This window comes from Vicia villosa, unplaced genomic scaffold (assembly GCF_029867415.1).
Source record: "Vicia villosa cultivar HV-30 ecotype Madison, WI unplaced genomic scaffold, Vvil1.0 ctg.000089F_1_1, whole genome shotgun sequence".
Classification (NCBI taxonomy): domain Eukaryota; kingdom Viridiplantae; phylum Streptophyta; class Magnoliopsida; order Fabales; family Fabaceae; genus Vicia; species Vicia villosa.
In genome coordinates this window covers 1,083,731-1,155,819 of record NW_026705008.1, presented here as the reverse complement: position 1 = coordinate 1,155,819, position 72,089 = coordinate 1,083,731, and the positions used below count along the sequence as shown (strand labels likewise).

General features: G+C 32.9%; 5 protein-coding genes and 2 long non-coding RNA genes across 16 annotated transcripts in view; 4 read left to right on the top strand and 3 right to left on the bottom strand.

Annotated features, from left to right (window-relative positions):
• The first annotated feature begins 17,357 nt into the window (after nt 1-17,357).
• On the top strand, nt 17,358-19,769 carry LOC131623956 (SCARECROW-LIKE protein 7). Its single transcript, XM_058894962.1, has 2 exons — nt 17,358-17,524; nt 17,602-19,769. Exon 2 carries the CDS (start codon nt 17,611-17,613, stop codon nt 19,312-19,314), a length of 1,704 nt encoding a protein of 567 aa, XP_058750945.1. The 5' UTR covers nt 17,358-17,524; nt 17,602-17,610; the 3' UTR covers nt 19,315-19,769.
• Nucleotides 19,770-27,710: 7,941 nt separating this feature from the next.
• On the bottom strand, nt 27,711-29,839 carry LOC131623885 (uncharacterized). 9 transcript variants are annotated; one of them, XR_009290362.1, is made up of 7 exons: nt 29,509-29,839; nt 29,201-29,376; nt 29,053-29,134; nt 28,795-28,908; nt 28,596-28,686; nt 28,179-28,519; nt 27,711-28,065 (listed from the first exon to the last, which is right to left on the bottom strand). It is a non-coding gene; the product is annotated as an uncharacterized LOC131623885 (long non-coding RNA). The 9 variants fall into 9 exon arrangements; XR_009290363.1 differs by having other exon boundaries at nt 28,596-28,676; XR_009290364.1 differs by having other exon boundaries at nt 28,179-28,298; nt 28,395-28,908.
• Nucleotides 29,840-34,938: 5,099 nt separating this feature from the next.
• Nucleotides 34,939-39,986, bottom strand: LOC131623954 (D-xylose-proton symporter-like 2). The gene is made up of 14 exons (XM_058894961.1): nt 39,720-39,986; nt 38,983-39,080; nt 38,304-38,382; nt 37,933-37,992; nt 37,718-37,784; nt 37,511-37,635; nt 37,180-37,281; nt 36,615-36,983; nt 36,474-36,521; nt 36,302-36,364; nt 36,045-36,125; nt 35,753-35,851; nt 35,508-35,645; nt 34,939-35,389 (listed from the first exon to the last, which is right to left on the bottom strand). The coding sequence occupies exons 1-14, from the start codon at nt 39,762-39,764 to the stop codon at nt 35,258-35,260; spliced, it is 1,506 nt and encodes a 501-aa protein (XP_058750944.1). The 5' UTR covers nt 39,765-39,986; the 3' UTR covers nt 34,939-35,257.
• Nucleotides 39,987-47,750: 7,764 nt separating this feature from the next.
• Nucleotides 47,751-52,662, bottom strand: LOC131623953 (ERAD-associated E3 ubiquitin-protein ligase HRD1A-like). Its single transcript, XM_058894960.1, has 8 exons — nt 52,506-52,662; nt 51,700-52,238; nt 51,290-51,466; nt 50,318-50,467; nt 50,022-50,230; nt 49,276-49,426; nt 48,626-48,731; nt 47,751-48,125 (listed from the first exon to the last, which is right to left on the bottom strand). The coding sequence occupies exons 2-8, from the start codon at nt 52,230-52,232 to the stop codon at nt 48,039-48,041; spliced, it is 1,413 nt and encodes a 470-aa protein (XP_058750943.1). The 5' UTR covers nt 52,233-52,238; nt 52,506-52,662; the 3' UTR covers nt 47,751-48,038.
• A 2,181-nt stretch (nt 52,663-54,843) lies between these two features.
• Nucleotides 54,844-55,506, top strand: LOC131623914 (SWR1 complex subunit 6-like). The gene is made up of 3 exons (XM_058894909.1): nt 54,844-54,851; nt 55,118-55,211; nt 55,303-55,506. The coding sequence occupies exons 1-3, from the start codon at nt 54,844-54,846 to the stop codon at nt 55,504-55,506; spliced, it is 306 nt and encodes a 101-aa protein (XP_058750892.1).
• Nucleotides 55,507-55,735: 229 nt separating this feature from the next.
• On the top strand, nt 55,736-57,885 carry LOC131623884 (uncharacterized). 2 transcript variants are annotated; one of them, XR_009290356.1, is made up of 5 exons: nt 55,736-55,803; nt 56,138-56,206; nt 56,615-56,703; nt 56,799-57,426; nt 57,511-57,885. It is a non-coding gene; the product is annotated as an uncharacterized LOC131623884 (long non-coding RNA). The 2 variants fall into 2 exon arrangements; XR_009290355.1 differs by lacking the exon at nt 55,736-55,803 and having other exon boundaries at nt 55,993-56,206.
• A 13,313-nt stretch (nt 57,886-71,198) lies between these two features.
• LOC131623952 (probable methionine--tRNA ligase) overlaps nt 71,199-72,089 on the top strand; it is a 10,111-nt gene continuing 9,220 nt past the window's right edge. The window contains exons 1-2 of the mRNA XM_058894959.1: nt 71,199-71,548; nt 71,714-71,858. Of these exons, the coding sequence (XP_058750942.1) occupies nt 71,401-71,548; nt 71,714-71,858 (293 nt within the window). The 5' untranslated portion in view covers nt 71,199-71,400. The remainder of the gene's footprint in view (nt 71,549-71,713; nt 71,859-72,089) is intronic.

Here is a 72,089-nt window from a genome sequence, read left to right as displayed (position 1 = left end):
CCAAATTGAAGCTTGAGAAGAACATGAGGAGGAAAGGAAGTTGGAAGAGCAAAAAGGCAAGAGAAAGAGTTGAGTTTTGCAAAGGGCGCGCCGCGGAAGTTCAGTGAGGCGCCGCGCCAAAGTCTCTGTTTTTGATCGCGCCGCGCCAGCCCGATGCCGCGCCGCGGCCTCGGCGTAAAAAGCCCAAAGTTTCTATTTAAAAAGCCCTAGTCCAAGTGAAAAAAAGAGAGAGTTGTGTTGTGCGAAATTAGGAGAGCATTCTGAAGGTGCAGCCACAATCATCAATTGAAGACCAATTCTCTATCAAGCGAAGACATTCCTTTGATGAAGATGAATTCTTCCATTAATCCTTGTGTGTTCTTCATGTCTATGGAGAGCTAAATCCCTCTTGTTGAATCTAAGGTAGTAGTTAATCTATGAATATACAATACCATTAGTTAATTCCTGTGAACAATTATTTGAATTCATTATCAATAAGTAATCTTGCCTTTATTATTAAATTATCGTTTAATCTTTGATCGAAAGAAAGGATTTAACTTTTGCCCTAGGTTACTATATTGATTCAATACCAATCCGCAGAGATGGGATTGCGATTGGGTTTTCATAATTATCGTTCTTAATTACTGTTATCGTTATTGATATTTGGAGAGATCGAATCTCGTACCGGTAAAAGCTATCTAGTTTGATTTGCAGAGATGGAATCTTATTTGAGGATAAGTGAAGATAATGATTCATAAAGTTGTTCAATTGGGAATTAAGTGATAATTGTATAGGAATAGATTGATGAACCCTAAAGATTCAACATACTTCTCTAATTGTTAAACCACAATTCATTATTTGCATTTAGTTTATTTGTTTACTTTTGATAATATTAGATTATAAATCAAACAAACCTAATTTTCCTAACTCAAAATAAACAACTATAGAAAGGCAGTGATATTAACCAATCCCTGTGGATACGATATATTACCGAAAATATTTACCCACAAATACTGTCAACAAATTGGCGCCGTTGCCGGGGATTGGTGTCAATATTGCATGCATTGCAATAGTTCTTATTTTGAGTTTTAATTTTTATTTTCTCTATTTGGTTGTTTCACGTGTTTGCTAGTTTTGCAGAAGATTGTGTATGCGCAGCAAAGTTTCTAGCGATCAACTTCTTTTTGATCCCGAGATCGAAAGGACCGCTAGGAGGTTAAATAGCAAAGCACGAAGAAGAGCGAACATAGCAAAAGCAAGAGACAACGCAACCGCGACATCGTCACAACAACTTGAAACCATTGACGAGTCGCAAGAAGGATTCTTCTTTCACGAACTATTCACGGAGGAAGAACCGGAAGTTTTTATACAACCTACTGTTGGCAACATGGCTGCTAATGGTCCATGTGCTAATAGTCCAAGACTCAATCCTCAGTTCGCGAGAACTGCCGCCAACGGGCGACCGACAGAACTGAAGACCGGTATCATACAATTGATTTGTGCGAGTCCTTTCGCCGGATTGGACCATGAAGACCCGTACACGCATCTTACTCGATTCTATGAGTTAGCGGGTACTACGGGTGTCGCTCAAGCTGATGAGGAAGCATTATTTAAGAGGTTGTTCCCACACTCTTTGCTATCTAAGGCAAAGGATTGGTATCTGGATCAACCCGAGGTAGTGATGACAAATTGGAACACATTGGAAGAAAAATTTCTGGAAAGGTTTTACTCTCAAAACCGATTCTTCGAAGCAAAAACAGCAATAGCAGTATTTTCTCAAGGTAGTAATGAATCTTTGAATGAAGCATGGGAAAGGTATAAAGCTATGTTGAGAAAGTGCAAAGGACACGGTTTTTCAGACGTTGACCAAATCCATATGTTCCGTAATGGTCTCACAGCTACAAACAAGACTCTCCTGGACGCCACAGCTGGTGGGTCACTCATGTCCAAAACACCTGAAGAAGCTACTCAGATAATAGAGCGAATGGCTCTAAATGATCGTCAAGGCAATCATGACCGAACGGTGAGAGAGAAGAAACCCGGCGTATTGGAATTAAACAATAGTGATGCTCTACTTGCTCAAAATAAGTTGCTAACCTCACAAGTGGAGCTGTTGACACAACAAATGTCCAAACTTCCACAACAACTCAAAGAGCTGAATGGAGTTTCAAATCATTATCAGGTTGCCAAGTGTGAATTATGCAAGGGAGATCATCAAACAGGGTTTTGTCCACCAGTCGTGGAAGAAGAAATAAATTACATGAACAATAATCAAGGGCAAAGACAGAATCAATATCAGAATCAGCCATACCAACAAGGTTATCCACCAAGATATAACAATCAAGGGTACCAACAAAGGCCACCGAATCAAGGGTATCAACAACAAGCATTCCAACCATACACTCAACCACCACAACAACAGCAAGGAGGGCAATCCAAGTTAGAGGAGACAGTGAATCAATTCATTCAAACATCAGTGATAAATCAGAAGAACCAGGAAGCTGCAATTAAAAATCTGCAAACTCAAGTGGGGCAAATAACACATCAGCTTACTCTACAGACACAAGGAGCCTTGCCAAACTCAACCGTGAAAAAACCGCAAGACCAAGAGAAAATTAATGCTGTTACAACAAGGAGTCAAAAGGGTTTAGAATCGGAAAAAGAGAAAGAGGAGATAGGTGACCCTATAGCGATGGAGGTCGATCTGGAAATAAGAGAGAATCTAAAAGAGCCAGAGGTTGTAACACTACCAATGAAACCAGTTGAAGAAAAAAATAAGAAAGATGTTGAACAAGTGATTAAACCACCCCTCCCGTTACGACTGACAAAGAAGGATTCAAAAGAGAAAGACATTCGGAAGTTTACGTCCTTGTTCAAAAAGTTAGAAGTGAATTTATCTTTCTTTGAAGCACTGGAGCACGTGCCTGTGTATAAGAAATTTATGAAAGAGGTGTCGGTGAAAAAAAGACCACTAGAAGGAGAACCAAAAATTGCAATCGAGAAGTGTAGTATAGTCGCTGCAGCAAGAAAGATCCCAATTAAGAGAAAAGACCCTGGGGCGGTGGCAATACCATGCACTATCAAGAATATATCATTTAAAAAGGTACTTCTCGACTCTGGCTCTAGTGTGAGTTTAATGCCTTTATCCATTTTCAAAAGGCTTGAATTAGACAAGATTAGTGAAAGCAAGTCGCAATTACGGTTCGCCGATCACACTACTAAGAAATCTTATGGAATAGCGGAAGATGTACTAGTAGAAGTTGATAAGTTTGTCTTTCCTGTTGACTTCCACATCATGGACATTCCGGAAGATGAAGAAACTCCGATCCTTCTTGGGAGACCCTTTTTGTCGACAGGACGCTGTAATTTTGACATTGAAAAGGGGACGCTAACGCTAAAATCATTTGATGAAGAAGTAACCTTGAAGATGTTAGGAGTCAAGAAACATAGGTCAGGGGTAAATGAGAAAAATTCAACTGGTACACCGGAAGGTGCACAAGAAGGCAAAAAGCTCAAAAACCTCCAAGAAAAAGTCTCTAACATATCTTCTCCAATGAGACCAAATTATGATGATGTCAAAAGTCCTAAGAGGGCTAAGGAGAGTGATAAGAATGGGGAAGATAAAGTGAAGAGAAAAGCTATCCAGGCTTTTTATCTTCATGAGTTTGTGGGTATGGAAGTACAAAGTAGCGAGTGTTGGAAAAGGAAATACCCTCCATAAAACAAGGGGTAATGGACCGTCGAGCCATGCGACGTTAAACGAAGCACTTTGTGGGAGGTAACCCACACTTCTAATGTTTTATTTTTGTCCATTTTATTTCAGGAAATAATAAGGGAACCTTTCTGGTGAGAGCTAGGAAGAGGCAATTGATATTGCAATACCCTCTGTGAGTCAACCCTCTCGGGCTTGTTCTGAAACATTGAGGTCAATGTTTAGTTCAAGTTTGGGGGTGGATTTACTCTTTGCATTTTTTTTCAATTTTATGCTTTTATGTCTGTTATGTACTCCCACTTAGAGTAAGTAGTCCCACAACAAGATGAGAATCTCAGAAAAATGCCAACAATGGAGCAACAGGCATAAAAGTGGTAGTGAGTGGAAATTTTTGAAAATTTAATTTTTCACTTTCTTTTTCAATAAAAGTGACAAAGCAGGTATGAAATTTCGAACTCAAACTCTTAATGTATGCAATGAAACTTAAGGTGTTAGTAAATACAGTCAGAAGTTCTTTTTGGTACACTATTGTTTATTGGATCAGCTTAGCCTTAACCATTGTGAGGAAAGCTTTCCATTGTTTACTATATGCAGGAGACCATCAATTATTTTGACTTGTTCGTATCATGCTAAACCGGCTGTTGCATCGTCTGTGGAATCTGAGGAAGTGATTTAGGCATTGTTTGAATTGAGAGTGCTTTGAGCCGAATCCACCGTAAAAATTATTTTCTTCTGTGAGAGTGTGATCCTTTGCTAACCATTCTTTGAGCCTGAGGTCAAGGTAAGTATCATAATATGCACCAAGGAAGTACCTGGTGAGTTTGATCTCAATAAAAAGTTTTGTTTTGGACCATCAACCATAAAATTTGGTGATGTGTTTTCTCTTTGACCTTTTTAGAAAGTAGGGGAGCATTCATATAATCTGAATACAGGTTGATCTCCAAGTTGGGGAGAGTCACATTCAAAAGAAGAGTAAGTACTTATGGTAATCAGTGAAAGATAAAAGAAGTCGTAGCTTGAAAAAAAAAGAGAAGTAACAACGTTAGAATATAACGGTTGCTGAAAAAAAGTGAAAAAGAAAAACCAAGCTACGAATGAAAAAAGATGGACAAAGGAAGTAGAGTTTTAGAGAAAAAGAAATAAGTTATGAATTGGATGCTTCCCTATATTAGGAACAACCCTTGATTATCTTCTTTTCTTTGAATCTAAACCACATTACAACCATAGAAAGACCTTCTGATTCTAAGATTCCACAAGACTTGATGCGAGCAATTTGGTGAACGTATGATATGGATCTTTGTTGATTTAATTGTTTGGATGAGTGTTTAACCCCTCTTTTATTCATCATACTTTTTGATGAGAGTGATTAGTGCTGATTCAATTACAATTGTGTAGTGTTTTGAACTTCTGGAGGTAATTTGCTTTCAACGTTTGTTTCATGTGTATATTCTGAGTTTGCAGGTAGAAGAGGAGTATTTGACTTAGTTACTGGATTGAACCACTTGAGAAAAACTTTTTTGAAAAACTTGTTGCATGATTGTGGATATGTTTTGTTGGAGGTAAGTAATTTTGTTTAGGGACAAACAAAGCTCTAAGTTGGGGAGAGTTTGTTAGGAGTGAATTAATGGTAATTTCATGTGTTAATATAAGTGATTTATTCTCTAAATAAATGCAAAATTTTGATAGATCCATAGGTTTTTAGTAAGAATTGAACTGAAAAGGTTTAGTTCGTGTTTAAAGCAAATCGAATCACTTGTGGGTACTATTGTTACAGGTTTGAAGCCAAATTGAAGCTTGAGAAGAACATGAGGAGGAAAGGAAGTTGGAAGAGCAAAAAGGCAAGAGAAAGAGTTGAGTTTTGCAAAGGGCGCGCCGCGGAAGTTCAGTGAGGCGCCGCGCCAAAGTCTCTGTTTTTGATCGCGCCGCGCCAGCCCGATGCCGCGCCGCGGCCTCGGCGTAAAAAGCCCAAAGTTTCTATTTAAAAAGCCCTAGTCCAAGTGAAAAAAAGAGAGAGTTGTGTTGTGCGAAATTAGGAGAGCATTCTGAAGGTGCAGCCACAATCATCAATTGAAGACCAATTCTCTATCAAGCGAAGACATTCCTTTGATGAAGATGAATTCTTCCATTAATCCTTGTGTGTTCTTCATGTCTATGGAGAGCTAAATCCCTCTTGTTGAATCTAAGGTAGTAGTTAATCTATGAATATACAATACCATTAGTTAATTCCTGTGAACAATTATTTGAATTCATTATCAATAAGTAATCTTGCCTTTATTATTAAATTATCGTTTAATCTTTGATCGAAAGAAAGGATTTAACTTTTGCCCTAGGTTACTATATTGATTCAATACCAATCCGCAGAGATGGGATTGCGATTGGGTTTTCATAATTATCGTTCTTAATTACTGTTATCGTTATTGATATTTGGAGAGATCGAATCTCGTACCGGTAAAAGCTATCTAGTTTGATTTGCAGAGATGGAATCTTATTTGAGGATAAGTGAAGATAATGATTCATAAAGTTGTTCAATTGGGAATTAAGTGATAATTGTATAGGAATAGATTGATGAACCCTAAAGATTCAACATACTTCTCTAATTGTTAAACCACAATTCATTATTTGCATTTAGTTTATTTGTTTACTTTTGATAATATTAGATTATAAATCAAACAAACCTAATTTTCCTAACTCAAAATAAACAACTATAGAAAGGCAGTGATATTAACCAATCCCTGTGGATACGATATATTACCGAAAATATTTACCCACAAATACTGTCAACACTCCAGGGCAATTCTATCAGGCGGAGATTGTCAGAGAATTCTATGCGAACGCCTTGCCTCCTGGCAATTGGGTGGGCACTGAGGCTTACCCGTTTAAAACATGGATGAGAGGTAAGGCTATTGACTTTAGCAAAGATGCAATTTTTGATTTTCTTGACAATCCTCTTGCTTTGGTGGAAGAATGTGAGTACCATCCCAAATTGAATAGAGGAAATTGGGATGTGGAGAGTATTAGGGAGAGGATATGTCGTCCTGGTTTTACTTATACTCTAACTAGGACTGGGCTGCCGAAGACTTTTATTCGTAGTCAGTTGACGGGGGACGCTCAGTTGGTGACCTCGGTGGTCCTTTACAGCATAAGGCCACGAAGTCACCCTTCCTCCATCACCATTGATATTGCAGGCCTGGTTCAGTCTATCTTGAATAGCGATAATGTTGATGTGTCGAGGATTGTGGCGAATGAGCTGAAGAGAGTCGCCCTGAATGGGACTCGTCATGACGATGGGGTAAAGTGTAGATTGATTTTTCCTGGTTTGATAATGGGTTTGTGCAGGAAAGCTGGAGTCTGATTTCCATCTGGGGGAATGATTCCCATGGAAGGCATTATAGATGATATTTTTGCTAACAGATACTGTCTGCCTGGTGGCCGTCCTCATGGTGTTGCTGCTAATGCACCTGACCTTCCTGATGCTGCTCGAGCTGTTCCGGTTGCTGCTGCACCACCTGCTGGTCCTCAGTATGGTGATATAGGTGATTGGAACTATCAGATGCACATGGCGCATCAGAGAGCATTTATGTTTTTGCAGGATTCTATCCAGCAGTTGTCTCTGCAGCAGCCTGTTGGTTTTAGGGATGATTTGTCTGCTTATGCTTCATGGCCTGAGGGCAGGCCAGATCCTGAGGAGGGGATGGAGCAGGATGATCCGGAGAGTTCCGATGAGGAGTAGATTTTATTGTTTTATGTTTTATTGTTTTTAGTTTTATGTTAGAACAAATTTTAGTTGCTTTTAGTTGCTTTGTTTTTAATTTTGTTCCATCCTTTTGGATGAGGTACTTTGAAAGGCTAAGTTTACGCCTTTGATAGTTAACACCGTTTGGTGTGTTTTTTATATATATATAAGTTCAGTTTATTTTATTATCGCATTTAAAGTTAAGTAGTTTTATTTTAGCGTTTATGTTGAAGAAATAATGGTTTTTGATAGTTGTCCTCATGATTAATTAGCTGGAACATGAATTTTTGATGTCACGATGAATGTGGGTGATGCAATACAATTTGAGTGGTGATGATATAAGTTGAAAACTGTACGTGCAAGGTACATTCTTTATCATTTTATTTATCAAGTACCTTTGATTCTGATGCTTTTAATTGTACAAATTAGTTGTCATTAATTTCTGTTGGTAAAATTTGTTCAATTGTGAATCACTTTAGCCCAGATATAGTTGTGAGGAGACTTTCCACTGTATATATATATATAATTGTGCTGGATACCAGAAATGTGCGTTTTAACTCGTTTTTCTTATGATTAATCTTACATTTTTATTAAATTGTGTAAAGCATGAAAGTGATCAAAGCATTTTGTTTCGCATTACGAGTATAACTTCTCTACCAAATATAACCTACCCGGTGAGTGTGTGAGTATTTGCTAACCACTTTGAGCCGCTTTGCCAAGATTCAATTGGTATCATTTCCTTGTTTATAATTGCCGAGTTTTGATCTGAATCTTGATGACTTTCTTTTAAACCTTAAAGAGTACCATGAAACGTGGTTAGGATTGATTCCTTTTCACCTTAGAATAGGGAGCATTCGTGATTATGTGGTGGTAATATTTAAGGTGGGGAGAATAATTTTTTTTGGTTGTATTAGTATGGAGAAAAGAATAAGTGATTGCTCAAGAGAGAAAAGAAAAGAGAAAAAAAAAGAAAAAGAAAATAAAAAGAAAAAGAAAAAGAAAATAGCTTTGTATATAGCTAGTTTCCCTTAAATTAAAAGGGTGAACTCTTGAGCAATAAAAGTGTGTGATCGGTTGATAGGGATGTGTGGATGCAAATGTCATATTGAATGCTCTCTTAGGTATTGACCCTTTCGTTTCAATGGCCTTGAGAAATGACACTTCCTTGTTAACCAAGCCAAGCTACAACCCTAAAGTCTTTGTGATTCTTGCTTTTACGCTTTTTATATATCTTTTGTTTAGATAAGTCATAATCAATTCTGGATGTTTGCGTCATTGTCTGGTGAGTGTTAGGATCCTCCATTTTTTTTTCTCAGTAGAGAAGTGCGTAGGTGTAATTCATTCTTGAACTTCTTTTAAATGTGGAATTTCTGACATAGAATTTGTATATAGGATTAGCATTGTTATCATGGTACTTTGATTGAAATTGGTAAGGATTGATCTTTGTGTACTTTTGGAATTTGAACCATTCAATTGTTCTTGTTTCTGCTTGGTTGTTTCATTTGTGATATTTTGTGTTCCCGGTAATTTATCATTGTTTTGTTTGAGGACAAACAAGAGTTTAAGTTGGGGAGAGTTGTTAGGTGCCAAATTGCGTTAATATTTAGTTTAATTAGTGGCACCTTTCGACCGTTTTTATCGAGTATTCGTACAATACCCTGAAGTTTTAGATAATTATTTATAGTTTATAATTTTTAGTTTTCATTTTATGTTAATATGTGTTTTAGTTATGATTTTGTAGGTTTTAGCTCATTTTGGGAAGTTATTGAGCAAGTTTTGGCCTTGACTGAAGCCTGTTGGGCAGAGGTTTGCGCGCGTCGCGCGGTAATATGGGCGCGTCGTGCCCTGGGCAAGATATTTTGTGAAGCTTCCAGCAGAGAGTTGCACGCGTCACGCGTTTGGGCGATTTAACTTTTGAGTGTATTGGCGCGATGCGCCCTGGACAGAAATCAGAATTACTATATATAGTGCAAATCAGATATTTTATTTCTTCTTGATCATTCTTAGAGCTCAAGGAACCCTAACTACTGTAGCAAGCTGAAGAATTGGAGAATCGAAGCTTTAATCGTCGATTAATCGCCGTAGATGCTTGTTGTTCTTCATCCTTACATTCTTGAGCAAGCTACCATTTTCATGGATAGCTAAATCTCTTTTGTATCAAGAATAGATGTAATCCTCCTATACTTTTGTATGTTTTTCTTGTGAATATAGTATGTATGAACAAGTGATGATCAATATAGATGGTTTAATTTGTTTATTAAAGCTTTTCTATGGTATAAGTGTTTGAGACATCAATGTTTGTACCTTGATCTAATTTCATCATCTATCAAACTATAAGTTGCAGACATGGATTTAGCGTTTGATGTTTACTTAGTATCGGTTTTAAAACGTTATTTGTATTGTTTAAACGATGGAGAAATCGTCGGTTAAACAATACGGTAAATCTAACTATATCGTTGCGGACACGGACGATATAGACGTCGATACGTAATTATATTGATCGTTAACGAGTTCATATACATATATTTATAAGGAGACATACAAAGTTAGGTCGATGCAATCGAATCTTGATACATTTTCTTTAACTTAGAACTTTCATTAATTTACTCCTTACTACTACAAGTATTGAATGAACTTTTGCAAACTAAAAACCAAAGTAACTTTAACTTAAGACAAAATAGGCTATAGAACAGCGGTGATATCGCAATAATCCCTGTGGATACGATATAAACGAAAAGTACTCCAGTATACTCTTTCAACAACCATATATCTAAGATTTTGAAGATAACAAAGTAGTTAAAGAACAATTGGGTATTAATATTTGCTCAAGTATGCAAAATCACATACTAAAATTTGTGATATAAACTTTTACTGGTACTGAAAAAGAACATTTAAAAAGAAGCCAAAATATCCAGAATCTGAAGGATCATAACCGGAGAGTTGGACTCTGAAGAAGGTCATCTTCTGAAGACCATAGTCAAAAGATCTAGACTCTGAAGCATGTCAACACAAGAATCAAGAAGACTCTGAAATGTCACTATTAGACTCAGAGGTCATTTTATATTCTTCTGGTCACGTGCAAAACCAAACAAAAATCTCCACAGACAAGAGGGATGCAACAGATAATTCCTTTTGAAGCTAAGGAAATTCAAATTTATTTTCAAAGAAATTATCCATATCAAGTAACATTCTAATGTCTACGACTAGGCTTCTCCAAGACTCTCTTGTGCAAGCTCTTTTCTTCAGCGACTCGTTTCCTTCTCTCTATATAAGGAGCTGAAGACTCGAAGAAAAATAACTAATTTGACAATCAAAATAGTTATTACTCTGCCAAATCAAAAACACAAATTTAACTTAGAATTTCTTAATATTTGTAAATTTTATAAATTCTTAAATCTTAAGAGTCTTGCTGAGTTGTATTTTGTTTACACCTTTCATTGTATATCCAGTGTAATATCGAAAAAAATCTTTTATCTGATTAGGATAGATTGTTAGAAGCCTCTTGAGTTTGTGCTTGAGCATCTGACGCCTCTTGATTATGTGCTTGAGCATCAGAAGTTTCTTACTTGTGTGTTTGAGCATTGAAAGTCTCTTGCTTGTGTGTTTGAGCAATTGTAAATATAAGTGATTATAATGAAATCCCTTCGAAGTGCAAGGGGACTAAAATACTCTCGTTTTGTGGGAGGAATATGGATAAATTGATTGCGTCCCTTTTTTGTTTACTCTCTACCTGTGAAATTTTTTATCCGTTACAAACAATCAGATTGTAGTATTTGTGTTTAGAATGTGATAAGTGTGGCATTCTGGTAGATGATTTACCCCCATTATGAGTACATTAAGATAAGTGACAAATCTACTGCTAAAACCATTTTTGAATCTTTGTGTGCTACATATGAATGCAATCAATATGTAAAAGAAGCAAAGGCTAATCTTTTGGTCCAACAGTATGAACTGTTTAGAATCAAGGAAGATGAAACTGTTGAAACCATGTTCTCAAGGTTTCATGTTTTGGTATTTGGTCTTCAGGTTCTAAACAAAAGCTATACAACTTATGATCATAACAAGAAGATTCTTAGGAGTCTTCCTGTCAAATATAGACCAAAAGTGACAACTATTCCAGAAGCTAAAGACTTAAACAAAATAAGTCTTGAAAGCTTGATAAGCAATCTCCAGAGTCATGAGATAAAGCTCGTAGGAGATGAACCTACAAAGAAACCCAAGTCTCTTGCCTTGAAATCTGCTGGTCAATCTACCAAGTCTCCTCAAATACGGGAATCTGAAGAAGTTGCTTCTATAAGATGTTCTAAAGAAGGATCACATGATGAAGAGATGGCATTTTTAATCAAGATATTTTAATATCTGGATAAGAAGAATAAAAGGCCCTCGGAAAGAAGCATTTTCTTTAAAGTATCAAGTTCTAGAGACAAGATAGATGACCGGAAGGGATGCTTCAACTGTAAGAAACATGGTCACTTTACTGTTGACTGTCTAGAGTTGCAGAAGGACAAGTCAAAGAAAGGAATCTATCATAAGTAAAACTTCAAAAACAAAGTCAAGAAAAGTCTCATGGCAACATAGGATGAACTTGATAAAGAAATGAATCTAATAAAGATGAAGAAGAATACAAATTAGCTATGATGACTCTAACATCTTCTGACAGAGAAACTGGTTCAGATTATGAAGAAGACGAGGTATTTTCTAAACTATCTCTTTTTGGTTTAATTACTCTTATTCAAGACCTAATGTGGTGGTGTCAATAAAAAGCCAGACACATCAAATTTTTGAAAAAGCAATATGAGCTCAGGACAACTGAATTAAAATTTTTTCAAGAAAGAAATGAAGTTTCAGAAAAAGTCATATTGTTGAAGTAAAAATTATGTCTAGTAAATCTCCAGATGGGCATGAACTTGCTCTTTAGGAATTTGTTATAAATGGCTTTGACAGGACAAAACTTGCATCCATGATTTATGGTGTAAGCAGAAGCGAAGGATAAGGCATTGGTTATTCACAAAAAATATTTCAATCCAAGGTTTGGAACTGTGGTTAAACCAATGGAACCTTTATGCTCAGGCTCTTCTTAGAAAGGGATATATTCTCATTTTGTACCAGCTGCTGACAAAGCAAAGGTTCTAGAAAATTTAGAACCTAATATTTTTGTGTCAAAGGTTTTGAAGAAACCATAACCAAAGACTCTAAAGTCAAAAGTTTTGAACATACTAGAACTTAAGACGTCAGAGTCTAAGGTTTTGAAAGGTTTACAACCAAAGGCTAAAATTTATCGAAGACCCAAAATTTTTAAACCAAAAGTCTTGAATGATCCCAAGCCTATTACGTAAAAGCTAAGGTACAAAATATGAAAAAGCCTTTCAGAACTAACCCTAAAGGACCCATAAGATTATGGGTACCTAAATATAAAATTATCTTTGATTCAGATATGATTTAAGGGACAAGTAAACCAGAAGTCCTGGTACCTGGACAGTGGCTACTCACGACATATGATAAGATAAAGGCATGTGTTCCAAACCTAATTCGGAAAGAGGGGGAACTGTATGGTTTTGAGGAAACCAAAAAGGAAGGATCATTGGTACGTGTACTATTGGTAATTCTTATATTTCAATTATATGTTTGTTTAGTAGATGGACTAAAACATAACCTACTTAGCATTAATCAAGTTTGTGATAGTTGTTATGAAGTAGTGTTTAATAAGAACAAATGTATAGTCATGAATGAGTCTGATAAGTCCATAGTGTTCAAAGGTAGGAGAAAAGGCAATTTTTATAAAATTAATTTTTCTGAATAGGCTGGTGAGAAGGTACTTTGTCTTCTATTAGTGAGTGATGAAAAGGGGATCTAGCATAGAAGGTTATGTCATGCCAACTAGAGATTAATCTCTAAACTTAGCAAGTTAAAACTTATAAAAAGGTTTTCAAATCTTAATTATCACTCAGATGCTCTTTGTGTAGCATGCCAAGTAGGGAAAATTAATAAAAACCTATTTTAAAACTAAGAACATTGTCTCTACCTCTTACATTGATTTATTTGGTTCAATTGGTGCTGCATCAATCAATTGGAATAAATATGAATTAGTCATACTTGATGACTATAGCAGATGGACTTGGGTCAAATTCCTTAAAACTAAAGATGAGTCATATAATGTGTTTAGCATCTTTTGAATACAAGTAGAAAATGAAAAGGAATAAAAAAATTTAAAATTCATAGTGATCATAGAGGAGATTTTGAAAATGAGCCACTTTAAAACTTTTGTGAAAAAACATGAAATTCTCCATGAGTTCTCTTCTCCTAGAACTCGACAACAAGATGGAGTTGTAGAGAAAAAGAACAGATCTATACAAGAAATAGCTAGAACCATGATTAATGAAAATAATTTACCTAAGCACTTGTGGGTAGAAGTTTTAAACACCATATGTTATGTTAAGAACATAATCTATATTAGACCTATTCTGAAATAAACTTCATATGAGCTTTTCAATGAAAGAAAACCAAGTATTTCTTATTTTCATCAATTTAGATGTACATGTTACATCTTAAACTACAAAGTCTATCTAAAGAAATTTGATGTTAAAGCTCAAAACGGTGTCCTCTTAGAATACTCTGAATGCTCAAAGGCATGCAGAGTGTATAACTATGAAACCAAAATGGTTGAAGAGTCAATACGCATCAAATTTGATGACAAGGATCCTGATAATAAAATGTCATAGCTAATTAAAATTTGTGCAGAAATTATGTATTTAAAGACACTTCAAAAGTTGGTGGTTCAGAAGCTACCAAATCTTTAGAAGCTGGTGGTCCAAAAGTTTATCAAACTCCAGAAATTGGCTTAACTTCTAAAGCTCATCCAGATGAAGAAGCTTTGGAAGGAGCTCATGATGGCTCAGCAAAAGCAACATAATCCAAGAAGACTTTCGAGTACAAGTTTTCACATACAATAGAGACATTATTGGAAATAAAGATAGTCCTATAAAGACAATATCCATATTCAGCAATGAACACTCAATGCTAAGATAGATATATATGATTGAACCCACTTAAATTGATGAGCACTATCAAATGATGGCTAGATTATGGCTATGCAAGAAGAGTCTAATCAGTTTCAAAGGAATGATGTTTGGGATCTGGTACCCAACCCTTATCATAAGAACATAATTAGAACAAAATGGGTCTTTAGAAATAAGCTCAATGAGGAAGGTGGTGTAAGAACAAGAATAATTATGTATTTGGCTTTAGGTTTTAATGATAACTTTACATGTTATCTTAAGGAACAATTATATACACTAACAATTTTCTTTCTAGTGTGTGGCCTTTGCCTTGCAGGTTCTAACTATAGTAAGAAGGCGTGTGACGTCATCAGGTTCTAAACTTAACACTCTGGAAGAATACTTGTGATGTGTTACAATGGAAGTCAAGATTCTGGAATGCTACTTATGCAACAGTTCAAAGGAACGTTAGTATAAGAGCTTATAATCGTGACTTTGTAAGGAAGATTTGGAGGCCTTATAAAGCTTTACTTTTGTGCCCCATGTTTTGAAGATGATGAAGACGAGGTTCTGCTGAATAAGTTCTAAAGATTTAAAGACATCACTTATAAAAACCAAGTGCTGAAGACTCTGAGGACAAGGTTCTGCTGAACAAGCTCTGAAGACTCAATGACTCAAGTTCTGAAGATACAAGTTCTGATCATCTACAATATGATTCATTCAACATACAATCAGAAGCCTCTACAGACTTAGAAGATCAATGATGGCTTACGTGTGATGGTGAGCATAAAAAATGGATTTAAAAAATAATAGTTGACACTACACTATTCAGAAAGACTCTGAAAAAAATGATATCTTAATTGTTCAAGTATATGTTAATGATATTATTTTTTATTCTACTAATGTTATTCTTCGCAAAGATTTTTCTGAGTTAATGCATGCTGAATTTGAAATGAGTATGATGAGAGAGTTGAAGTTCTTCCTTGGAATTCAAATCAACCAATGCAAGGATGGAGTCTATGTTTACCAAACAAAGTACACAAAGAAGCTTGTGTAGAAATTCAAGCTAGATAATTGCATGATCATGACTACCCCTATGCATCCTACCTACAATCTGAACAAAGAGTAAAATAACACCAAGGTCTGTCAGAAGCAATACAGAGGTATGATATACTTTTTACTTTACTTAACAACTTCTATACCTGATATTTTATTCAATGTCTGTCTATGTACAAGATTCCAGTCAGATACTAGAGAGAATAACTTAATTGTTGTTAATAGGATCCTTAGGTATATGAAAGGAATAACTAATCTAGGTCTTCTTTATAAAAAATTCCTAGATTATAAGCTAGTTGGATTATGTGATACTGACTATGCTGGGGATAGAATTGAAAGGAAATCCACTAGTGGAAACTATCAATTCATAGGTGAAAACCTTATATCCTGGGCTAGTAAGAGACAAGCAACAATTGCTTTATCTACAGCACTAGCAGAATACATCTCAGGTGCAAGTTGTTGCACACAAATACTTTGGATGAAATATTAGTTAGAAGTGTAGTAGATATAGAATTCAATTCAACATTCAATAACCAAACACATCAAAATAAAACATCATTTTATTAGAGACTATATTCATAAAGGTGTAGTAGATATACAATTCATTGATACTGATCATCAATGGGCTGATATATTTACCAAGCTTCTAGCTATAGAAAAATTTGATTTTATTAAAAAGAATTTGAACATATATTTTATAAAAGAATAATGTTTGCTTCTAAATGGATGGTCAGAATCTGATGGTGTTCAGAAGCCATTATGATCATAGTCTCTAAACTAGCCTCTGATGAATAGTAACTTCATTGTTTTTGGTGGTCATATGTAACAGTTCAGATGGTTAATAGTTTCGGGAAAGATTTACAATTAAAATGGTTAAAAGTATTGAAAAGGATGATATGGTTCATTTGGTTGGTAGTTATAGGAAGGATGATATGCTTCAAATGGTTGAATGTATTGAGAAAAATTATATAGCTCACGTAGATGGATATTTTGGAAAGAATTGTGTGATTCACTTTATAGGGAGCGTTGGTAAAAGTAAGGATAACAAAATTGGTTAATCTATTATTTGGGCTTTACGTTAAATGACTGACATCTTTAGTTTGGTTTAGGTCAAATCTACTTTGATGTTATGTTGGGTTATGTGATATGCGGATGTTAAAGCATGATAATAGTTTGATACTAAAGTAAAACTAAAACGATTACATGTGTTTCAGTTTAAGAGTGAAAAATAGATGAGATCAATAACTTAAATGTTGAAGTGGTGTTGTAAGGATGAATATGTTCATATTTTACAAAGTTGTATAGTGTAGGAAAAAAATGAAGTCAAATGAAATGATAATATCCATATATTGTTGGACAAAATTTTAAATCCTTAACTTTAATAAAATCTGTCTCTTCCCACATACTCCCTCTGTCTCATAATAAGTGTCCTATTTATTAACTTTCACGTTATTCAACTACTATTAATAGGGGTATTCTAGTAAATGACATTAACTTTTTTACTAAAACCAGCTCATCCAATCATTTTCTTAAAAACCGCGCATTGTTCAAATAAGACATTTATTATGAGATAAAGGGAGTAATTTTTTGACGGTTTTTAGAGATGAGTCTAACTGGAACTCGGTTTTTTAGTGTATCAATTCTTCAAAATTTTGAGTTATTTGTTGTCAAAAAATTTAAGTTATTTAAGTTATTAAAATATGAGATCGAAAATATATTTAAGCTTTAGTTCATTTGTTAAAATGTTATACATAATAAAAATATATAGAGAAATAGTGATAAAATAATAAAAATATAGAGATAGTGGGACCAGAAGCACGAGGATGGTCCCATTTTAAAAGACATATTTATTTTATAGTCGTTCTAGGTTCTCCCTCCCGTCTCTTGCCTCTCTTCACTCCTCACCACTTCAACGGTTCATTCAATCACTCTCTCTCACACACTCTTTTCCACTTCACTTTCACACTTCCAACTCTCTATTATTTTCCTTCCTCACTTCACCACCATACATACATCTTATAATAATACACACTTCTCAACCTCCTCCAGGTACTTTCCTCTCTCTATCTCTTTCTCTCTCAAACACTTCAAATTTAAATTCATTTTCAATGTTTTGAATTTTGCAGAAGGTGGGAATGGCTTACATGTGCGCAGACAGTGGTAACCTAATGGCTATTGCTCAACAAGTCATCAACCAAAAACAACAACAAGAACAACAGGAACAGCAACAACATCATCAACATCATCAAAATCTCCTAGGTAGTACTATCACTAACCCCCTCTCCCTCCACCCATGGAATCCCAACAACCACAACAACAACAACAACTCTGTTTCATCACTCCCCTCTCTCTCCTTCCCACCAACCGACTTCACCGACCCATTCCAAGTTGGGTCGGGCCCCGACAACCCCGATCCAACCTTCCACTTCCCTCCCCTCCACCCTCACTCCACCACCTTCCGTTTCTCCGATTTCGATTCCGATGACTGGATGGACACTCTAATGGCCGCCGCCGCCGATGACACCAACATCACCCTCAACACCCACTCAGACTTCCCTCTCAACCCGTTTTCATGCCCGACCCGTCTCTCACCACCCTCGGATCTCCTCTTACCCGCCACCGTTCCACTCCAAAACCAAAACCAAAACCAAATCCCAACCCAACCTACCACCACTCCTCATCACAAAAACGACACCACCGAAACGACATCCTCATTACCGTCGTCCACCAACCCGCTTCTCAAATCACTAACCCATTGCGCACGTCTCATCGAAACCGAACCAAATCAAGCCGTTGAAACCCTAAATCATCTCAAGAAATCAATTTCACAAAACGGAAACCCAATTCAGAGAGTTTCATTCTATTTCTCACAAGCTTTATCCAAAAAAATCACTTCACAATCACAACTATCTCCTTCAGCTTCTTCTATTTCCTCAACTACATGGGAAGAATTAACACTCTCTTACAAAGCCCTAAACGATGCATGCCCTTATTCAAAGTTCGCTCATTTAACCGCAAATCAAGCGATTCTCGAAGCGACAGAAGGTTTCAACTATATTCACATAGTTGATTTTGGAATTGTGCAAGGGATTCAATGGGCTGCGTTATTACAAGCATTCGCAACTCGTTCTTCTGGGAAACCTAATAGTGTGAGAATTTCTGGTATACCTGCTATGGCTCTTGGAACATCGCATGTTTCTTCAATTTCTGCTACTGGTAACCGTTTATCTGAGTTTGCGAAGCTTCTTGAGTTGAATTTTGAGTTTACGCCGATTACTACGCCGATTCAGATGCTTGATGAGTCTAGCTTTTGTATTCAGCCAAATGAGGCTTTGGCTGTTAATTTCATGCTTCAGTTGTATAATCTTTTGGATGAGACTACGAATTCGGTTGAAACCGCGCTTCGTTTGGCGAAGTCTTTGAATCCTAAGATTGTTACTCTTGGTGAATATGAAGCTAGCTTGACGACACGGGTTGGTTTTGTTAAACGGGTTGAGACTGCTTTTAATTATTTTGCTGCTTTTTTCGAGTCTTTGGAGCCGAACATGGAGGTGGATTCTCCGGAGAGGTTTCAGGTGGAGAGTCTTTTGCTTGGCAGGAGGATTGATGGTGTGATTGGTGTGAGGGAGAGGATGGAGGATAAAGAACAGTGGAAAGTTTTGATGGAAAGTTGTGGTTTTGAATCTGTTAGTTTGAGTCATTATGCAATTAGTCAAGCTAAGATACTTTTGTGGAATTATAGTTATAGTTCTTTGTATTCTCTTGTTGAATCTCAACCTGGGTTTTTGTCTTTGGCTTGGAAAGATGTTCCTCTCTTGACTGTTTCTTCTTGGCGTTGATTTGATGAAATGGATTTTGGACTCAAATTTGGAAATTGTTTTTTCCACCTAGTCTTTTTTTCTCTGGTGTGGAAGGAACAATTATAATTGTCTATATGCCGTTGATGATCAATGCTAAGAAGGAAGTTCTTCAGCTTATGATGTTTTGCTTGGTGAAGAAGGTATGCAGATTGGATGTGTTTGTTATCTCAGCACTTAGCACTGCAATACAAGATTTTGGGATGCATTTTTATCAGTTTAATCTCTTTAGTTTCAATTAATTTTCCTTTTTTTGGGTGGCATATTATATTGGTGTTGATGTAGTTTTAGATGAAGTTTTTATTCAGGTTATGAACTTGAGGAAATGGGAAGGGAAATGCTTTCTTTCATGTTGGCTAGTCTTGTAACTCTGTAAATTTGATTGTGTTGTAAGGGGTTTAAATTTGTCTAAATATCAAAAAGGTTATTTTACTTTACTTTCTGACCGATTTTGTTGTATGGCATTGATTAGTACAAATATCAAAGAGGTTTTTTTTGTTTACTTTCTGACTCAGTCAGGGGTTATAATTTTTTTCTCAGTATCTGCAAGTTGCAAATCTGCACTCTTAGGATTTGTCTATGCAAAATATTCATTTTCAATTTCATCCAATGTAAATGCAGTTTCTCCCCAACTTGGCTGATAATTTATTAATTTCTAGCTGTACAAAGTGATTATGATTGAGGAAAGTGTCAGTGTATGGGTCTCACAGTCTTCTATGTGGCACTTGATTGTAAATTGAAGATCCATTTTCACTATGTGCTTCTGTGATCGGTAAATGACGTACACACAGTGAACTGTTGCATGGAAAACTAGTGGGGTGATGACTGGTGACACACTCTTTGTTCTGCCAACCTATTACATTGTGCATGCACAGTCAATTGAGTGAAAAAAAATTAACTCAACTTTTGATTTTGGTTTTTTTCTTGTTTTCACACCATCTGAATAAAGTTTGTTTCTTTTTGTTTAGCAAAGTAGTTTAGTGTTGGTCTTTGCTGAAGTAAATGGGCCATATGATATGATATCATTCATATCAGTGGCTTTGTTTTGTGTCTCTTTCATATGCTGCTTCAATCAAGTTGCTTGTCTTCATCACACAGAGATGAAGATGATGAAACAGTAGAGTCTCTGTTGAGTGTGTTTGCAAAACGATTGGCCACGAGGGTGGTGACAAGGAAAGACTGGCAGTGATGGTTTTCTGGTGTTGAGTGATTGATGATGACAATTCAAGTGAATAGGACATTTTCTCTTTGAACTTGATCTGGCAGAAGGGTCCCATAAATGTAGACTACACTTTGTGAGGCTTAGATTTGTGTCCTATTCCCCACTTTATATGGCAGAGTTCGTATCTCAAAACTCATAGATACAACACCACCATCCCTCATCTAGAATCACATTACCCCACTTTGAATAAGTGCTAGTATTCAAGTGAGTTCTACAATTGTACTATATTTCAACTCTTGGTGAATTTGGTAGAATCACTCACCATGATTTCGAGCATGCAACTCATAATTTGTTGTTAATGAACAACTTAAGTTGTTGCTAAATTGAAACAATGAATGTGAATTGGGACCACAGTACTAGGATGAATTGTATTTCATGGTTTACTAGTCACATCACGAGCAATCAAATCAAATCAAAACATGGGGGTGTATGAATTGAGAAGATGGAAAGACAAATAAATAGTATGTTGGAAAATGGTGCATGGTTGTTTGTTGATACAAATGAAGAAGTGCTTGTACACGGAAACGATTCATATGTTCTGAACAGTAGGGTCTGGTGTCTGTATTCGTAGGATGGCACAGACAGAGTGGCCCAATAACAAATATTGGCTTCTTGTTTGCAGTTCTACCTATGCTGTCTTCGTCTCATAGCCTAGGGGCTTTATTTTTCCTTTTTAATAATGACTCATGCTTAGGGTACTTGTCAAGACATTTATTAGAATTAAGAAAAAAAACTGTTTTGAAAATAATATTTTCAATTTTTTTTTCTACAAGGATCCATTGTAAGCCTAGTATTAATGCAATTGGCAGATCTTAATTTTTGTCTTTTTTAAAATAATTTACACTAGGCTTAATATCCTTTTTGGTCTCGTACCTATGTCTCTGGGTCTATTTTGATCATGTCCCTTTTAAAAGTTTTAAATTGGTTCTTTACGCTGTCTAACAGAAATAAAGTGGTCATTTATGTCAAATAATGGCTAACGGCGTTAAAATAGATGACGTGGATGTAGCTGCTGCCTAATGGAATGTCTAGTCATCACAGTCTTCTCCTTCCATTGGTGCTGAAGCACGTTTTATAAATTCCCCCAAAATCAACCCTAAACGAAATTGGTTCCCAAAATCCCCAATTGAAACCTAAATCGTTATCTAATCATGAGCTCTATGTGTGGGTCGTCATCGTCAAATAAAAAACGACTTAGAGGTATTTAACAACTCTAATCTTTCATGGAAGCCTCTATGTTATTGTGGAGACAGTGCTATACTTCGTAAGGCAAGAACTGTCAACAATTATGGAAAGCTATTTTGGGCTTGTCAACATTTTAAGGTAAGCTTTAGTTTCAGTACTGATAAGTTAAATGTTGAAATGTTTATGTAATGCATACTAATTTTCGTTCTCAATATGTATAGGGACACAGTAATGTTGGTTGTGAGTTTTTTCAATGGTTCTATGAAGAAGATAAAGGTGAAATTGAGTAAACCCTAATGAAGGATCAATGGAAGATTGATGTGCTAAGTCAAGAAATGGAAGAAGCAAAAAAAAAAAAAAAAACACGTTGAAATTTTGAGGCGCAATAATATGGAATTAGAGGATGCTTTGAAGAACACCATCAGGTGGAAGAAGATCTGAAAGTTTGTGTTCTATTTTGTTTTATTTGTCTTAGTAATCAAAATGTTGTAAGACATCTCAAGTTGTTGTGAGAGTGGGAAAATTTTGAGTTGTATTACTCTGCATTATTCAAGTTGTAGTAAAACCTGCATTGTTCAAAATATATCTGTTTTATACTCGAGATATTTAGAAAGACGCGACATATAACGTGGAATACGCATACGGCCGAGTATTATGCCCTACCCGGTAAACATCTAAGTCGACCGAGAACTGCATGCAAGTAGAAATCGGGTACTTAACCGGAAGCCGGGATGTTACAAGCCATTATGGGCGGTTACAAGCGTTACAAGCCATTAGGGGCAGTTACAAGCGTTACAAGCCATTATGAGCGGTTACAAACCATTATGGACGGTTACAAGCCATTATGGGCAGTTACAAAGCGTTGTAGGTGTAATGGACGGTTACATAGTCATTAAATCATGACTATTCAATATGGATTAAGGCCTATACTATAAATAGGCTTCAAAACATCATATGATCGATAACCTGATCCATCACAGATAAGACTCAACAAAGGGGCTACCGCAAGAGGGATAAGCCAGACACTCTCTTGAACAAAGTGCCTAACTCACTGCTTCCAAATCCCTAAAGTTAGTCACAAAATCATCTTTTCCCTAAGCTTCCCTCATCTCTGAGGGCAAGCTCCACAGAATCTGGTTTTTCACACCAGAACAATATCCAAGTTGTATTATTTGTTTTAGTGTTTAAGTTGTTCAAAATATGGACAACAAACCATACATAAACTGGTATAACAGATTTTCAATAAACATAAACCTTGTTTAAATTTGATTAACACAAACATTCTCCTTTATATCCTTTAGCTTCAACTTAGGATTATTTTTCAATGAGTTTTGCTACCTTTTGCTAAGTCATTTTGTAATCATCATCTTCACATTGTATTTCCTAGAACAATTGTGAATATTAATTAATTTCCTAAATTGCCAAGTCTCCTCATTAGGAAGCTTTCCACAATACGCCTCCCACTGACAGCCTTCCTTACACACAACCTTCACTCTCTGCTTGTCATTTTTTAAAAACTTAAGAGCTCTACCACATTGGACAACATAGGTTTGAATTGCTTCCTTAAAGTCATCTTTTGAGTTAAAATAAGTTCCCAACTCCCATTTATAATGAGACATATCTTTCATTAACTTAAAAAAGGGACTTCTTTTTTCTTGGTGCATCACACTCCTCACTATCACATCCAATATCTAACTCCTCACTATCATATAAACTTCCATTCTCATCTTCTTCATATTTATTTTTCTTACTTTTACTTGTTCCTTAATGGTTTCCATCATATTCAACAAGATTGTCTAAGTTTTCATCAAAATAATCCTCACTCATATCAGAATCACTAAATGTAACTTCCAAAGCATTGTCATACTTGTAACTCTCATCCTCACTGTCATCAGAGCTTGTAGTCTCTACACTAGCATTGTTCACACCATTCAGACCCTCAACACCAGCATTGTTCCCATCACATACATTCAAACCCTCAACACCAGCATTGTTCCCTTCATCACATACATTCATACCTTCTATATCAGCATTGTTCACATCATCAGTACCTACATTTAAGTCCTTTATGGAATCTACATCTAACTAAATACAATCACCCCTACATAATCAAATTTTTTAGAATCAACAAAGTCACCCCTATGATGATTTGTCAAAGTGATAATATCATCCATTTCTACCTAAAACAAGAAAACAAACATTACAAACAATAAAACGCAACATTACACGCAAGTATTCGTAACATAATAGCAGATTTCAAAAGGGGCAAAAAAACCCTAGAAACCTAATCATTTCAGAAAAGCGTAACATAAACACACATTCATACTAGACAGCGACATGCAAACTAACTGTTTTAAGAAGTTGGGTCTTTGTCTTCCTCAAAGCATCCTTCGTTCTCTCTTTGTCTTCTTCACTTAAGACTTCTCACTTTTTCTGTTAGGGCTTCCTATTTCATCATATGTCAAGTAATAACGTTAACCAACTAATAAAGTGCTAATTCAAATGACACCTCAGCAATGATTTTCATTACAGCACACCAACAACTTAACACGTCAGTCATGTATTTTGTAATAAACTAACGTTTCTAACAGTCAGGACAATCGTGGCACCATTTTAATAACGTAAGAGACCAATTTGGAACTTTTAAAAAAAAAGATGACCAAAATAGACCCAGAGGCATAGGTACGGGACCAAAAAGGGTATTAAGCCTAATTTATACTTAGATTAGTTTTATTAATATTTAAATATTAATAAAATAATTTAATAATTACTAAGTAACTATTAACATTAATTATTTTAAATAATTATATTATAAATAAAATATTTAACAACTAGTATCAATTTTAAAAAATAAAATACTTTATAAGTTGAATGAAAAATAAAAATAATTATATATTAAACAAAAAAATATTATAAATAAAAAAATAAAATTTGATGAGTTAAAAGGTAGTGCACTGACGGTGTAAAACTATTTTACACTGTCATCCAATAGGGAGTCATGAATGTGCCATGTCATTAAAGTTTTTTTTAAATAAACTAGTAGGAAACCCGTGCTATCGCACGGGTCTGGTCGAAGTTTCACATTACATGTATTTAAATATCCCTTATAAAGTTCTTTTATATAAATCAATCATATATATTTAACCAAAATGCAAATAAATTTTAGTCAATGTTAATCCCTAATAATACATCAAATTGTTTAGCTCTTTAAGTAAAAACAATAAACATATGGATTCATATTACACGTATCAATGACTAAATTATTAAATATGAGATCATATTTTCAGTTAGATAACATTAATATATTTATAACTTATAATCATTTATCAAAATTTAATTCATGTGTTTGAAATATCAAACATAATATAACTTATTTTGCAATTCATAAATATTCACGTAACTTCAATTGTATGCTAATGATATGTATCAACTTTTAAGCATTGATTCATATTTATAATAAATCGTACAATTATTTTTATAACTTCAATTTTATAAAACAGTAAGAAAAGAAATAGTTAAAAGATAGACATTAAAATGATCAGTAAATAACAGATATCTCATAGATACATTCACATCTACCCGTCAATTATTTTTATAACTTTAAATTTATAAAACAATAACAAAGGAAATAATTAAAAGATAGACATTAAAATGATCCGTCAATAACTGGTATCTTATAGATACGTTCACATCTACCCGTCAATTCAGATGAGATAAGAAACCCTAGTTATCCAAATGAGCTAATTATAAAAATTTATTAAACCTATTTGAGATATTAGCCCATTTTCCCAAACTCCTCTCAAATGCTTAAGAGTTTCTAATGTATATTATTATAATATAAAAAAATAATTTTATAAGTTTAAAAAATATAATTTTAATTAAGAAATTAAACATCGTTAGAGAATAAAATTTATTAAACCTATTTAAGATATTAGTTCATTTTTTCAAACCTAAAATATATGGCATCTCCCGTAAAATATTAAAAGTTTTTACGTTTAATGTATACTCAAAATATTAAAAAATTATACAAATAATAAAAATATGAATATGTTAATAGAGTAATTAAATCTTGAATATGTACAATTATAAATAATTAGAAATTTAAAACCTATGTATGATAAATAATATATATTTATTTTCATGTATTTAAAATAATCACATTAAGTAGTCTCCATTGGATAGTGTAATAAATATAAAATTTCAAATTTAAAATGTTTTGTAGCTTATTCCGGTTTATAAAAACAATCTTAGATTATTCAACTTATAAAATTGACTATATTAATAAATTTTTATCTTTTATCATTATTTCTTATGATTACCATTTATCATTAAATTTTCATGACTACCCATTAACATATTTTTAACATGATTATAATTATAAAGTTAATTTGAAAAAATTCTGAGAAGTTTTAGATATTTCATAAGTTTACAAAAATTACAAAATCTCAATTGATTTTGTTTTGTTTTATTAATCATTCTATAAAAGTTTAAATAATTTCAAAATATATTTTATCTCAAATAAAGATCTAAATAATTAGAAAATAATTTTTATTCTTATATTTTTATAATAAAAAACTAAATATTTAACTTTGGAATTAAAAAAAGTTATAAGTTGTAGTAAAAAGTTATAAATAGTTAGATATGAGTTACTACTTTCTTAAAAAAAAACACTTTTGCAAAAACTAAATTATTAGATCTGATTTGATAGGATTATAAAGTCTTATTTATTGGGAAAAATGTTATTTATTGGGAAGAGATTTTATGGAGTGCCTATCTCTTCGGTTCCAAATACAAATATTAAATGTGATTTTAATAGGATTTAAATGTTATATATATATATATATATATATATATATATATATATATATATATATATATATATATATATATATATATATATATATATATATATGACAAAAAACCTCTGCAAAAATTCAATTTTATAATACAAAATATATAAATTTATTAACTATAATGCATTTAGAAATTTAGAAGGATTAAAAAGATAGGTACATATTTCCAAAATAAAATTAAAAAGAACCATTTTATGGCCTAATATTATGTATGATATGATTTTTCCCGTCCATAATAATTATTAAATAAATCCATAAAAATCATTTTTTAAAATTATTATTTCTATATCAATAAATTTTTCTCATTATCATTTTGTTTGAATACCATTTATCATTTTTTATCATAATTACCATTATAAATGAAAGAATTGGTAACAAAAAATACCATAAAAATAAAATAATTCTGTGTTTATTGTTTTTTTAGTGTTTCACAGAAAAATCAAGTTTTTTCAAAAATCAAATTGAATCTTTTCAATTATAACAATTTGATATATCATATCAAACCGGAATTAAAACTTTCTCTCATTTAATTAAACAAACAAATTTAAGAATCAAATTCCTCTGCTAGTTGTTTCCCTCCTTAGTTTTTCTTCCTCGGGCCTTTGGCCCTCCTTGTAATCAAAAAAAAAAAAAGAAATATCTTCAACTCACCTGATTTATATGGTTCAATAAAATTGAACTAAATTCAATAAATTTATTGTATAACTTTTAAATTATAGACCTATATATATTATATAAACAAAAAAAGAAATAGTCTAACCCGTAAACAATATTCTTAATATAATTCTATAACATATAAATATTTTATATTTGGTAGAAAATAGAAAATCAATATATACTTCACATTACTCATTTTTTTTCTTAATTTTAGTAAATTATTGTTTTTTTTAAATGTAAATATGTATGATTTGTTTATTCTATAACTATTATCATGGATAAAAAAACTTTTAAAATAACATTTATGTCTTGATAAAAGTTTAAATTAATTTTGAAGTTTTTTATTGACACTTAAGCTAATCTACTATTTTTTATCTTGATATATTACCGTAAATATAGAATATATTATTACTATAAAAGAAAAACTAAATTTATTGCAAATAAATGAAAACATTCCAACTAAAAAATTGTAAACATTCCAAATTATTTTGTTTAATTCATTTTTATTTTCAATACATTTCAATATACTTTAAAACATTCCCATTGATATAACAATTTTCTTGCAGTTCCAATATAGAATCCAAGTTCTTGCAGTTCCAATATAGAATCCAAGTTTTAACACAACACACATCTTGCAGTTCCAATATGCATATGAAACTCTAATTGTCACATCCGATTCATAGAATGAAGCTGCTAATAATTCCTATAGACAATTTAATGTTGCTTGCTCTAAAATATCTTTCACTGCAAAAACTAATGAAGCTGCTAATAATTCTTGTAGACAATTTAATGTTGCTTGTTCTGAAAGATCTTTCACTGCAAAAACCATGTCATGCAATCTTCAAGATTTTTATTTGCTACCAAGACAAAATTCAAAACTAAATTATAAAAATAATTTGCAGTAATATTATTAAAATAGATTAACTTACTTGAAGTGGTCGTATGAGTTTCCCAACTTCTATGCCATCACCAGGACAAAATCGAGAAAATTTACCACACAATTATTTTATTATGAATCCGCTTCACGTAAATTTATGTTTAATTCTTCTCTGCAGTGAGAGATGATAATCAGTGTTGAAGCTCAAAACAATTTGAACTGAAATCAACACACAAGAGAAAAAACACAAAACAAAAAGAGGTACAACACTAAGTTTGAATAACTTGTATGTATCATCAATGTATTCAGTTGCAACCAATTCATTATCCTTGACAATAACTTCATATTCAACATGTTTCCCAGCTTTTCATTGACAACCTCAAGTAATAATATCTACAACCAACATCGTTCAAATTTCAACAAAACTCCAACAAAACAGATTAACATATACACCTTTTCAAAAAAATACCTTCAAAATTTTCAAAAACTAACAAAATAAAATAAACAGCTAATTGATTCTTGTTCTTCTCTGCTGCATGAGCAATAACAACTAATTGATCCTTGCAACAAAACAAACAAATAAATTAGCACAAATTGTTAAATAAAATAAACTTTAATAAATTAAAATAATCATTAATTAACTTCGATTAACAACACAAATTACTCACAGCATCATCAAACAGTACTTTTCACTATTCCTCAACCTAGCCAACCTATTCGAAATTCAGAGTACCATTGAAGCTCCTCACATCAGCTCCTCACATCAATCGTACCTACATACCCTAACAAAATTTAAAAGAAACCATGAAAAGAAGAAAAAAATTATGTTAGAGTTTGATTGTGAAAAATAGATGGTGGATGGTAGATATTAGATCTCACAACATTTTCAATTTTATACGAAAGGAAGAATGAAATCGTAATAGTACCTGGCCGAATAGTGCATATGCTTATTCCGACTTCTTCTGCTTCTATTTAATGCAAATTGTGCAAGCTGAATCTTCTGCATTCCTATTTAATTTTCTCAGATTAATATATTGAAAAATCAATCCATGAAAAATCAAATAATAAACTTACTTGATTGATTGAAGGTTGGGTGTTTAGTCAAATCTTGAATCATTTTAAGCGATGCTTCTTTTTCCTTTCAACAAAAATTAAATAAATAAATAACCTAAAAATCCTAAACCAAACCCGGAAAGAGCAAAATAACAGAAAAACAAATTTTTTGCTGATTCCCTTCACACTCCAGTTATCTAAAATCGAACGAAACAAAAACAATATTAATTCATAATAAACAAATCAATGGATTTTGAAACAATAAAAAAATTGGATTTACAAAATCAAAAACCCTAACTGCGAAAAACTGAAACTCTCGGTGGCATTACCTTCAACAAACAACGAATTTAGAGGAACGTTGCAACAGATAGAGGTAACACGAAGAAGAAAGGGAAGGAGACTACAGAGGATTGTTGAGGTAGATGTGAAGGTGGAGGGTTGTGTTGATTGAAGACAGAGAGAAAATTTATAGCGTTAGATTCAAAGAATGAGGAGAAGTGGTTTTTGAATAGCAACATGGGGAGCTGTGTGGTTGGACTTAAACGATATATTGGAAGTTGTTATTTATCATGATTCTGGATTTTCACGTTTAAGGAGAAGATTGATGAGTGTATGTTTTCAAAAAAGACCATTGATGTATCAATTAAACAGTAGTGTATTCAAACCAATAAATGTGCAATTGATTTAATTAGTTAATTATGGAATTAAAAAAATAAAAAATGTAACAAATATTTTTGTGATGCCACCTCACCCCGTAATAAATGTCAAATCAATGATATTGAGTTATTTTGTTAAAAGTCAGTTTTATCCATGGAATAAGAAAAGTTTTAATTGTTTTATCAGAGGGCTTATAGTGTAATTTCCAGGTACTTTTGCTTTTATATATTAATAATAGAAGAATGTTTTAATTGGATGCATGGCGGTGATTGGTTGACAGTTTAAAAATATTTTACACTGTCAGTGCATGATCCCTTTTCTCAAATTTAATTACGATGTAAGAATTTCTATTTAAAATTATTGTAGGTCGGATCCTAGTAGATGAGTGTCAATTCTACATTAATGAAGTGCTCCTTGTCATTCACTCCGACGAGATAATTGTTGGTTGCCTGCATTTTGGAAAGTGCTCCTTGTTATTCACTCCGACGAGATAATTGTTGGCTGCCTGCATTTTGGGATGGTTAAGAAGAATGTTCACTCCGACGAAATAATTATTCGTTATATTTTGGGATGGCTACATCCTTCATGCGTAACATTTAGTATGTTATGAATTTTTTGTGACATGTCATTAAAGAAATTGTTATATGCCTTGCTATCAAAATTATTTCATTGTCATATGTAAATTGATAGTGTGATTGTGTTGTTTGTTGGGTGATGTTTTAATGGAGGGGTTATATTTTTGGGGTAAATGGTTATGTGGAAAAATGAAGTTGTTGTCTTGGTGTTTGAAAGTGGGAGTTTGATTGAGGTGTTGGTTGTATGTATGTGTGTGGATTAGAGAAGTTGGTGGAAAATAGGAGTTAAATTGAAGTTGTTGTTATTATTGTTGTTGGGTGTTATGCAAGTGCTTAAATTAGGCGCTAAAGAACAACTAAGACATGTTAGTGTAAGTGAATTGTGTTGGGATATGGGTGTAGGTGTATGGTTGGGTGTGTTGAAACTTGGAAGTATGAGAAAAATGTTCGTTCATGTGGGTCAATTAGTTGTCTATTTTGCGAGAGGTATGACGTTACAATAAATCTATACCAAATTATGTATTTTTTATTCAGTTAAGTTTTTATCGACATGATATATTCGATTAAGACAAAATTGTGACAGTTTATTTATTCTCTAATCTTTTTCTTATTAATGTTTTTTTCAAATGTCGCCTTTCTATACTGAGATCATAGTCAATTCATGTTGTTCTGCTACACCTATTGGTGGAGCAGAATTGTCTTGATGCATATTTTCTCATACCTTATGGAAGAGTTCTTTTGAACTTTTCCATAAGTTAGGGATAGTTATGAGTAATGTTGAAGTTGAGTTGACTGAAGTTTGAATTTGTTTAGTAGTTTTCTTTGTTGTATTGTTTTTTTTATTATTATCAATGAAATATTTCTTTTTTCTATTATAGCCTATTCTTGTTTATTGATAACAAAGCTTTAAATGCGGAAACAGGGATTCAAAGCGAGGTTCTTATAGCTATATTACTTCGATTCTCAAGAAAACCAAGATAACAAGTTTATTAATTTTTTTATGGATAAAAAAGGCGCTAACTTATAGATGTGTTTCCTCGGTGTTTTATAACACCGATGTAACATGTTGTTTATCTTATTACAAAATAAAACATTGCGCTTCCAGAACATGTAGGAGATAAAAATTTCTTCATAAAAAGTGTTATTAGTTGTAGTGCTGAATTCAAATTCCAATGATTGCTTGATCAATATGTTACTTGGCCATTCGAAAACTATCTTGGCGTTATTCCTTTTGATGTTTGGGGCCTTATCAACCGACAACGTCCATTCAGGTGCGCCTCTTCTTCAACTGTCGAGATAAATTCCGCCAAAAAATCTACCAGAACTTGTGACTTGAGGCTTCCTCTTGGGACATATTTTATATCATGCACTGAAATTTCTAACAACCAATACACCATTCTTCCCACTAGATCTGGCTTCTTGAGGACTTGTCGTACATGGTAGTTTGTTTTTAAGATCACTTTATGACCTTGGAAATAGGGTTGGAGCTTCCTCTCTGTGAGGACAACAACCAAAACTAGTTTATCATTCTTCTGATAACGTGCCTCGATGCCTTTAAACATTTTTATTACAAAATACACGGGTACTTATACCTTTTCCATCTCTTAGACAAGTACTAAACTCATCACCTGATATGTTGCTTAAAAGTAGATGAGCAGTGACGACCTTGCTCTTGTGCGAGTCAGGCTAGGGAGATATAAGGAAGGCTTTTATTCTTGATAATGAATCCTTTTATTCCCCGGTCCATTCAAACTTCTTCTTTTTCAAGGCGTCAAAGAAAAGAAAGGTCGTATCGCCCGTGCAGGAGAGGAAACAAGATAAAGCGAAAAAATGGCCTGTTAGTTGTTGGACTTCTGTGATATTGGTGGAGCTTCTCATATCGGTGATGACTTAAAACTTATCTGGGTTTGCTTCAATACCCCCTCTTTGTTAACATGAAGCTGAGGAATTTTTGTGCATGCACGTTGTATGAGCACTTGGCAGGGTTCAGAAGCATGTTATACTTCATGACTGATTCTAGAATATCCTCATAGTCTACTGCATGACTATGCCATTCTGAGGTCTTCGCTATCATGTTGTTGACATAGACCTAAAATTTTCGCCCTATATATTAGGATAATACCGCAGCCATGAGTTGCTGGTAAGTGACACCTGCATTCTTGAAGCCAAAGGGCAAAATATTATAATATTAGTTATCGTGGTTTGAGATGAACTTCATTTTGGGCACATAAAGAGGATTCACTTTAATCTGGTTGTACCTCGAAGACCCATCAATCAGACGATCAATATCTGGTAGGGGATAAGGATTCTTGAGAGATGATGTATTGAGGTCGATGAAATCTATACAGATATACCACTTGTATGATGATTTCTTTACTAGGAAAATTTTGGCTAGCTAGGTTGAGTATTTTACTTCTGTGATAAAATTGGCTCTTGCTAGCTTATTTATCTCCCCGTCGATGGTGACTTTCTTCTCCCCTCCAACTTTCTGCTTTCTTTAACACACTGGTCTTACATGGGGTTCAACGGCTAGGGATGGCACATCACTATAGTATCTATGCTTGGCATATCGGAGGGAGTCTGGGCAAACAAACCGACGTTGCTTTTGAGTTAGTCAACTAGTTTGATCTCTTCTTCGTCATCTTGGTTACTTGATGATACAAATGACCTATCTAAACCTCCTTCAAATATTTTGTAGGTGTGAACCTTTTGTTTTCTACGCCTATTTTAGGATTCCAGCTCATAGTGGTTGTGTCTTATGCTTTGGGAAAGGGGACAACCTCAAGGGCGACATCCTCCTTCCTCTTCTCTAGGCTACTCTGGTAACATTCTTGGATGCTTTATTGGACTCTTCGGACCGTCCTTACTTGCCCATTGGGTTGCGGGTATTTCAGGACCAAGTATAAGATGGTTATAATCGCCCCTAATGAGTTGATAGTTGGCATGTCAAGGATGATATTATAGGGTGATAAGGCGTCTACCACAAGGTCATTGACTTAAATCGCCTTGAAATTTTCTCCAGCGGTGCATGTCATTTCCAAGGTTATGTCACCTTTTATTTGCACATGTTTACCTAACAAGCCTACTAGTAAGCTCTAAAACGCCTTGATGTTGTCGAAATCAAGCTGGAGCTTTTGGAATATGCTCTAAAATAGGATGCCTGTTGAGCTTCCTAAGTCTATTAAGACTCGCTTGATATCCTAGTTATCGTATTGCACAGTGATGACCATGGAATCGTCGTCACGAGGGTAAACTCCAATGGCGTCATTGTTAGAGGAAACGATTTTAGCCCTTAGTCCTCTTCGTATGGCTTTGGAGAAACATGGGGATATTACATTCACAATTAGCACCTGCTTGACGTATTTTCTCTGCGAGGACCTGGAACTTCCTCCACCGGCGAAACCTCCTACAATGGTGTTAACCATGAAGCTTGGATATTTCTTGAACGTTTTTGGGAGGAAGTAATGAAAATGGTGACGATATTGGAAGATGTTGCTTAAGTCAGTTTTACCAGAGTCCCGCGGGGGACGCCATTGTACTTGCTAAAAAAAGTACAGATGTGTGTCACCTTTGTGCTGGTAGGGTCGTAAGGGTGGCCATACACTTTAGAATTTGGGATAGTCTAGGGCAAGTTCACGGTGGTGAGAGCAAGTTTACGAGGGTGAGAAACTCTATATTTTAGGGGTATTTCATTGTGAATTCAGAATATACTCCTCAACCTAAGGAGGAGATATTTATAGGAGCCTACGCGCCTGTATTTTAGGGTTTCTTGAAAATAGAAACCTTCCACCTAGTAATGATAGTGGACAGTTGAATCCTTATTTCCTAGAAAGACGTGGGTTATTTCCTTGAATCATTTTCTACATTATCTTTGACCAAGACACGTTATTTCCCACGATTCCCTATATTGGATGACTGGGCGTGACGTGGGCGACGTCATCCCCCTAGTGGACGATAGGATGTTGTCGCCCCTTGTATGTTCTTCGCAAATATATCACTACACTACTACTAGTGTTTATATTGTCATGTAATTTTTGTCAGACAACATAAACTATAACATTAGAATGACACAAAATTAGGTGCAAAATAAATCAAGAGACCATAGGGTAAAAAATACTTCATTTAGATCCGGAGATATTTTAGTTTGAAACTTCAACTTAATAATCCTAGAATATATGTATTCATCATTAAATTCGGATATATCAATAGGGCTAGTTAATAAACAAGAAAATGAAACATCAATACAATAAGATTTATTGAAATTAGTTCGATGTAAAAGAAAATGTTTCAAAAAAATATTAAGCCATTCATGCGTGGAAGAATTGTAGAGCATCTCTCCTCTTAAACTCCACATGGCGAGTTTGGTTTTTGTCCATCTTGATCACAACTTTTGTGTGCAGACGTGTTTATGGCGAAAATGCTATGGCTTCTATGGCTAGAAGCAATGATATTTATAGAAATAAATATTCATTATGATCATTTAATATTGATTTAGTGGATACGAGAATAGTGTATTTAAGAATGTAGTTTGTTGTTGGTAGTTGCAGTGACTTTGGTAGATGTGACATACATTCAATGGAAATTTTAATTGATAACAAGAATGTAGTGAACCTTATTGCATATAATCTATGCATGACAAATACATTGGATTCAACCAAGCACTTGGGCTGGGCTCCAGTGGTAAAGGAGCTCATGCAAAGGACGACACTCGGAGAATACCAAGTTTGATTCCTGGTGAGAACACTGTTTGACCAGTGTTCATACCTCAGTTCACAACTCAGGATAAATACAAGTTGCATAAGACAAGTATATGCAAAAATTTAGATGTAACAAACAAGGTAAGTGATTACAGACATTTTGACTCAATTTCCTCTAGTGTAAGCCCCTTGGTTTCTGGTACAATGAAGTAGATGAATACAAGTGACGCCACCGCTATTCCGCAAAATATGTAAAACAAAATTCCTGCTCCCAGTAAATCCTGTAAACATAAGCGAAAAAAAGACACAGTTTGGATAAAGTCGTTGGTGAAATATGAAAATCATGTGATTGAAGACAACACATTAAAAATATATGGTCTTTTTAAAGATTTTATTCACCTTCAGTGGGGAAAAGGCGAATGTAACTAGGGCGTTTGCCGCAAAATTGACAAGAACTGCTATACTGAGTCCCCGGCCTCTTGTGCGCAAGGGAAAAATCTCTGATATCATAAGCCAACCCATTGGACCAAAGGAAATCTGAAAAACAACATAGATTCACTTAATGTTGTAAGCATGGATGAAAACTAAGTCACAGATGATATAAATCATGATATGAAGAATGAGGATAGAATGACCGTATTCACCTGATAACAACCAACATAGAGCAGCAGACCAACTACAGCAAGAACTGCCGCATTATCCAAGAATATGTAATATGAGCCGAGTAAGAATAAGGAGATAACCTGCCATACAAATAAACGCATGAGATTTCCACATTCATTCCTTTTATATAACTAACTACGTTGATGCAGCACAAAGGACTTATTAGAAGACTCGACTGAGCCTCTTAATTTGAGATAGAAATGAAAAATGCTTCTTTTTTGGGAAATTTCTACCAAAATCATCTGTCAAAGTCTAAGATAGAAAGGAACTTACTATTCCGGAAACTCCTCCGAGAAGTAAAGGTCTCCTTCCAAGTTTATCAACAACGACAACAGCCACTCCGGTCATAATCAACTAGAACAAAAAAAAGAAGGAAATGTCGCCATTGAAAATATTTAGTCCTTTGGTAGTTAGATAAAATAACATTTCATGTCTCGAACAATATATTTACAATCCGTGAAATCAAATTTTGTATATAATAGAAACTGAGAAAATGAGAATTATTAAGAACATGAGAAAATGAAATCTACCTTAAATACACCAAGGAGAATAGAGACCCGGGTAGCATCAGATGCTAAGGAGAACCCTGCACTCTGCGAAATTTAATTCGATTATAATAGTGTCATTACACTCTATGGTGTCAAGTAATAATAGATTCTATGAATTTGTAACAATATTCCTTGATTAAAACTAACAAAACACCTGAAGGATTGATGCGGCGTAGTAGAGAACACTTGGTTGCCCTGTGATCTGTCATAAATTTGCATCTTATAGTATAAATATACTGAAATGTTGATAACTCTTATAATTATTACCATTTCACTTAAGCAATTAGTACAAAACCTGTTGAAACAAGACCAATCCTGCACTAATCACAAGGGCCTTCTTGCATTTTCCACGGAATATTTCTATAAAGGTAACCTCATTTTCTACACCTATATGAGAAAGCTCGGCCATTATCTCGTCTACTTGCTGAGGCGCAGAATCATGAAATGTCCGACCTTGAAGCTGGCACAAACTACGAATTGCCGTGTCTTTCAAATTCTGAACATCCCCTTTTTGCTGTATAGCGCGCAAAAGTAGCCATCTAGGAGAAGCTGGGAGCCACCACATTCCAAATCCCATAATTACTGCAACGGGGCTACTAATTCCATACATATACCGCCATCCACCAACAGTGTCTACCCACAAGCTACCTAGTCCATACCCTGCCTGCACAAATTTGCGATATACAGCCATTTTTAGCAATATTGATAAACTAGGAACAGAAACTAATTTGATAATAGAAGATTATTTTATGGAAGTTAAACAGCAGTAAAAGGAAAAACTAAAAAAGCTCATTTGCTTTTCCGCATTTATAGAACATTCGGGAAAATTCAAGATTCTACTGGAAAGTTCGAGAGCTTACCACGATCCCAATCACTATAAAGAATTCTTTCAGAGAGACTAGTTGTCCACGTATTGGCGTTGGAGCTGTCTCTGCAATGTACATTGGAGCAGCATGCATGGCCTGAAAGAGATAGAATGAACACCGTGTATCTTACTTTGAAGTTAATGAGTTACTGAGAAAATATACTACACACTATTAATAATTTCAAGATTAAAAAGATGCTATAAGATAGTAAAAAAGATGCTATAAGCTAACCGAGAGAAGGTTGGTTAATTCCTATAATTGTTACATATCGATGATTCCTCAACTATAAATACAAAATCAGACCTATACATAAAAAAGAGCATACCAATCCAATTCCTATTCCAAATACCAATCTCCCAACCACCAATACAAGAAAATTAGGAGCTAATGCTGTTATGAGGGCTCCAACAAGATACATCAGTGCAGCTACAAATAGCTCTCTTCTTCTCCCTAAATATAAAATTTGTCATGTCAGCTTCGCCCTCGAAGGATATATGTAAAATGATAACTGATAAAAAAAATGCACAATTACCTAGGAAGTCGGCAATATTGAAGGCCAACACAGAGCCTATTAAGGCACCATATAATGATCCACTAGTCTGCAAAAGACATCAAGCTTCAATAACTGGGCTCATATTCAAGACCAATATACAATTGCATGAATTAACAAATGATTCATGAAAATTACAAAAAGGCATGAAGCCATGACCAAATAAAGAACAAATCAATAATTTAGTTTTAACTTACAAGAAGTCCAATTTGAACCGAGTCTAAGTTATACCAAGATATTCCACTTTGTGATGGTGACTGCAAAGAATGGAAATATAAGTACACAAGCAAAGTATTGAAAAAATACAACAATAAGAATGAAAATCAATAAATCTTAAACCCCACTCTCCATAGAGAATCAAAGCATGAGTGGATAGAAACATTAAACCCTACTGCACGTGATCGAAAAGGAAGGGTCCAAAATTGTTAACATGAAGGCTATGATGTTAATCCCGTACAGTGTTGCGTAGCCCCGACCCCCTAAAATGATATAGCGGTACAGCGGGTTGCTGAATATATGCTATTGCAAAGACTAAAAATCAATGTTGCACTAGAGTAGAAGGGTGTACCTGGATGGAGACTGTTGCACTAGATGTGGCACCAATGTCGTAGCCAAATAGTAGACCACCAAAAGCTGGGAAGAGAAATCTGAAATTTTTAAAACATGTTTTTGGTTAGTTTACAAGCAGAACTCTTATTTTATTTCATTGTCTTTTCACTAGGAAAGAGTATCACATGGTTAATTAAAGACTTGATATTACAAAAATCAAGGGTGGATAATGCACATGAAATGATGGCAATTTTCTTCATTGTAGTAGTCAAGTTATTTCATCAACATCAAGCAGAAAAGAAAGGAAGAAGCCTAAAAGGAGGAATTTTTTCACAAGATATGTGTTTAATCAACCTGGTATCATTTTGATACGATATTAAATTCCAACAAGATAGTTAAAAGCTCAAGGATAGAGGATTGCTGATGCGCATCAGCAATCCTCTATCCTTCATGATTAACACATATCTCCATTCAGCAAACCCGATCAACATAACACCACTCCTAGAAATTAAAGTCTTTGACATAGCCAGTTAAAGTTATAGCCCTCTACCATAGCTAGTCCAAGCTAAAAGATTATCCTTCATGTAGCTAATATCTATTGTATATGCATGATTGAACAGAAATAAAGATATATGATAAATTTTGCAAGCAACATGTATAAAATAACACAGTAAGGGCCGAAAGGTAATAACACCCACGGGAGAATTGCTGCAGAGATGGAATAGTTTTCAGAGGCATGAAACCCATTAAGCAGAGGCTCCCTTTCAGTTGTAACCTCCGCGGATAACTTCCGTTCCTAATAAAAATCAATGCATTTCAATTTTCAAGTGTTACAATTTATAAAAAGCAAATAAATATCATAAAACAACAACAACAAACTAGTTTAGTTGACACTAAAACAGCATGAATCTATGTATCAAACATCAATGAATCTGAATGTGTATCTATTTGCAAGCATTCAATTCTTCCCAAAATAGCAAACACAAAAACCAAACAGATAAATATGATTACATGAAATTAAATGTGTTGGTGTCATGTTCGACATCCGACACACCTTTAATCTGAAGTGTGGTGCTAAAAGATAAACACTGATAATTCTCTGACTTCATTGAGAAATAGGCATGCAAAACAAAAATCTGTTATGTGAAAACTCTCAACATAAGAGGGAAATTCAGTACATACCAACTTGTTAAACTTGTTTTCTTTGAGCTTACTTTTACTGCAAATAGTTCATATATTTTAAGATACCCTTTTGAAGCCAAATCAATACCCTTTTAAGCTTTTCTACTTTCAACAATTTCATTACATCAAAATATAGTTTCTCTCATAAAAAATCAACCAATGTTTGCACATGCTACTACACAATACAATACAATAGAATAGACATGAAATTGAAATTGAGAAGTTAAGAATGAGAAAGAAAATAAGATAAAACCTGTGAGAAAGAGGAAAGTGGGGGTTGTTCAGGGTCAGACGCCATTGTTTTGATGTTTGAAACGTTGGTGGAAGAAAAAGTGGAAATATATAAAATATAATCAAACAGTAACAATGAAAGTTAGATAGCGGTGTTTATTTATTAGAGTAACTAAAAATTAAGAAGAAAAAAAACCAAAAACAAGGTTTGGATTTTTTAGTTTGACAAAGATGGATGAAGAGTGATTAACGTAGGTGGTGGTTGGAGGAAACAACGAACCACATGGATAAATGTCTAGACACGTATCCTTAGTATTCAGTTTCAACGTATGTATGCATTTTATAAAATCTCTATGAGGATAAAAATTCACTTTTTATTAGTTCAATTTTAAATGATTTTTTTTTTAATAAATGGGATATCCTCTGAGCTCTCAATCAATACAATAAATTGCAAATTATGACTTAAATTAATCAACTATTTGGATTATTCATACTGATATTTAAATTTGATTATTAAAAATATTAATTACTAATTTAGTTTTAATCAAAACCATATTTTGAAAATATTAATAATATAATTTAAACCTCATTCATATTCAAAATAAAAATTAAATTTATTTATTTTTTGAAAATTATAAAGAAATAAAATATTTTTTTATAAAAATGAATTTTAATAAAAATTTCTTTTTAAAAAAAATTATGAGAAAAAACTTTTTATAATTTTTTTTCTGAAAATTAAAAATACAAAGTTAAGTTTTTTTGAAAAAAAATTATTTTTAATCTTTAGAAAGAAAAAAAAACTAAGATTTTTTTATTTTGGAATTTTATTTATTAAAATTTTTAAAAAAATGTTTTTCATTTTTGAAAAACAATTTTATTTAAATTATTTACAATTTTGAAAGCATCAATTTGATAAATTAGATCAAATAGAAAATCAAAATTATAATTAAACTTATTTTTTAATATTTAAAAAAGAAAATGGGTGATGTACTACACTGTCAACCAATCACAAGTATCCAATTAAACTATTTTTTTGTTTAAAAAATAATTTAATAACATGACAAATTGATGGATTTTGTTTAGATGACAGTGTAAAATTATTTTACATGTCAATGCACTACCTTTTAACTTTATATAAAATATATATTTGTTTTCATTTGGTATAATCATATAAGTATAAAAATTGATACACACGTGAGTACGAAAGAATTTTAAAACTGAAAATATGAAAATGAGTAGTACTACCTCTATTTTTAAATATAAGATCTTTTAAATAAAATTAGGTTAATTATGAGAGTTAATTGGAGTATTAAAGTTATTGATTATTTATACAATTTTACAAATTTATTTTTAGAGAAAAAATTGGTTTTTATACTATTTAATATTTATTAAGGATGTGTTTAGAAAAAAATAATGACATTTTAAAAGTTAAAAAAGTCTTAAAGGATAAGAAAAAAACTAAGGTCTTAACATTATGGACAGTATAATATTTTACTCAAATCTTATCCATTGCATCTTTATGAATAATGAATAATAATAATAATAATAATAATAATAATAATAATAATAATAATAATAATAATAATAATAATAATAATAATAATAATAATAATAATAATAATAATAATAATAATAATAATAAGGAATTAGTAAAAAGTAATGTGCATTATTTAAACCAGGCTGTTTACTTTTGTTAATGAGAATTTTTAAATAGTAAGATTTGCTGAATCTCTCAAAACAAAGATAAAGCTAAACTTTTGTATTTAATTTTTTAAAACACAAAACAAGTTGATGTTTTTTAATATTAAAAAAATAAAGATGAAGATTACTTCTTCAAATAATTGCTTCGACTTCAATGTTTTGCAATGTTTGAACGCGAAGCTGTCATCGTTGATCCCATAATAATCAGATATTAACAAGCATTACTTTAACAGGAAAAAAAAACATGGTTTTAAATTATGAAAAATCGATCTAAATTTGATAGATACCAATGGTTGCTGACAAAGTGTACGGGTAACTTAAGGTCATGATCATGCTTTCGGAGAGAGAAGGGATACGAACAGAGAGAGAATGACAGTACTCCCTGGATTGTGTTTGTGTCAAACCTGTCGTAAATACTCCCTACCAAACTTTCAACACCAATAAGTATAAAGGGGTACGATCCACCCACCCTTAGATTCATTTTGTCCATATCAAACACATCATCAACTTGTGCTAGAATATTTTATCTATGACTATCTTTATATCTAAATTGTTAATCTCGAGATCTTTTTAAATATTTTCTCATATAATTTTTTAAATTTTTCTTGGCCTTTAATGGTTTGATTCCTCTCCATCGAATTTACTCTCCTCGCTAAATAATCTACATGCACAAACAACTTAAGTTTATTTTTCATCATCTTTTCTACTATAGTTGTTACCCCCGACACTCTCTGTAATATTTTCATTTCTAATTTTATCATGTATAGCTTTACCACGTAGTCAACGTAACATCTTTATTTTTTCTACACTTACTTTATTTTCGTGTTACTTCTTAACACCTCAACATTTTGTGTCATACAACATCGCTGGTCTTAATCCGATAAAAAAAATCACCAACTTGTGTCACATAAATTCTTTCTTCATTTCAGCACCCAACTTGAATTTAATGATTTACATCCTCTTCTATTTTTCCATTGTTTTGTATTACAAATCCAAGATATTTAAACTACGTGATTTGTGGAATGATATAGTTTCTAACTTTTACCTCTAAATTTGAAACGCTTCTTCTTTTCCTAAACTTACATTCCATATATTATGTCCTACTTTTGCTTAGGCGAAAGTCATATAGTTCTAAAACTCGTCTTCAAGTGTCTAACCTTTCATTTAAATACACCTTCGAATCATCAAGTAAGACTATATGATCTTCAAAAAGCATACATCTCAGTGCTTGCTCTTGAATGTGTTATGTGAGCACATCTAAAATTAAAGTAAAAAGGTAGGGACTTAAGGTTGAACCTTGATGAAAACCTATTGTAATGGGAAAATCATCCTTCTCCCCTATGTGTCCGCACACTAGTCGATACCCCTTCATACATATTTGAATAGCTCGAATATATGCAATCAAACCATTTTTCTTCTCTAAGTTTTTCACAAAATCTTCTTAGGCACTCTATCATACATATTATCCAAGTCAATAAAAATTAGTACAATTCTTTTTGGTCCATTTTATACGGCTTCATTACATGTCGTAGTAAATAGATTTCTTTCATGGTTGACCTTCCATGCATAAAACTAAATTGATTCTCAGTGAATTGAGTCTATTTTCTTAGTCTTTGTTCAATCATTATTTTCCTTAACTCCATGGTATGACTCATAAGTTTAATCCCCATATAATTTGCACAATTTTGTGTATCTCTTTTGTTCTTATATATCAAAACTAAAGTGTTTTTTCTCCATTCATCAGGCATTTTCTTTAACCTTATAATTTTTTTTAAAGGTTTTGGTGAGCCACTCAATACCTCTATCTCCAAGAATTTTACACACTTCAATAGATATGTTGTCAGACACAATTGTCGTACTCTTACTCATCTTTATCAACACTTATTTTACTTTTTGTTTTTAAATTTGACGGTAGTAATTATAGTTTTTATCCTCTTCAATCCATCTCAAATCCACTCTACTCGATTCAAAGTATAAAAACAGTTCATACGTCAAGAGCAAGTACAATCTTTAATCTCCATTTTCACTATACTCGCCTTGAATCTTGAATTGACTTGAGCGTTGGAGTGCTAACCAAGCATATCCACCTCACACCACCGTAAAGGAGATCGGAGCCACAATTCAAGATTATCAATTATCCAACTCCATCCATTTCTAGTTTCCGATTGGCAGAGTACATCGATTGTACTATTTGACTTTCGATTCCTATGATTTTCATGAAAAACACCTTCGCTTCACAAACACCATCGGAGAGCATGGAAAGCTCTAGATCTGGATTCTCACGATCTCAAATCCAAATCTCCTATTTACTACTCCCTCCTTCTCATAATAAATGTCTTATTTGAGCAATGCGCGGTTTTTAAGAAAATGATTGGATGTGTTTGTTTTAGTAAAAAAGTTAATGTCATTTACTAGAATACCCCTATTAATAGTAGTTGAATAACGTGAAAATTAATAAATAGGGGTATAATAGTGGAAAAATAATAATGATTGATACATTGGAATTGTAAATGGACAATTAATTTGAGACAAAAAAAAATGCAAATGAGACACTTATTATGAGACGGAGGAAATAGTTCGTAACCTCCTTAGGTTACCTAATCAAGAACAAATTAATTCCCAATTTTCATATTTTTCGAGAAATCACAATCATTTTTCATCTTCACTGTTCGCAACTTCCTCAGATCTCATAATCGAAAAACACTCATGAACGAATACAAAGATATGTAAAACCTCACTTCTGCTCCAATTCTTCAGAATTAAGATCTCTGATATCCTTGAGAACTCTGCAGAATAGCAAAGGAATCCTCATATCTAAATTTAGGGTTGTGTCGGGGTCTGAAGGTGATTTCCATGAAGGTCGAGCCAAAGATTCGCAATTCACCTCCCAACCTAATGTCGTCTTCACATTCCCCGCTGTTGTTGGGGTGCCTATGGGAACAACATCAGAAGATATTAAAAGTTCATAGTAAATGACACTCGAATACCTCAAATTCATATACCTCAAATTCATATACCTCAAATTCATGGTTAACCTCGAGCGCTGATCCAATACCAGGGCAGGGCCTATTGTGTGGGTATCACATAATTTCCATTTCCAAGATACATCTTTCATCTTCCAATCATCTAGGACATAACATTTAGGACCATCTACTTTATCATTTTTCAATCATCTTTCTTTTTATGTAAGGACAATAATAGGCAACTTTTCCATTTTTTGGCATTGTCCAGCCTCTAAAACCAGTTTTTTAAACCTGTCTTCAATTTTGTCGGGGTCCATATTACATTTATTTATGTAAATAATCAAAGGCTCATGCAAATTCTGATAATAGACCATTGAAAGGGTCATGTTTGAGAACTAGAAAATATTGTGTTAGACACAACTCTCTATATAAGACTTGTGTAATATTGAACATATATTATTGACGCCAAATGAAATAGAATAATATTAAAAAATAATAATAAATCATTTACAGCCCCTAAAGCATGGCATTTTGGATATTTTCTTAGATATCAGGGTAAATTGGGAAATTATTTTTAGAAAGGGATAATTTTATTTTATTTTCTTAAAAACTAGTAACAAACCCGTACGTTCGCACGGGTTCTGGTAAGGGACGCGCATTTGTTTCACATATGTATTTTTTAATAGAAAAAAATTAAATTAAAAGTAATTAACATTTTGTGGAAAAAAATAAGAACAATTAACATTAAATTGTGTCTAAAAAAAATAAGGAACAAAATTGAAATCACCAAAATTAAATTGTGTCTAAATAGCCTTTTGTAACTTCACGTTCCCGTTAATAATCAATATTTTGATCAGTAACTTCATGCTCCCATTAATATTTAATATTTTGCTCAGTAACTTCGTTCCCGTTAATTTCAAAATATTTTGATCAGTAACTTCATGTTTCCGTTAATATTCAATATTTTGATCAATAACTTCGTGTTCATATTAATATTAAATATTTTAGTCAGTAACTTCAAGTTCACGTTAATATTCAATATTGTGATCAGTAACTTCATGTTCCCGTTAATATTTAATATTGTGATAAGTAACTTCATGTTCCCGTTAATATTGAATATTTGAATCAGTAACTTCCGGTTTCCGTTAATATTTAATATTCTGATCAGTAACTTCATGTTCCCGTTAATATTCACTATTTTGATCAGTAACTTCATGTTCCCTTAATATTCAATATTTTAATCAGCAACTTTGGGTTCCCGTTAATATTCAATACTGTGATCAGTAACTTCGTGTTCCCGTTAATATTCAATATTTTAATCAGTAACTTCAAGTTTCCGTTAATATTCAATATTGTGATCAGTAACTTCATGTCCCTGTTAATAAAAAATATTTTAATCAGTAACTTCAGGTTCCCATTAATATTCAATATTGTGATCGGTAACTTCATGTTCCCGTTAATATTCAATATTATGATAAGTAACTTCATGTTCCCGTTAATATTCAATATATATATATATATATTGTGATAAGTAACTTCATGTTCTCGTTAATAAAAAATATTTTAATCAGTAACTTCAGGTTTCCGTTAATATTCAATATTGTTCAGTTAGACGAATTTGGATACATAATTTATTTTAAATAAAAATGTTAAAAAAAAAAGAAAAAAGTTAGATAATTAATTGATTATTTCGTATATAAAAATATTTAGATCAATAATAGATTTTCTCCCGTATACCATTTTTGGATTAAAAATATTTAATCATAAACACCATTTCTCGTATATAAAAATATTTAGATTAATAATAGATTTTTTTTGTCCGTATACAAACTTCATTTTTGTCTATGTATCATTTACAAAAATATTTGGATCAATAGTAAATTTCGTATATAAAAATATTTAGATCAATAATAAATTTTTTCCCGTATACCATTTTTGAATAAAAAATATTTGGGTCATAAATACCATTTTTCGTAAATAATAGATTTATTTCCATATACAAATATTATTTTTGTTTAGGTATCATTTACAAAATTATTTGGATCAATAATATTTAGATCAATAATATATTTTTTTCCTTATACAATTTTTGGATAAAAAATATTTGATCATAAATATCATTTATCGTATATAAAAATATTTAGATCAATAATAGATTTTTTCCCCGTATACAAGTCTCATTTTTGTTTAGGTATCATTTACAAAAATATTTGAATCAATAGTAAATTTCGTATATAAAAATATTTAGGTCAATAGTAAATTATTTTCCCGTATACCATTGTGGAATAAAAATATTTGGATCATAAATACCACTTTTCGTAAATAATAGATTTTTTTTCATATACAAATATTATTTTTGTTTATGTGTCATTTACAAAAATATTTGGATCAATATCACATTTTTGTATATAAAAATATTTAGAAAATAATAGATCTTTTGGCCTATTCCATTTTTGGATAAAAAATATTTGAATCATAAATAACATTTTTCGTAAATAAAAATATTTAGATCAATAATAGATTTTTTTCTCGTATACAAACTTCATTTTTGTTTAGGTATCATTTACAAAAATATTTGGATCAATAGTAAATTTCGTATATAAAAATATTTATATCAATAGTAGATTTTTTTCTGTATATCATTTTTAAATAAAAAATATTTAGATCATAAATACCAATTTTCGTAAGTAATATAATTTTTCCGTATACAAATATTATTTTTATTTAGGTATCATTTACAAAAATATTTGGATCAATATTAAATTTTCGTATATAAAAATATTTAGATCAATAATAGATTTTTTGAATAAATTTTTCCTGTATATCATTTTTGACTAAAAAATATTTCGATCATGAATATCATTTTTCGTATATAAAAAATATATATCAATAATAAAATATTTTTTGTGGAAGAAAGAAGTGAGAGAGTGATGAAAGATAAAAAAAAATAGAGAATGGAGAGAGATTTGATAAGTTTAATAAAATATAAGAGTTGTATTATTTTAATAATAAAATTAAGAACTTTTTGGTGCAAAGACCAAAAAAACACAATTTTAATGTGGTGGCAAAAAGCTAAATAAGAGTGTTTTTGACTTTTCCACAACCAATAATTTTCTTATATTATAGATCCATATATTTTATGCTGAATTGGCAATATCTACAGAATAGGTAAATGAACATTTGCTTATTCCAAAAATGCTTAAGCAATGCCCACCAGTACTTCACACAACCAGCCATATAGATAAATTGACTTGAAGGAAGTTTAATGGATAAAACAATGTTTGTATTTTTCATTGTTCAGACAATAGAACAATTTTCAATTTCTTGCAAACTATCTATATATTGGAAGTAGTGTTTATATTAACTTCAAAATTATGATAAACAACTAATTAACAAAATACTTATAAAGTATACATCATCTAATTTAGTCTTGAAGAATCCTTTCAGTTTGGTAAAAACATGTTTGGTCTCCTTTCATTGGCCTAGGACTTGTTTAAGAAAATTGCTGCATACTTATAGGCAGAAATAAGTTACATGATTTCACATGATGTGAGTAATCATAATCTATCATATTCTATCATTTCATATCATATGAATATACATTAGGAGTTACTGCATGGTGTAGCAATAAATAAGTACAAACATTATGCTTTGATGTCTTGACTCTCATCATGACTTCATACAGATGAAGGGGCAGCAATTTGTTTGCCTTTGCTATCTGATAATGATGTGTCCTCGCCTACACTTTTGTCAACATTTGGTTTCTGTAGGAAAATAATATCACGAGTTAATTTTTTTCTTCATTCAATAGATACCATTCTCAGAAGACATCAATTATATTCAAAATAAGATTAGATGCTAAAGACGAACAATGGTAGTGACATAAGTCAATCTTGGTTTCACCATTGTCTAAAGTAATTGATTTGATCAAACCCAGTAGTTTTTATAAACTAGTAAACCAATAGTTTTTTTTGAAAAACAGTGAACCAATAGTTAAAAGCGCTTTTGTATGCATAATATATAAAGTTACTCACTTCACTTAACATGAATTTTAACAAATAAAAACAAAAAATATGTTCAAAAAGTAAATAGGGTCTTGTTTTCGGTGTTTCTAGAAATGCATTCTCTCTAGTTAGTTTCTATTTTCTTTGTATTACAATTGGAGGAGAAAAAAAAATCTATGACAAAATGACATTCCAACTACTTACATGCAAAAGTCGAAATTGAAAATGAAAATTGAAAAAATGTTGTTAGAAGATTGTACCTCACTCTGGAGTTTCCTTTGATCTCGTTCTCCATCAAGTTCGGCATTAGATGATTCAACCACAGATCTTTGAACCATGGGATGAAGAGGGTAACCAGGAGGTGGGCTGTGAGTTTGAAAAATTAGACATTTGTCATATGTTCAAGGAACAGCTCTTGCACCATCTTTACATATATCAAGATCTATGGTTCAGTTCATTAATTCTTCCACGATAAATCGACGAAAAGTAGAGATTGTAAGTTTTCATTATTTCAGATCTAAAGAAAAATGGAAGCATCTTAATTTATGAACATCGATTGAATGAAACTATATATTTTACTTCAGAGAAACATATATTATCCTATCACTTAAATCCAGGTTTCAAAAGCAAACAGCTTCATTCTAAGTAGAAAAACACTATATATCTATTTTCCTCCTCAAGCAGTAAGTAGAAAGGACAATTTTCTTATTTGTTTTCATGCGAAAAGAGAAGACACGCCTGAACATTATTAATTTAAGAGTGCTGTTTAATATTGCATTTTAAATTCCATATAATCGAATATGAACCCATTTTTTCCATTTTTTATAAGATGAGAGAGACGCATGTCATTGATTTTTTTTTTTCAGTAATTGTACAAAAGAGGCATACTGTCCTAGGTGAGATTGCTTACCAAGCAAAAGTTGGAGAAGGGTAAACATAAGACTTCTCATATATTGAAGCAGCTGAGGCAGCAGCTTGAAGTCTTGCTTGATGTCGACTCAAACTATCACATGCCACACCATTGCCAACCTCATTTTGAGCTGAGCTTCCAGTGCCTGCCCCTGTTCCATTTCTAGGTTAATATTAAAATATAATAACAAGAATAACCACCAAACCTTGTTCTCACTAGCATTAGGTGATATTCCAGGTTAAATAATCAACTTCAAATATCACATTGAATACATAATACATTCAAAGCTATGCTGTTTGATATGACATGGTAAACACTACTTATATAATCCTTACAGATATCCCGTTTTAAAAATAATTTAAACAGCATAGTTATATCGGACTCTGCAGTCACCATCACGAACCCAAAAAAAGTTCAAAAAGTTAAGCAATGAGTATTTTTAGGTACTTCACACGAATTATGAAAGAAAATGTACGATAAATTTCTGCATGTATATAACAAAGAGCTCATAGTTTTTTGGTATGGGTGAAATTATGATTTAAAAAAATACTAGGCCATTATTTGGAAAGGTGCATATACAAAAAGCAATAGGTTGTCAGGATCATCCTTTAACTATATATATTCATTTTTTTATTCCAAAGCACCTTATCCCTGGAAATATAATTCCAAGTATTGGCACATAACTAAAATGTTTTTTATGCTTATGAATACTGTTAACCTATAGTAGTTGTTTATCATATGATTACCATGCCGATGAGCATCTGACTGTGACCTTTGCTGCCCACCAGCAGCAGTACTACCATTTTCCGTTGGGACAACCAGTGCTCTGCAGGTAGGGCAAGTATGCTGCCGCTCTAGCCATGATCGAAGGCAGTGAACATGAAAAAGATGACCACATATAAGTTTCTTTGCAGTAGCCATCTCTTCACGACAGATGATGCAGGTTGCATCACTTCTGCAAAGCCATATCAAGAAATATCTTTTCAAATGCCTACAAACAAAAACAATGAGTATAGAAGTAATCCTAAGTTTAAAAACTCACGCAATAAGCTCTTCAGGGGTTGCATCTGGAAACCGGTCATTCATGTTAGAAGTGATCTTACGATAACGTAAGTAATCTGCAACACGGATTTTGAAGTTCCTAAATGTCTCATACAGCTCCCTTATTAAATGCAAAGGAACTCCATAGTTTCTGATAAATCAAATTAAAGTTAGAAGGTACAAGACAAAACCAGTCAAGGTTGAAAATGTAATCAGATCAAAATCAAAACTAGAGAGAAAATAAAGAGCATAAAAAACAGGTCAAATGATTCCCTTGCATCTCAGAATGAGAAGTATTACTGAAAGATGCATAAAAAAAATTCACCTACAACCTTGTCATGTTTAAAATCGGAACCCATAACTAATACTCTTTTTCTATCTTCAAGGGTTTCATTCCTATTAGACATAAATAACACTAAATCTAACATGTTCTTGCATTTAGTCTAAAATAAAATTCAGGAAGTATCAAAACCTCTGGTGATTCTAACCGGAAATATCATGCAAGCAGCTTCTCAAATGCAAACATATACTTACCTTCACCATGTAACTTTTAGAAATTTGAACCAAAAACCAATATTTTAGAATCCAATATGTTAATTTTCAATTCTGATCTTAAATAATTTGATTAGTTCTGGGTTGCTAAGGGTGCTTCATTTCTGATCAAAGTGGTTACATTACATGTTATCAATATTCATGCAACGCAGATGTACTACGTTACTAGCATAAGTTCCGTACTACGCCTCTCAAGGAGTCATTGCAATTTGCAAACATTTAAATTTATACACAAACACTATTTGACTTTAAACCTCTAAAGTGCTTCTTAGAGGGAGCAATGTGGCACTTGGTCTCTTAATAAGGTTTTGAAATACTTTCAAAACAAACAACAAATAGTTAGCCTCTATAGTGCTGTGTGCACATGCTGCTAGGAAGTTTAAATTATGCAAGGGAGTAATACACGCAAGTGATCACTTACATGAAAATTGCCAGAAAGAAGCACATATACATAGACAAGTGAAGCAAGTCCTTAACAAGATCCAAGTAAAACGTGAAAACTGGTTTCTTTTCCCATTGTCCCTCCATAAGCATGTCACTGACATAGAAAATATATTTTACAAAAATTGCTACCGTTGTTGTTGCTAGTATCATGTACCTGAGATAGAAACATATACTATGTCAAAACAATACGAAAGGGTAAACTATATTTAAACCACACATCCTATTACATTATAAAGAGTATTATTCCTAATTCCTAATTGATAGAAATGTTAACTTCTGGATACCACAGAAAGCACCAAATAGCATATACATGTGAGACTGTGTATAAATTCAACTTTCTGCATATAACTTTCAGCTGTAATGGAATAAGGAGTAAGTAGGTCTTACTCAAAAGAAAAGAAGAGCGAAACCGATGCCTGCTTTGTAGCTAGTAAATGCTTCACCGATCTATACAAAAACGTCCCATCTATAAGAAGAAGGAAACCCAAAAAAGACACAATCCGAACTTGAGACAACAAAGACACGGAAGGTGTAGTCTCTATATACTCTACTCTCTTCTGAGCCAACCAATGCAAGGCCTTAATCAACAACAGCGCTGTAACCATAGCAAGGAAAGTAATAGAGAAGTCCTGCCTAAAGATAGTAATCGCAAAGAGAATTTCCATAACCTCCCTCCACGCTTGCTCGTTAAGCCTCTCGACCTCCGCTTCTCGAAGCGAGCCGAGAAACACCTTTTTAGTTAACTGCCACATACTACACATGATGACTAGAGCCATGTTGAGAAGAAGCACCAAACTGATCTTGGAAGTTGCTAGATAAACCATTGCCGGATAAAATTGGCCTCTACTGTTAAATGCATGATATGTTACAGCCAAAGTCGCAATTAAACTAAGACCTGCGTATGTCTGCAACCTCATCATTTTGATCTACAAAAAACACAGAAACCATGAGAAAACCCCAAAAAATGAAATTCACATAAACAATACTTAAACAACAACAAAAACTGCAAATTCAGCTCAAAAGATTACACAGTATGCAATAAACGAATGGGACTAGAATATTGTGAGTATGAATATTATGCAATTGAACTAAAACTCAAAACCTATATGAGAAAGGGAATACAGAGTTCAAATAAAATGAGAAATTGAAAGCGGAAATTATTGGAACTTTGAATGAGAATCGAAATTGGGTACCGAATTTTGGAGGAGAGAGGTGTTAGGGTTTTGTTGAACGGAACGGAACGGAGGATCGAACGGCGGTGGGTAGCAACTGGAGCAGCTACAGTTGGGTTGGGGTTCTAAAATGGAATTTCATGTTTTTCAAAGTTATTAATGAAGCGACCGTCAATTTTTAATAAGTATGAGGTGGAGCATCCAATCATTTTTTGCCACGCTGGATTTTATGCAAAGTAAGCAGTACTCGTGTTTGTTTTGTGAGAATTTGAGAAGAGAGATAAGCAGGACTTGCCAAGTTGCCATTTAGTTCATCTACAATATAAGAAAATCATATGCTTTGGAAAATATCATATTGTACTTCTGTTACTAAATGCAGCCACGTGGATGCCTTAGCTATCTTCCTTTTCTTTTGCTTCTACTTCCAACCCTAATTGCTTCTATTTTGAAAATTCATCACATTCTCTCTCTTTCTATACCTCTCTCTTCCTCTTTCTTTCGTCTCTCTTCTGCTGCCGACGATTAAGCACGTTTCCTCGTCTTTTTCTTCCTTCTGCAACCAAGCAGCAACAAAATAAAGGAGAAGAAGAAATTTCAACCATTCTGGAACCGACGTCCGCTGTATTTTTTTCAGTGAAGTACTCTCAGCCACCGCACCCTTCTGCTCACCGAAAATGTCATGCGTACAACTTCAGATCCGCTGCCGATCAGTAGTTTTTCTCTTTTTTTTCATCTTCTTCCTTGTCTTCATGTGTTTCCTTGTGATTATTGGATTTTGTGAGAGTTGAAGAGAGAAAGTATTGGACTTGGTTTGGTCTGTTGATTGTGTTTATATTAATTGTTATTTATTTTATTTTATTTTGCAGATTTTATGGTTTCTTCTTTAGACGTATCTTATTTTTTCCTCCTCTTTCAATTTACACCCAACAAGTATTTGATAAAATCTGTAGTTATGTTTATATTATACTAACCCTTTCCATACATTCATATATAGTGTCCCAAACCTGGGTGGATATCGATAGAATCGTCACCGATACAATAGAAGGTAAGTTGATGTTCATAAATTTCTTTATTTACAATTTTTTTCTCTCATCTGTTGCTATGTTGAATCATTGAATCAATTCATTTATTGTTATGTTTTCTATATTTGTTACATTTTTATTTTATTTGCTGATTCAGGTATACGACGTGACACAATAAAAATTAGACCATCCCGGTGAAGATGATGTAATCCTCGCTCTAACTGGTAGTGAATATTCCTTTTTGTCTTGAACGTAAATGATCAATAGGTATTTGACAATATAATAACCGATCGCGGAATTCCTTTTGGTTCTCTGCTCACGACGATGTTCATATTAACTATGCTGCACACCTCATGTTTGTATTAACTGTTTTATTTTATGAAACTATTTTAGATTCTCTTCATACCTTGGTAGATGATGAAACCAAACATGATCCTGTTAGTCACTATCTCACTGAATGGTTTTGCGAGCCAGTTTTTTGTTCAGGTTACTTCTATTTATTTGAGTTGAATGAATCTTTCTATGTTGATTGTTTGATGTTTTGGATGGAAAAATTGTTCATTTTAGAGTTTTTAATTTAAGTGGTCGAAGAATGGTTATAGGAAGCTGAAAGCAATGGATAGTCATCAAGAAACCAATAATGCACTACTACCGTCAGCCGAATACAATGGGGTGTGTTCTTAATCTTCTTTTTTACTCAGTTAATAAATATTTGCTCGACTTATTTTCAATGGATTGAAAAAATTGATTAATACTTATTTTTTTCACTCAAAAGACCATAGATGATTGCAATGAGAAAAAAAGTAAGATTTGCCTTCATAGTTTTGATGGATGTTATAGTAAGCCACTCCACGGGTGGTATGGAGCTTTCCAAAGACAGCTTCAAAGATCTCAATACCAAATACAGTATAACCTGCCCGTTCAAATAATGGTTTGGATGATTATCATCCTTTGCCTCATTGGTAAGCTCTGATCTTTCATCTTTTTGTATGTTCAATTAACTGTTTCGATTGTCCAATGGTATTGTACAGTTGAATGTTTTTTGTCTATTTCGGTACTCTTTGAATGTTTTTGTCTTTGAATTGTCAATTATGAGGGTTCGGTCCATTTTCTGGTCTGGATGCTTTTGGTTGTGAATTGCATTGAAATTGGTTTAGAGTTGAATGTGTAAGGAATGTGAAATATGGACCTGTCATGGTTTTCTTTTGAATGTATGATGGCTGAACGATTGTTTTGAACTGTTGGGTTTGAATTTGTGGTGTTAAATGTTGTTGGTATTGGAATTGAAACAAGGGGATGCTAGCAATATTAGTTTGAATGATGATATTGTATAATTGATGGCTAAGTAAGTTACTTAACACAGTTTGAGTTTAATAATGTTTTGGATTTAGTTTAAACTGATATGCCATGATTGAATTGAACTGAGTTTATTTTTTGCACAGGGATGATGTATCTTGGGATATCAAAGCTGTAAATTTGATAACATTAGGAAGAGTGGCTCTCATTATTATAGATTTTCGGAACAGTGGTAACCTGATCAGAATAGTGAAAACTATGCTTGAGAAAACTGACAGCTTGCCCACTTCTATCCTAAAGGAAGTGTTTATGCAGAGAACAATCTAAAGGCACCAAGAGAAAAACAAGACAAGCAAAAGCACTTGAAGCTAGGAAGGCTCCAAGAACATTTCTTGAGCTCTTACAAGATGTGAGTGATTGAGTGATGAAATATCACATTCATGATGTTTCATTCGTCTTTTATTTGGTTTTTTGAATTGATCGTTTTTCTACAAATGCAGGCGAACTTGGAATCATTGCCCCCACATGTTCCATCATATTGGAAAGCGGCGGTTGGACCTCCGAGCTCGACCGCGCAGCGTCATTTTTTTATTGTATGTGGTTTCTCTGCCAATTACACTTGTGTTAGATGTGGTATGTGGTTTTGTTCAAATCGGTGTCAGAATGTGCATAATGATACTAGATGCTTGAAATTTGTTGCATAGTACATTTTGGTGAAATAGATGATGCTTAGGGTTCCGTTTGGCTGTTATATTGAATGATAATTACTTTTTTTTCTTCTATTTATGTGAAGAATACTAAGCTAAAGAAATCCCTGGAGCATATCCTTGCATTAGAAGAAAAATTGCAGAATGCATTCAACGATAATGCGAAGCTCAAAGTGAAGTAGAAGGAAGATGAGAAACTATGGAAAGGACTTGAATTGAAATTCTCCTCGACTAAGCCTCTGTGCGATCAACTTACTGAAACTCTACAACAGTTGGCTGGTATATTTCAGGAAGGTATGACAATTCAATCTCTCTGTTATTGATGCTGGTAGGTTTGAATTTGTGGAGAATTTGTATTTATTTTTTACTTGATTAAAAAATAAACCGGTGTAGTACGCTCATTTGTATTTTAGATCCTGACAATATTGAAATTCTGAAATTCTGCGTGATATATCACTCTTACAGGTACTATCTTAAATTCATTTTATCTTTACTTTCTTCTTTATATTGTACCTACAATATTGTATTTGTTATTTGCAAATTGAATCTGATGATAAATAGGATTTTTCTTCTCCTGGCAAGTTATTCAAAATGTGGTGATTAATATCATCAACAATTTTATTTGTAGGTGTGAGATTCAAGGTTTGAAACTAACTTGTGATTTGCGTTTCGAAGTTGTTTTCTTTTAACTGAAACTGTAAGTAGACACTTGATAATTTGGTTTGTGCTTGAACCTGTTAATGAATTAGAAGGTTATGGAGCTGTTGGTGTGATTTTTTGTGTTAATGTAGGTAAATATAGTAGGGTGTATGCTAACTGTCAGTTATGTTCATGATGGATTATTAGTTTGAAAATGATACATGGTCGTGTAGTGTTTGAATGCAACATGTCGTAGGTTAGAGAAAATGTGTGAAGATTGTGTATGAATTGTAATGCGAGTTTATGACTGTTTTGGCTTGGTTTTTTAGACTCGATCTTGAGCAGTTAATCTGGTATATTTGAATATGTGTCAAAATTGTATAATCAGTGGTGTTTGCATTGCTTCACTTCTTCACCTAAATTTTAATGTATTTTTCTTTTATTTTCCTGTCAAAATTCACTACAGGAGAATAATTTCCTGACCCCTGGTCTGATGTCGTAGCCGAGACAGCAGTTGCATTGGCAACTTCTTCATTAGTATTCAAAGCCATCAATGTGAGTTCAGTTCCTCTTCTCTAACACAATCATACATTTTACACTAATATTATTGATGTTTTCAATTGCTTAATTATCTATATTTAACTATACAGCTAAATGTGGCATCATCAGCCAGGAAAATTGGAGGTTCCATAATACCCTGCACATTTAGAGTATTATAACGAGAGCAAGGATACCATACAATTGAAGAAGAAAAAAATTGTCAACGTACTTCCACTTTTTTTTGGTGATTACGAAATAAGTCAGCTTCTGAAATCAGATAGCTCAACCCACTAGCAAGTTTAACAACTTCGATAGCACCTATCTGCTCTGAGGTGGCATGCTGTCTTAAATCTGTTTGACAATCACAAAGTTTCCTCCACAAATTTTGCACCATATCTATCATAGTAGATGGACAGTCAACATGCTTTGACTCCAACTTTAAATCCATTTGACTGCACTGATCCATTGTGTTATAAATGGATGCAGATGCAATTTCCATGTTCACATCAGTAAAATCTTGTGAAGTTGCTCTTGGAGAAGATTTGTGAATTTCAATATTCACCAACAAATCTTGATCTTTAGGAACTTTGCCCACGGCCTGATAAACCCTGAAAGAGAATGGTTTCAATTCATTATCCAGAGAAACATCTACTGGACAGGAAAGCTGCCCAGAAGACACTACTTTAGATTTTGCAGTCTCAGAAACAAAGCTTGGTTCTGGAAACCGGGACAGATCAGGTGATTTATGTGTTTTGTTTAAGCATGCATCATAAGTTATATCTAAATATTTACAATGTTCCTCCTCTGAATCTTCCATACTAGAACGCAATAGCTCGCAAAAAGACATGTTGGCATAGTTTTGATTCAATAGAAAGTTAAAGAAAGATTCAGTGTTGCCTTCATGGGTTTGTCTCGTGTAAGCTTCGTCATGAACATTTACAGAATGTCTACTATTTGGATCCTTATCCATATCATTAGAGGACATCACAAAAAGTTGACCTTGGTCTTTTGTAGCCGGAATTGTTCTTGAGGAAAAGAATTGGCCGCCGTTTTTCCCAATTATCCATCACGATATTGCTACTGAAATTCTGAATCATCTTAAAAAATTGCAATATGTTGCATTTACTACACTGTTAGGTATGCACTCCTCTTTTTAGTTGAATTGTATTATAGTGATGATGGAGAGGAGTTTTGTTACTGTTTCCTTGAATGTCACTAACAAATGTTTCTTTATAATTGATTAAATCACATATAAATTTGTGTTCTTTAAACACATCTAGCATTATATTATTTACTGTCAAGGAGTTATATTGGATATAGAAGAAATTTGGATAGGGTGATTTATTTTTTAGTAATGATAAATGTCATGTTTTTAGTGTATTTAGCTGCCTTTCAATGTACAATAGGATTTGATTAAGATGTCTTAGAACTGATGTGGCTAAAAATCATATAGCCAAGTTCAGTATTATTGAGTCTACGGAGAAGGAAGTGCAGAGATAGTGGACATGTGCTTTATGTTTGGTCAAAGTTGCTTGTGAGAAAACCTTGAATTCACACCTTAAGAAGAAGAAACACAAGGCTGCTTGTGAAGACGCTTTGAAATCACGGAAGAATCCTCCTCTGCTGAAGAAGCTGACAGAACCAATAAGGGTGGTTAATTCCAAAATAATATGTAAAGCGTGTAGTGTTATGCTTCCAAGTGAGGACTGTGTGGCCTCTCACATAAAAGGGTGGAAGCACATGTCTAATATTCAGAGTTGAAAGGAAATTTGTGTAGTAAATTAAATCTTATTAACTCATATGAGTTATACCAAAACATTGCTGATTTTTAAATTGAAAATGTTTACTATGTTGAGTATTACTATTCACTACATGTTAATGTTTTAGGTAGTCAACAAGCTCTTAATTTGCTATTTTTTGGAAAATATAGGTATATATACCAATCAAGCATTTTCGTATTAGTTCGTGTAATTGTTCTTTGGTGTAAGTAAACATCATTCTCTTGTGTTTTAAGAAATCTTTCGATGAATATCTTATTCGTTAATTCATCAAAACTTAATCATACAAACTATATAGAGGTGTCTTGGTAGTTGATTGTGTTGTAACAGAATCCTAACCAACTTCTAACAATCAAAACTAACTATACTCTGCCTATGCACTTGATCTTACAACTAGAGATTGTTTCTTAGAGATCCATGAAATCAAATTAGGAATAAAGAAAATTCAAGTATCAGAGGATTTATAAAACAAACTGTCCATGGTTGCAATTGTGGCCCAAGTAATAAAATATATCCAATTGAAAGTCATAATTAAATATGTATGTTTCAATAAAGCAGCCTGGATTTGCCATTACAGCAAGAATGTATAATTTATTTCATTTAGACATTACAACAGCAAGTTATATTGTTTTATAACTTTACCCATTTTAACCCATATTTGCTCTTTTAATTTTTAATTTTTTTAATATTAATAATTTTATAACTTTACTAATTTTAACTAAAATTTAGTCTTTTACTAATTTTAACCAATATTTAGTCTTTCAATGTTCAATTTTTTTAATATTAGTAATTTTATAACTTTACCCATTTTAACCAAAATTTAGTCTTTTACTAATACCTTTTATTATCCTCAATCCAAATGCGCGAAAACGACGGGTATCCATGCGAACGCACGAATATCAAAGTGACGACTGCCATTGAACTGTATTGGTAGGTTGCATGAATTTATATATCTATTGGACACGGCAAATATCAAAGTGACGGCTGCCATTGAACTGTATTGGTAGGTTGCATGAATTTATATATCTATTGGACACGGGAACAAGCTCAAACATTGGTGCCTACACGAGTATGAGCTTGAGTACGTGAATTTTTTAAACTGCGGATATGGGAACGAGTCCCTACTAGCATCTATCATTTGTTAGGCCATTATCTTTCTTTTGTTAAAAAAATAAATTAAATAGATGTACTTTGACATATTTATGTAATATATGTGTATCAGTTTAATTATATTTTAATTTTCCTAAAATATATCATGTATCAGTTTAATTATAATTTAATTATATTTCTTTTATTAAGACTTTATTTTTTAATATTCAATTTTTTAAATATTAATAATTTTATAACTTTATTTTTAACCAAAATTTAGTCTTTTACTAATACATTTTATTATCCTCAATCCAAATGCGCGAAAACAACGAGTACCCGTGCGAACGCACGGGTATCACACTAGCTAGTTTTATCTATTAACAATCTATTAACAATATATAAAAGTTAAAGTACGTGGAATTTTCAAGTATACCCTAAGTGAGTTTAACTTAAATTAATCTAATAATTAAGGGTAGTTTAGTCTTTTTGTTAAATACTGCAATATGGTTGATTGTAATCTTAATTTTGCTGACATGGCATCACTACAAAAAACTGCACGATTAATTTTTCTCACTCTTCACTTTTCCTTTTTTTATTATTCCACATTGCATGCATTGAGAATTACAAAAAATAATGATTAAAGATACTAACGTGATTTGTTTTGTATTTGAGCACCCTAATTAATTAAAGTTTTTTATTGGAATATGAAAAAACTTGCAACACGTTTTATGCTGCCCAATGCATTTCATTTATTTAATAAATTTTATTTAATTATTTGAAGATTTTAATTAATTTTCATTGGTCCATTGGTTTCCCACATATACTCTTTCACGTTTTTTTTAAACCCATTCATTTACCTTAATCATTCCCAGCATTGGGAATTATCACAGATTTCTTTTACCGTAAAAAGTAAAACCTTTGTGTTCCAAGCATGCTTCATATCAATTTTCCACGCATGTTTTCTCTTTCCCATGTGAATATTTCAACTTTTTGTTTTCCAACGTCATCTGATACCACCACTATAAAATGTTCTTTCTAGGTAATGAACATCATATCACCAATTTCTTCTTTTGCACACCACTAAGTATAATCTCACCAAGAGATTTTATTTTTCTACAATAGATTTTACCTCAGATCCTAATAACTTCATTTGTTTTCTGTTTTTCGTTACGATGTTTTGTGTTAATGTTGTTGTTTATATGTTCTTCTTCATTGTTCATCCTTTTACACGTTTAAAATATTCCCATTTCATTGCAAAAAAAATTGTTTTCATGCAATTGGTTTCACCTCAGTCCTCAGATCTTATTTATGTTTTTTTGTTTCGTGTTAATAGATTGGGATCTGTCCATCGCAACAAAGTCTTCCTAAAACAAAATACAAAAATGCAGCAACTATAGCATCTGGAAAAAAATTAGCTTTGATGCTCCTCTAAGAAAGGAGAACAGATTTACATAAATAGTGATAAGCACAATATTGATAGGTGGTTCATTGATGTTGTTGGTTATTGTTTTCGTTTTGATGATTCTTTTTTTTTTTCTTTTTTTTCTTCTGTTCTTATGTTCTTAAGATAATTATTAAGATAATAATGGTATTATTTTTACCACGGTTTGATTTTGGATAGTTATCAATATATTAGAATTATATTTGGCAATATTTCTTTTCCTTCACAACAATATTCCATTTTTTCGGTCTGCAATATAATCTCTTCACATTTATCTCATACCGAAACCCTATAATATACCATTTCAGATCCAAAAGCTGAAGCAATCACCTTTTCTTCAACAAAGGCTTCCAATTCGAACAAAATTTTCAACTTCACCGACAAGGCCATCTTCATCTGTTACTCCCTTTTTAATTCACTTTTTTCAATCGTTTCGTTACTGCAGCATATCTCATTAACACTCTGTTGATTATAGGCATTAAAAAAGTTATTTATTTAATTTTATGCTTATTTAACAAGGATGTTTCGTTTCAGTATTGAGTCTTATATTATTTGTTTTTTTTATTTATATAGTTATATTAATTAATTATGTATAAATCCTAGAATATCTTTACTTTTGAATAGATAATTTTTTTTGACGGGTTTTAAATAAATTACTTAATGTCTATATAATTGGAATTAATAACCTACTATTTCTCTGCATTCTACGAAAAAGATTATAGCTATTATTTGCTGACTGTATGCATTCCAATATATTCAAAATAAATAGTAAGTTCTATATCCATTCAAAACGGAATACAGGAAGTAAAAATTGACCCAAACCTTTCTAATTAAGATAATTCATTTTTATTTTAAATCTAATAAATAAATAAAAATATTGATTTAATTTTGAATTCAAATTATTTTAAATAATCGAGATAATGTTAATTTAAAAAACGTTGAATTAATATATTATTTTGCAATAATTAATGTGATGTATCTTTCAATAATAGATTATTTTATGATCTCTACTTCAATAATTAATTTATATTTTAATATATATTTTGTTGACTCAACAAAATAAGTTTTTGATATTTATAAAAACGAAAAAGTATTTATGAGAAAGGGAAACTTAATTGAACGACAATAATAATCTTATTTTCTTATAAAATATAATTAGTTATACAAAAAAATATTACAAATTTTTGTTTTTGATAAAAAAAACTGGGGACGATAAAAATTTGCCAAGATAGTTTTGGTACTGTAAAAATTGATTCATTCAATTAGTTATGATTTTTCTTATAAAATATTTATTTAAACCAATGTGATAAACAAATTATATCTAATATTATGACATGACATAATACAAGAAAAAAAAACTTAACTCATTATGATTTGAAACAATAAAAAATAGAAATTCATATAGCTATTAATGCTATCTTTCTCACTTTTCAATATAAATTTAATTTTTTTCAATATAAATTTAATTTTTCGTTGTTTAAAACAATTTAATTTAAAAGATCATATGGGAAGACGGAAAGACTTAAAACTAAGATAGGGGATCCAACTTTTTTTTGACAGAAAATAAATGATATTCATTCATTCAAATTGATAGAGTACATCGTTGCAATACAAATTCAAAATCGCCAAAAACAAAAAGGATGAATCTGCGAACAAATCCACAGCATCCATGTTAATAGCATAAAACAGCAAATTGCATATGCCTACAAATATTAATGTATTGACTGTATTGAGATGTCCGAAATATTCATGCTTCCGGATCTGTAGCGTTGACGGCACCAAAGTCATTGATTGAATCTGCACTAGATCGAAACTAATCTTTCAACCTGAAACAAATGAACACCGCACAAAAACGGAAAAACAAAATACCTGCACAAAGACGATTTCGAGGGGTGATTTTAGATCAAAATTGATCCTAAATCACCCCTCTTTGGGATCCAACTTTTATTTCTATTCATATTTTTAATTTTATATATGTTAAAGGCAATTAAATAATAATTACAATAATTATGGTTAAATTACATTTATGGTAGACTTTATAAAATTTTATTATTAAATTGGAAACCATTTTTTGACTATACAATAAATTAAAATTCCCACGTTATACTTTTTCTATGCCTAAATCAATCACTTTATGATATTTGTACATATTCCTTATTACTACCATAAATATTTTTTTTTATTTATTGAGGAAATTTAAATTTTTCCATATAACCACTTATTTGAACCATAACTATTGTGATGCTAATGTAATGTTTATTAGACAAGAATTTCATTATCACCATACATTTGCATGGTTGGAAAAATTCAATTTAATAGTCATTCAATTAGTTATGATTTTTCTTATAAAATATTTATTTAAACCAATGTGATAAACAAATTATATCTAATATTATGACATGACATAATACAAGAAAAAAAAACTTAACTCATTATGATTTGAAACAATAAAAAATAGAAATTCATATAGCTATTAATGCTATCTTTCTCACTTTTCAATATAAATTTAATTTTTTTCAATATAAATTTAATTTTTCGTTGTTTAAAACAATTTAATTTAAAAGATCATATGGGAAGACGGAAAGACTTAAAACTAAGATAGGGGATCCAACTTTTTTTTTGACAGAAAATAAATGATATTCATTCATTCAAATTGATAGAGTACATCGTTGCAATACAAATTCAAAATCGCCAAAAACAAAAAGGATGAATGTTGATTTAAAATAAATATTAAGGATCCTAGAAAGAGAAACCAATCCAGTGCATTAAAATCAACAAAATCAAAATTTAATGGTCGTGATTCATTGTTCTCATTTCTCATAATAACCCAGTGTTCTCACCTGAGTCGTCCCCTATATATATATATATATATATATATATATATATATATATATATATATATATATATATATATATATATATATATATATATATATATATATATATATATATATATATATATATATATATATAATTATTTTTATACGCAATATAAGTTAATACAAAAATAATTTAATGTGAAAAGATAACATTTCAGTATTATTGATAAATATAATGAAATGTAATTATTTGCTCTTTCGTACGTTTTACTTTGAACAGATATTGATAAATTAGTAGCAGCTTCTCTTCTTTTTTTCAGCCCAAATTACGCATTTAAACTAATTTTTTTATAATTTAGAAGTTAAAAAAATATTTTATCATAAATTAAAAGTAAGTGTTACTTTATTTTTTAATTTATATTGTTGATTCAATTTTTTTAAAACGACATTCTTTTTAAATACGGGAAAAGATGTATCTTGGATATAAACATTTTTATAAACCAAAAAGATCTATTTTTGATGCAAATATTTTTATAAAGGGAAAAAATTATTGTTGATACAAATATTTCTAAATTAATGATTAGGTTACAAATATTTTCAAATAAGTTACAAATATTTTATAAATTTGAATAAGTTACAAATATTTTATATTTTATAAACGGAGAAAAGTTTACCGTTAACTTATTTTATAAATGGAAATAAATTACAAATATTTTATAAAAGGGAAAATACTATTGTTGATACACTTATATTAATAAAGGGAAATAAGTTACAAATATTTTAATAAATTAGAAAAAAAAATATTGTTGATAGAATTATATTTATAAGCTGGAATAAGTTATAAGTAGTTTTATAACCGGAAAAAAGCTATTGTTGATACAATTGATTTTATAAAAGGGAATAAATTACAAATATTTTTATAAATGGGAAAAAATAAAAGTTTAATGTTGATACAGTTGATTTTATAAACCGGAATAAATTACAAATATTTGCATAAACGGGAATAATCAACTATTGATACAATTGATTTAATAAACGGGAATAAGTTACAAATATTTTTATAAACAAAAATAGTATATTGTTGATACAATTTTTTTTATAAACGAAAAAAGACTATTGTTGATACAATTATTTTTATAAACAAAAATACATTGCAAATAACTTTATAAATGGGAAAAGTTTACTATTAATACAATTATATTTATAAACGTGAATAAGTTAAAAATATTTTTATAAATGCGAAAAAGTATATTGGTGATACAATTATTTTTATAAACGGAAACAAGTTACAAATATTTTAATAAACAAGAAAAATCTATTAATTATTTTTATAAAATTATTTTACCCAGTGTTGGATCAAATAAGGCTCTGTTTGGTAAGACATATTTTCGAGCTTATAGCTTATGTCTTATGTCTTATAAGCTCATATGATAATTTAGACCCGTTTGGTAACAGTCTTTTCATCACGAGCTTATAGCTTATTTTACTAGCTTATAGCTTATTTTCCAGACGCTATTTCAAATAGCGTTTTAGCTTATGTCTTATAGCTTATTATTTTTTTCTTCCTTTTTTATCCTTATTATTTTAATTAAAATTCATTTTTAACCCTTATAATTTATTTTAATTTAAAATAAAATAATTATATATTAAATATCATTTATGTCATTTTACATTTATAAGTTATTTGAACCGTTAATTTTACCAAACACTTCAATGAGCTTATAAGCTATCAGTCTCAACCATCTGTTATAAGCTATAAGTCATCAATCATCAGCCATCAGTCATAAGCTATAAGCTATCAGTTAGCTTATCAGTCAACCGTTATTTTTTCCAAACAGATCCTAAGTGTTTTTATAAACGGGTTCTAAGCATTTTTATATTAGATCAAATAAGTATAGTGTTGCTATATTACTTTAATCAATGCATAAAGGTTGCTACATATTTTTTGTTTATATTTGTGATTATGTGAATGTTTATGACCCGTAAAACAAATTTAAAAACTGACAAATGATATATTGTGACGTGTAATTATTGTTTTAGATAAATAGCTAAAATTTAGATGTATTATTAGCTCTTACATCATTAACTATTATTTAACATACTACATGTTTAATTTTTATTCCGATAGTTATCCAATTAATATGTGTATTTTTAAATATATACGGAATAACTTTATAAGATAAATCTTATCCACCTGATATTAAATCCAAATGGCCCCGTGCGATAGCACGGGTATCCCGCTAGTAAAAAGTTTAAAACAAATGTAATCTTATGAGATTGATATATATATATATATATATATATATATATATATATATATATATATAAGTTATAAATTTTAGTAGGACTATCAGATTAAATAATGTCAAAATAATAGTTATAGTAAATGATTGGTTTTTAAATTTCTTTTACTTAGTTATTGAATTTTTGTACTTCAATTTAATTAAAACAATTATGTTTATGATTTTCCGCCAAATTCAGAGAATTTATAGGGATGGAGGACAAAAAAATTTCATGAGAGAGATTTGAAATGAGAATGAGAAATAGATTCGAAGACATAGATCGAGATGAGGATGTATCTCCCGCCCAATTGAAATTTTTAATATATATCTTAAAAAAATTTAAAAGTTATTTGTATTTGTGAAAAAGTATATAATACATGGCAATCCTACGCAAATAGGGTGGTCAAATGCCTTAGGAATTTTATGTGGTCTAGGTTTTGCTCGTAGAGGTGAGAAACCTTATTCGATTGTGTTTTTCTTGGGGAGGGAGCAAGTTCATGTAAGGTGACAAGCTCTGTATCTTTGGCGTGTTTCGTGTATAATTTGAGTTGTCTTGCTCATCCTCAAGTTAAGGTATTTATAAAGACGTATGGGCCTGGATTCTAATTTTCCTTGGGAATTGCAATCGCTCACCTAGAAATGGTAGTGGACCGTTGAATCCCTGTTTATTAGAGAGACGTGTATTATTCCTTTTACTCCTCTTCTGCACTTTATTTGACCAAGGCACGTCATTTCTCATTTTTTTCCTATACAGGGAGAATAAGAGTGACGTGGGTGGTGCTATCCTTCTTATGGGTGATGGGATTCCATTGCCATTAGTAGGCGGCATGGTTCCCTCGCCGTTTATGGGCTCTTTGCAAATATATCATTGTATGGTCTCTTAAGCTTGATGGATTAAGAGATTTTAGGTTAAACTTTGTTTAAGGGAACTCTAAGTCCCTCAAGCGAGTTATAGGATAAGTATATCTGATGAGACTCTAAGTTCCCCAGGTGAGGCATGGAGTCTCTCAGGAAAGACTATGGGTCGAATCTCTAAGACGAGACTCTAAGTCCCTCACCTGCACAATTTTCGACTAGTTTATCTACGCTAGGCAGGGGATAAGCATCTTTGGGGCAAGTCCTATTGAGATCGGTAAAGTCAACACACATTCGCCATTTTCCATTTGATTTTTTAATAATTACAACATTGGACAGCCAAGTAGTGTAATTGTCCTCCAAAATAAAATTGGTCTCTAAGAGGTCTTTTACAGCTTGCTCGGCAGCCTCTATTTTTTCAGGAGACTGCTTATGCCTATGTTGAGCTACTTCCCTAATGGCCAAATCTATAAACCTAGTGACAAGCGATCTCTGGGTCTAGTTCAGGCATCTCATATGCACTCCATGCGAAGAGGTTTGGGGTTCTCCCTAAGGCGTGCCTTCAGCTGCTTCCTTGCCAGGTCAGGGATACTTGTGTCGATCTTGACTTCTCCGCTGGGGTCGTTTCCGAGGAGGAGGATTTCGAATTCCTCGTCAAGAATGGGGCGCAGAGGGTCTACGGACTCTTGGTTGTCGGCCATCGTGGTCGACGAGGCTTTATTCTCCATTTTCTTATGATTTTTTAGGTTGTCTCTATAGAAGCGGTTGTCAAGGTCGATGGAATTGACGCGAGGCAGTGACTTGGGCTCTTCTGATCGATGCATTGATGGTGTTCGGCCCTTTTGAGGCTGCCTCGAAGTATCTCCTCGAAGCCTCGATGTTCTCCTGGAGGTGGCAATGAGTCCCTTGGAGAGTATTTCATCTTCAAGTGCACCGTAGAGGGCACGACAATTAGTTCAGCCAAAGTTAGCCTCCCGAGGATAAATTGATAAAGAGACACGAGTCTATCACCAAGAATTGGACTTTGATGGAATTGGTTGTCTCTGTGGCCCTGAATGTGACGATCAACTCCACGTATCCCCAAGGTTTCGTGACCGCACTGTCGAAACCCTGCAAATCTGAGCCTACAAAGGGTGTCAGGTGTGTTTCATCCAGCTGCAACGTGGAAAAAAATGGGAATACACAATATCAATCGAGCTTCCCTGGTTGACCAGGATGCCTCAGACATTGAAGTTTTCCATTTGTGCACTCACGAGCAAAGGGATGCTCGAGTTGGAAGAACCACCGGGGAGCTCCTCTCTATAGAACGCGACCGGGTTGGAATTTCCCCAATTAGTGTCCAAGGTAGAATTTTTGTTGGAACTCGTGGATATGAGTTACTCGAATTTTTTATTTATAGAGCCTACAGTCATCTTGATGTCTCCCCTGCCTTATATGACCATGGCGGAGGGGAAACTCTCACACGGCTGTGTGCTGCTAAGTATGCGGGGAACGTGACTTTGTTTGGGACGTAGAAGTCTTCTAGTCGCGTGACGCTCATGGCTACAAGGTTTCTCCTCTTCGACATTTTTTTTCGTTTCTCAGGTCTTTTGTCGAGCATCATCTTGTTTCTTCTTGTACTGTTTTAGATGGCCATCTCTGATCAAAATCTCAATGGCATCCTTGAGATGGATGCAGTCTTCTGTGGTGTGCCCGTGGCCCATGTGGAACCGGTAGTATTTTGTTTTATCCGTGTTGAGTTTGGCTAGTGTTTGTCGGGGAAAGCGTACCCTAGCTTAACGAAATTATGAGTTGGCGCACTTGAATAGGATTTTTTCTCGTGAGGCGGTCAACAGAGTGTAGTCGTGGAAATGACCAGCCGATCCTTTGTAATCCTGATAGTCATGAGATCTGTTTCTTTTTTCTTGTCTCCTCCCTGACGAGATGTTGAGGAGCCTTCAGGCCTCAAGGACTTTGCATTCTCCTGGTGTCTTGAGTCCTAGGCAGTGTTGGCCACCTCTTTTTCTTCATATTGAATGCACGCTCGGGCCATGAGGAGGAGGGCATCCAGGGTTACGGGAGTCACAATGCCAACTGCTTTGGTAAAGTCGATGCAAGGGTGCCTGCCACGCTCGAGCAAATATTTCTTCATGTCGTCGATCGTGGATACATGGATTGCTTCTTTGTTGAATCTCTTGATGTATGCTCGAAGAGATTCGTCCTTCTCCTGAATGATAGCCTCAAGCGAGGCCTCTGACTTTGGATGGCGGCGAGAGGTCATGAAGTGCATGGAGAATGTTCTCCCCAACTATCTCCATGAGGTGATGGATCCATCGGGGAGGCTCTTGTACCAGGACATGACCCCCTTCCTTAGAGTTGTGGGAAATAACCTGCATTTGATGGTGCCCCTGACACCGTGGTAGTCCAGAAGAGCGTCAATATTCTTTATATGCTCGTCATGGTCGATATTTCCATCATATATGCCCAAATGTGGGGGCTTTTCCAACCCATTACGTAGTCGGGTAACCATGATAAGGGACAGTGGCCTCGAGGATAATCGTCGTTGCTGGAACTGGGTGATTGAGTAGGAGACGTGTGAGTTCTGCGATCTTAACGGGGAGATAGACTTCTGAACCTGCCTTTTGGAGGCGTCTGCTTATTCTCTGCTCGCAGCTTTTCTTTGCTCTTCTTGGACGCAGGGGAGCGTTGACTTTTACGGGAAAAGTTGTGATCACGCTTCTTGACAATTGGGGATTCTTGCTCTCCTTGGGTCGAACAACGCTCCCTGGGCCACGAAGAGGGACTTTGGGGCTCTCTTCGGTGCCTCCGCGGGGGAGATGTTGATCGGCGTACTCCTTCCAACACCTTGATCCTCTCGTTCTGCTGGAGGATCAGGAAGGTTGTCTTGTTGAGTGCCTCAACCAAAATTGCTAGGATGAGATCAGCGTTGGCTGATATAAGGATATATTAGGAAGAAGCAAAGAAATTTATGTGTGCATATCAGTAGATCTACAACCTAAAGAGAAAAAAAAGAGAAAACAAAAAAGAAATCATAAATGTGTAAATGATATATGAATGAATGAAAAAGTTGTTGGAGGAGAGGGAGAGAGAGAGAGAGAGAGAGAGAGAGAGAGAGAGAGAGAGAGAGAGAGAGAGAGATGCATAATATACAAACGAGAGAGAAAAAATTTAATCATAAATTATTTGTCGCAATTTATTAATAATAAAATCAGACACAAAATTAAAAAAAGACTATAAATCAGTGTTTTAAAAACCGGACCGAACCGGCCGGTCGGACCGGTCAAACCGGGAACCGGAAGGGTCGCCGGTTTGGTCTGATTGTTAGACCATATATTCTATTGAACCGGTGAGAACCGGTCAAAATCGGTCAAAACCGGTGAACCGGTGGTTTTAGAAAATCAGTAGTTCAAATGCATACTCTTTTTTTTCCGCATAAAACGACGTCGTTTTCATGATTTTTTTTATAAAAAATATAATTAGACTTTATTCAACCTTATTTGAAACAACTTTTCTTCTGTTTGCAAATTATTTTGTTGTGAGTGATGATTATATTTAGAATTTAAATGTAAAAAATAAACATGTGAAATTATAATATTTTAAAATTGTAAAATTTTGTAGGTGTTGTGATATTTTTTAGAGAGTAAGTCATCTGGTTCGACCGGTTTAATAAATATATACTATTATAATCCGATTAAGTCATGCGGTTCGACAAGTGACTCAGTGGTTCAACTAATGAACCAGTGACCCAGTACTCTCATCGGTTTGATGACCGGTCCGATTTTTAAAACACTGGACATAAATTATCTAAATTAAGTAGGCGTTGGCAAAAGGGTATGAGGTGAAAATGTCTTTTTTCCAATGCATTAATTTTTTTTATATGATAGATTGAATGAGATAAAAAAAATAAAAATAAATAGAATATATTATACCATTATAATTAATTTCCTTCTATCTATTATTTAGAAATCAAAATAACAAAACATAATTATCTAACACTTCATTCAATTATTCTATTAGATCCAATACCTCAAATTTAAAGGTGTGTTAATATGATTCATTGAAAAAAAGTTTGCACTAATATATTATAAAATTAAAAAGGCAAATTCTTTAGCACTTTTTAGTTTTAGTTGAATACGGATATTTTGAGTGTTAATTGATTTAAAATTTTAATTTTTTAAAAAATAAAAAAAATAATGTGACATTAAGTATCTTCACTTAATTGAAGGGAGGTACGGTACCAACAAAATTCAAGCTGCTTACCAATTAGAAAAAGAAAATGAGGAAGATAAAATAGACAACTACACGTAAGAAAGTGCCATAATTTTGTACCCTAAACCAACTTTGTTGCGGCTGTGTTAAACGAAGAAGCCACACTCACCCTTACACTTTCGCTCTCGCGTTCATTCGGCGGCGGAGCTTCATCATATCTCCGGCGATCCTAGATTCCGATGCCGCGTAAACAGTTTCAACCACCGGCTAAAATGACGGAAATTCGTAAAGTTCCGAAGCTTCCAGTTGAAGGAAAGCGCAACATCCTCATAACCAGTGCTCTGCCTTACGTCAACAACGTCCCTCATCTCGGCAACATCATTGGATGTCAGTTCTCTTTACTCCCTCTCTCTGTCAAATCACTGATTCATGTCCCTTCCATATTTCACTCGCATGTTCATGGATTCGTTCATTTCTTGGATTGAATCATTTTTGTTCATTTCTCATTTTCGTAGCTTCGAAATTCACATGCATTGGTTTGATTTTGATCAGGTGTGCTTAGTGCGGATGTTTTTGCTCGGTATTGCCGGCTTAGAGGTTACAACGCTATTTACATCTGCGGTACCGATGAGTATGGCACAGCAACAGAGACTAAAGCATTGGAAGAGAATTGTTCTCCCAAAGAGATTTGTGACAAGTATTCATTCATTTCCTTTATAAGTTATTTTTATTCATTTGAATTTAATTCAAGTAACATATGCTTGCTTGCTTATAGTAATTTTTAAGTTAGGATGCAAGCCTATATTTCATGGTGTGCATGTTGTTATAATGTGGCCTTGTCATTGCTGTGGACTAGAGTTGTTGATATGAGTTATTTTATTTCCTTTTTTTGTTGGTAACTTTGTGTTTTTGATCGGAGGATATTACA

Bases quoted from the DNA above. Each gene is read 5' to 3' on its own strand.
- LOC131623914 (XM_058894909.1), top strand. The intron at 55,212-55,302 runs GTGAGTGATTGA...CTACAAATGCAG, and splicing joins TTCTTGAGCTCTTACAAGAT to GCGAACTTGGAATCATTGCC.
- LOC131623954 (XM_058894961.1), bottom strand. From the start codon at position 39,764: ATGGCGTCTGACCCTGAACAACCCCCACTTTCCTCTTTCTCACAG. The intron at 36,522-36,614 runs GTTTTGTACTAA...AATTTATGACAG, and splicing joins GATTGGTCTTGTTTCAACAG to ATCACAGGGCAACCAAGTGT. The intron at 35,852-36,044 runs GTAAGTTCCTTT...TTTGTATGGCAG, and splicing joins TCGGAGGAGTTTCCGGAATA to GTTATCTCCTTATTCTTACT.
- LOC131623956 (XM_058894962.1), top strand. From the start codon at position 17,611: ATGGCTTACATGTGCGCAGACAGTGGTAACCTAATGGCTATTGCTCAA.
- LOC131623953 (XM_058894960.1), bottom strand. From the start codon at position 52,232: ATGATGAGGTTGCAGACATACGCAGGTCTTAGTTTAATTGCGACTTTG. The intron at 51,467-51,699 runs GTAAGACCTACT...TTTCTATCTCAG, and splicing joins TCGCTCTTCTTTTCTTTTGA to GTACATGATACTAGCAACAA. The intron at 49,427-50,021 runs GTAATCATATGA...GAAATGGAACAG, and splicing joins GTCAGATGCTCATCGGCATG to GGGCAGGCACTGGAAGCTCA.